At 46.1% G+C, this 72,089-nt stretch overlaps 1 protein-coding gene across 1 annotated transcript; it reads right to left on the reverse strand.

Annotated features, from left to right (window-relative positions):
* Positions 1 to 1,235: 1,235 nt before the first annotated feature.
* Positions 1,236 to 26,839, reverse strand: LOC116954640 (uncharacterized). The gene is made up of 7 exons (XM_032975313.2): positions 26,449 to 26,839; positions 25,500 to 25,673; positions 24,505 to 24,769; positions 21,857 to 21,975; positions 15,792 to 16,098; positions 14,632 to 14,789; positions 1,236 to 12,473 (listed from the first exon to the last, which is right to left on the reverse strand). Exons 2-7 carry the CDS (start codon positions 25,650 to 25,652, stop codon positions 12,345 to 12,347), a joined length of 1,131 nt encoding a protein of 376 aa, XP_032831204.1. The 5' UTR covers positions 25,653 to 25,673; positions 26,449 to 26,839; the 3' UTR covers positions 1,236 to 12,344.
* Between the last annotated feature and the right edge of the window lie 45,250 nt (positions 26,840 to 72,089).

Below are 72,089 nucleotides of genomic sequence, written 5' to 3' on the forward strand. Positions count from 1 at the left end.
TTCGGGTTTAAGTTACTGGGTTTATTGATGTCCGCTAACCCTCCCTGTTATGGTAATTGTTGGCGCACATTCTTGTAGGCCCTTCCCCCTCTCATTACATGATTGTTGTTAGCCAAGACGTGTATTTTTTTCATGGGGGTAGGGGGGTGATGTAGTGGTATAGCGCTGGCTGCTGGTGGAAAAGGGTAACTGCGGTGTATTGCAGTCCTCACGTCAGCAGGCCACGATATATACGAGAGGGGGAGATCTAGGGGAAAGGTCACAGAAGGGGCCCATCGGGAAGCCCCGGGAACCCGCGAGTAGGTTCCAGAAAGGAGGCGTGGCCGGGGCGGAGCAAGGCCACGTTGGCAGAATAAGAGGGACCTCGTGGCTGTTGCTGGAAGTGGGATCCCCGTCGTGCTGCTCAAGTTCATTGTCGTCACCATCTCCTCGTTGTCGTCTCCATCTTCACCATCCCAGGGCACTGTTAGTCAGACAGCCTACCAACTTTTCGAACTAAGTAGTGCCACCGACAATAGATGGTCTTAATAATAAGTGTGCACCCATGTAGGATGTGTGTTATCCCGATGGTGCTTGTTAAATAAAATAAGTTCCTCCAGTTATTACTGTCTCAGAGTTGAGTCACTACACAAGCACAGCCACACGAGACAGTATTCCGACCTTGCAAGTCTGTGACTTAAAACTAAACTATAAACTTTTTTTTATTTCACCAGGTAAGGCCCACTGAGCTGTGTAGCTCTTTTTCAGAAGCGACCTGGCCACAAATTATAGCTCAACAAAGTTTCTTATCATATGGACATTTATAGCAGCCAAATACTCTAAACGCATGTTGATTCCAAATGAGGTAAAAACTGGAGGACCTGGAAAAAAAATCCACACGACCACGGGGAGAACATGCAAACTCTAAATAAACAGGCCTCAGGGTCAGGATCGGACCCCAACCTCCTGCATACCAGGCGAGGTAGTTAACATCTCGCCACCACTTAAAGCTAAGTATGGCGCACGGATTTATTGTTGGCAATGGTGTTCACACTTAATAAGTTGCTACCAGACAGCTAGGTTTACGTGACAAACTGGATTCATTGCAGATGGACAATAGTGTACGATCAATTAAACAAGCAAGACGGGAATGAAAAATAGACGCAGGCCGACTTGGATTACCGAGGATTTTAAAAAGCAGTTGCGGATCTTCATCCTGTTGTCATTGTTTTAAAAAATAATAAGTCAACGCACGGTTGAAAACAAGAAAAAGAGATGCTGTATTAAACTTACTTTTTTCTTCATAATGAACAACACACCAGTTCCAATGTCTGTATACGAACGGAGCACAAAAGAAGTGGTATTAAGTTAATGCTTCAGTTATTCAGGACGATTCTGTGTCCAACCCATTTGACCACCATAACAAACGCGGGTAATAAAAGATCGCAGCTAGTTATAAAATGTGGCTTTAATTGAGCACCCTAAAATATGCGATTTACATATGACCATTGACAACACATTTTGCATGCTACACCTGCTGTTGTGTACAAACTACCGACAGAAAAACGCCAAGTTCAACCCCAAACTTTAATACTGATCTGCTGTGCTTTGAATTCAGTCTTGCCTCACTCACGATTGCTCATGTGTATATATTTTTACATACATGAAAAATGTGTAAACAAAAAAATGCGTTTCATTGTGCGCGTACATACATGGTACACGTACAGAACGGTGAAATATTGGTACGGTATTCCCTCGTTATTCACAAACTTTTTTTTATCCGCGATTCACATATGGGACTCTACACGACTGTACTAAGAGAAAGTGATGAGAGATAAAGTGATGAGAGATAACGTGATGAGCAATAAAGTGATGAGAGAATTTGCTGTTCACGAGCATCTCCAGAACGTATCCCTCATCGCGAGTAACGAGGGTCTACTGTGCAATACATCGCACCATCACGATGTTCCTCGCGTAATGCGCGCCTCCCCAGAGTTCGAATTCGCAGTTACGTGCTCAGGAGAAAAAAAAGTGTAAAATACATCGATCTGCCGCCAGTTGTCTGCATCACGTTCATGCTGCTGCAAGCAGCCAACAGAATCTTTGAAGAAGTCCTGAAATTACTCTTTTATGAGGTCAAATTTCTAAGTAGTATTCTTTTTAATCTGAATTATGTCTTATTATTAAGTACATGTATACGTATTAATGTATATATCCAGGGCTAAATAATTAAATAGAAGACTTCTTCAGTAACGCACACACACGTGGACAATGTCTATATGAAAATAGGCTGTGTAGAGCGCGATTCGACTCCATCGCGCGCTATGCGAGGCACACCTGTGTTCTGTTCTGTTGATCAGGAAAGCCACACCGAGTCTCAAGGCTCTCTTTCCTTGAGGTTCTTGCCAAAGTTTTCACAGCATGGGGGCGACGCTGCTGTTGCTGTGCGTAATCTGCAAATTTGACTAATTTGCAGCAACTTTTTTAGCATTTGGGCATGGTTTGGCCAATAGCAGTTATATTGTGTGTGTGTTGTTTATAGCTATGGGAGGAGGAAGGAAAGCCCGGAGGAACCCTACACAGAGCGGATGGGGAAAGAGAGCGAGAGAAAACGTACAAAACTCCATGCAGAAAGGCACCAGAGTCGGGAATCGAACGCAGGTCCCTGTTCCAGGAGGCAGCACGAGTGTCACCACCCCACCGCCCCCATAAACCGGCTCGTGCTTAGTTTCCACGAGCTTCGAGATGGTGCTGGTGTAGTGTGGGCATCATGGACGGGGTGAACGCATACTGCGATTAGCACGGTCGGCTTCGCATGCGGCAAAAGACATTCAACATACAGTAACATACATATCAAGATTGTTCCAATATTCAATTGGACCTCAAAGTCACGACTGTTCTCTCGGTGGGTTGAGGAAGAACGAGAGAGCCTGGGTGTGCATCCTGGGCACCATCTTGAATTAGGGCACCGTGTTGGCGTGATGTTAACTACCTCGCCTGGTATGCAGGAGGTCAACATACGTACAATGCCATCCATTCCCACGGCGCTAGCCGGGCAGCACGTCTCCCGCTTACCCCAATAGCCGGGGACCACCCGCCCCAGCGTGCTCTCCGCCCCAAGCTGAACCGCACACGCGTGGCACCGGGGGCGAGTGGCTACCGGTCCGCAACGTCACGGGGGAAAGCCAGAAAGGAGCGTACAGCCCTGCCACGTTCACGTGCTTTGCTTAGCTTCCCAGCCCGTCAGGGCTAAGTCTTAAAACACACAAGTTGCTGAGCGGGGAAAATACCAAGGCGGCAATTCTCTTAACATTACCCTAACCCACGACCAAATCAACATCTTCTAAAGCACACGCTCGTTAGTTAAGAATAGGTTCACACTCGCAGCCAAATCTGGGAACGTGAGAAGCGTGTTCAGCATACGTTTTATTTAGAGGCGTAGTAGTGCCCGTAGTTTTTAAAGACGTTACTCACTGCAGAGAACCGTAGTGACACGACCGCCCCCTCTCTACAATAGCTGGCACCAAAACTGTGCCACACACCCCGCTCCTGTGTGGCCTTGTGAGAGCCTCGATAATGATAATTCATATGTTAACTCCGCCCACACACCTTTAAAAAGACGCGGTCCTTGCTTGGCAGCGTTCACTCAAGCGCTGTCTTCTGGACAGACCTGTTTCTTCACCTGAAGGCTACTTGTGTTGTGGCCAAAACGTCGTGAGAATTTTATTTTATTATGTTTTATTTTTATTATTGTATTTCCATTCTACGTGACTTTACCGAAAGAACCAAGAAAATTATAAAGTCGCTTTATTTTTAGTAGAAAACCGATGACGTAAGTCATCATCAGAATGGGAAAGGGGGTTTAGGTCACATCACACCACCCACTCCTGTGACTGCAGGATGCAGGGGATGGAGACCACACGGCCTCAACGTCACTCCCTGGCCTGGCACAGCCTGGGTCCCCCAGTCGTCGTGGACAAAAAAAAATAAAATGGAAAAACTATATTATTGTTACTATGCTTGTTTACCTATGAATGTCTCACCGAGTCTCAAGGCTCTTTTTCAAGAGGTTCCTGGCCAAATTACCGCAGTAACGGGGCAATGTTGCTGCTGCATGTAATCCCCATCGAGGCATATTTGGAAGTAATTATTCAGGATTGGGGATGTTTGGCCAATACCAGTTAGATTCAATAGTGTATTTTATTTTGGTTTCAGCTCTGGGAGGACACTGTGGATCCTCAAGACCGGAGGAAATCAATGCAGGACAGAGGGAGAGTAAAAGGGCACCATGGTGGCTAGATGTTCACTACCTCGCCTGGTATACAGGTCGTGGGTTTGATCCTGAAGCTGACGCCTGCTGTATATCTAGAGTTTATATGTCTCTCTCCCCGTGGTCATGTGGAATTTTGCCCGGGTCCTCCGGTTTTTACCTCCACATTTAGAAACAAGAGTTTTCAGTATTTGGCTGCTATACATTTCCACATGCTAACAAGCCACTTCGTTAAGCTATCATTTGTGATAGCCAGGTCGCTTCTGAAAAAGAGCTACAAAGCTCAGTGGGCCCTTACCTGGTGAATAAAAAAAAATGTTTTAGTTTTAACTACACACGGAAAAGTGCCCCTGTCGGGAATCAAACCCAGTTGCTCATTGTTGTGAGGGACGAGCGTTAGCATTGCACCATCATGCCGGCTCAATATATTCCTATCGCACCCAAATCATCAGTTTGGTTTCACATATTCCACATTGACCGAGCGAGCATTATTGTCTTAACCGATGTGTTACATCAACACAGCATTTTAAAAGGCTTGAAGCCAACGTCAACAGCAATACTGCCTCAGAATAGTAAATGTGAACATTCTGTATGCTAATGTCCATTAGAAAATACAAATGTAAGCAGTAACAATGCTTTAAAGAGACATGACAGCAAAACTTCACTTATTAACAGGCAAATACATAGAAAACTATTAACATAAATACTATATGCATTATGCATTACTATGCGCTATGGTACAAATTCTGTGTATAAACTATGCGTTGTAAAAAGGGGGCAGACGAAATATTCGACATTTAGGCACATAGGATGTTGCGTGTGTGTACGTAAAGGGATAATTCGTTTATATAAATTATTCTGTCTAAATGTATATGTATGTGCGTGTATGTTACTCTCTCTCTCTCTTGTTCGTCCATCAAGTTGATGATGACCATGGCACGTTTGTCATTTTGGTGGGTTTTGATGAGTGCGCAGATGGCTGAACAGGCCAATCCGAGCCCGGAATTCTCTGTGGCACACTGGACAGGTCAGGGAGGATGTAGAGCTCTGAGGTGCAGCCACAAGTCCTTCCTTGGTAGATTTGCGCTGCTGCCTCGTCACGATAGCACAGGAGCTTCTCCTACTCTCACAGAGGACTGCACCGTCCTGTACTTTTCTTCTCCAGGCAGGTCGGTCCTGAGCTAGGGGTTCCCAGCTTTTCAGATCGAATACAAAGCTCTTCAAGGAAGCTTTAAGGGTGTCCTTGTAGCGCTTTTTGGGGCCACCTTGCGCTCGCTTGCCATTCTTCAGCTCGCCAAAGAAGACTTGTTTTGGCAGTCTCGCGCAGGGCATTCTGCTCACGTGGCCAGTCCATCTAAGCTGTTCCTACGCAAGCAAGGTGTGGATGCTGGGGATATTGGCCTTGCTGAGGACTTCCGTGTCAGGGATTCTGTCTTGCTACTTGATCCTCAGCAGTTTCCTCAGACAGCTCAAGTGGAAATGGTTCAATTTCTTGGCATGGCGCTGGTAGACTCTCCAGGCTTCGCACCTATATCGAAGAGTTGGTAAGACAACAGCCTGGTAGACCTTCAGTTTTGTCTCCTGCTTGATGCCAGTCCTTTCCCAAACCGAGTCACGTAGACGTCCAAAGGCTGCACTGGCCTTGACAATCCTGATGTTAACTTCATCATCTATGTGCACAGCGTGAGACAGAGTACTACCAAGGTAAGTAAACTTGTCAAGGGCTGAAAGCTTTTGCCCATTCACAAAGATGGTGGGCTCAGTGTAGGGTTTCCCAGGAGCAGGTTGGTACAGGACTTCAGTTTTCTTTGTGCTGATTGTTAGGCCGAAGTTGTTACAAGCTGATGAGAAGTGGTCCATACTGTCCTGTAGATCTTTATTTGAGCCAGCAGCCAGAGCACAGTCATCAGCAAACAAAAGTTCTCGAACAGTGACTTCCTCCACTCTAGTTTTGGCTTGCATCCTCTGCAGGTTGAATAGCCCACCGTCAAAACGGTAGATGAAGCTAATCCCAGTGTCGTGGTTCTGGAATGAGTCTTGTAGCATGGCAGACAACACGATGCTGAAGAGCGTTGGCGCTAAGATGCAGCTTTGCTTCACCCCGTTTGTGATTGGGAACGGATAAGAGAGTTCTTGCTGGTCTCTGACGCTGGCCATTATGCCATCATGGAGTTTGCGCACAATGCCAATGAACTTGTCTGGACACTCATACTTGGCCATGATCTTCCATAGGCCCACGCGGCTGACTGTGTCTAATACTTTTGTTAGATCAACGAAAGCCATATATAGATCAACATGTTGTTCTTGGCATTTCTCCTGTAACTGCCGGGCAGTAAATACCATGTCAGTGGTTCTGCGGTCTTTTCTGAAACCACACTGACTTTCAGGTAGCAGACCCTGGTCTAGGTGGATAATTAGGCAGTTCAGAAGGAATCTTGCCAAGATTTTGCCAGCGATTGATATATGGAGATGTCTCTATAGTTGTCACAGGCCTGCCGATTGCCTTTCCTCTTATAGAGTTGGATTATAGAGGCATCCTTGAACTCCTGGGGAACGGCTTCTAATTTCCACAGAGACTGGAAGAGGTCGGTCAGTTTCTCGACTAATCGAGGCCCTCCAGCCTTGTAGATTTCCGCTGGAATGGCATCGGACCTTGGAGCTTTACCTGATGAGAGGAGGCTTATGGCTTTGCTGGTTTCCTCAATGGATGGTAGAACAGCAAGGGACTGGTTTATTTAAACTTGAGGCAGTCTCACAATTGCCTCCCCCTTTATGCATGATGGCTGGTTGAGGACTGCGCTGAAGTGTTCAGCCCACCTTGCAAGTATTTTGTCCCTCTCTGTGAGGAGTGTTGTTCCATCTGCATTCAGGAGAGGTGAAGTTCCTGAGTGTTGTGGACCATAGACCTGCTTGAGTGCATCATAGAGGCACTTGGTGTTGTTACTCTCAGCGTAGGACTGAATCTCCTCAGCTTTTGAGCACAGCCAGGTGTCTTGCATGACCCTGAGTCTCCGCCGGACAATCCTGCGAATGTTGAGGAAGGCAGTTTTCTTTAAGCTTGAGCTGCTGTCATTCAGATATGCTTCATGCAGGTGATGTTTTTCGTCAAGGAGTGCTCGGATTTCTGCATCATTCTCATCAAACCAATCTTGATGTGTACGTATGGGAACATCAAGTGATTCAAGGGCTGTAGAATGCAACATGGTCTTGAGAGCAGTCCAGTTTGCCTCAGCGTCTGTATGCTCGAAGCTTAGAGACTCCAGGTGATGGTCTAGAGCCTCAACAAAGGCCAGTCTGGTGTGCTTCTGTTGTAGGCGAGTGATGTTAAGACGCTTGACGTCTTTTTCCTTGTGGGCGTCTGGGAGGCTTAATCCGGATGTGAAGTTTGAAGATCATGAGACGACGGTCAGTCTAACATTCAGCACCACACATTGCCTTGCTCACCCTGACATCGTGCCGGTCGCTCTTCCTCATGATGACGTAGTCAGTCAAGTGCCAATGGTGTGAACGAGGATGCATCCATGAAGTTTTCTTGCGCTTTGGTAGTTGGAATATCGTGTTGGTGATGAGAACGTCAAATTCAGAGCATGTTTTCAGCAGCAGAAGACCGTTGCTGTTACATTTTCCAATGTCATGTGCACCTATGACTCCATTCCATGATTGATGGTCACTTCCAACTCTGGCATTGAAGTCACCAAGTATCAGGAGTTTGTCAGAGCTGGCTGTGGCAGCAATAATGACTTCCAGGTCATTATAAAACTTGGTTTTGATCTTGTCAGAGTTGGTCATGGTAGGGGCATAGGCACTGATGGTGGCCTCCTTTTTACCCAATAGGTGGTTCTTTAAAGTCATTAAATGGTCGTTTATACCCTTGGGTTGGCTTGCCAGTTGGTTGACCAGGTGTTTTTTTTACTGAAAAACCAACGCCAGCATCACGTCTCTCCTCCTGGCCTCGTCTGCTCCAGAAGAATGTGTAACCTGCACCCACTTCAGTCACCTGTCCAGTATTGGCCAGTCGGGTCTCACTAAGGGCAGCAACATCCACATTATATCTGGCTAGCTCTCTGCCCACGAGGGCAGTGTGTCTCTCAGGTCTTTTTGATCCAGATGTGTCCATCAAAGTGTGCACATTCCAGGCGCCAACAGTGAGTGGTATAACTTGTCTTTTTCATTTTATTTGTTTTTCGACCGCAAGTATGGGATGTTTTGAAGCAGGCAATGTTTAGGGTACCTTTTCTAACCCTTTCCTCACTATGGAGGTGAGCAGTGTGATCCTGAATAGGGTTGCTCAGTCACTCAGGGTGCTGCCGGACTTCACTGCTGCTTCGGTCCAGTGAGGGAACGACCAATAGCTTGAGCCGCCTGCGTGCAGGTTTGCGGCTACAGCTTCCAGCATATCCGTGCCTGCTGCTTCGTCGCTCACCCATCACCACAGGACTTGGATAATGACGATGGTAAATAGTGGCATGACTTGAGCAGATAACTTGGATTTAAGTGAGGGTGATTTGCGCAGCGTCAACCTCACTCTCTCGACCAGCCCCATCTGTACCCAGTGGCAAGACGTAGTCAAGACGACTGGAGATGGTCCTGGTTGCAGTGGAAGGTCCAAAGACCCTTTTGGTCGAATTTCCTCCACCAGGGGTTCCACATGCCGAGGCTCAGACAAGCTGAGTTTTCCGGGTTAGTTAACCGCCGTCCGGGGTTCGGCGTTGGCAGCTGCTGACTGTACCGACTCACCAGGGATGTTGAGCCTGGTCTACGCCTACGGTAGCAGCTAGAGGGCCAGCCCAGATGGAACAAGCCTGAGGCACAACAAGCTGGTCAGACACCAGTGTATGTGTATGTTACACTAACGTGCATATTACATTACAGTACATGGATTTACAGCCGCTACTGCTGTGGCATTGCATTTAGCTGATAACCTTAACCAAATCTTCATCTGCATATTTCACCAAAACTGTAGATGTGTGTACTTAACATTTTGAAACTGCTCAAATACCAAAGCTGCTGCAACCAACGGCTCATTTTGTAAGCGATTTAACGGTTAATCGACAGTTCACTAACACATGCACGCTTGTTGTGGTACGATATTGGCAGAGTTGTTAGGGACGAGAACACAGAATTTGGCCTCCGGGCAATAAAAAACCGGGATAATGGAGGAAGGGATGGTGGGAGGGAGACATCTAGAAAATGGAAATTGGAAGATTAAGGCCAAATTTTGAAAGCTACGGCCAATGCCAAGCACGACAATTTGTGCGTTGGTGAGAGGGAACACAGGATGGAATTAGCAATGGAATTAGCGACCGCAATGTGCATGACGTTTCAGCGGACGTTGAGAAAGCTCCATTCCTTTGGCTGGAGCCGAGCCAAAGGACGGCTTTCGCTGGCTTTCGCTTGCGGATGGCTCGCAGCAGCAGCTGCGAAGCAGCAGCTGCGAAGAAGCGCATTCCCCCTTTGCGTTGCACCTTCGACCGTAAACTCTGCTACCGCCAAACATATGGCACGGGCATGTTCAAAGACGGCAAATCGATTCACGAGTGCAGCTCTTAAAAAAATTAAAATACACTTTCAACGAAACACGTAAAACTTTTGGAAACACACGAATGGCCGCGCACACGAAAGAAATGTAGGGGCACGTGGAGGGAACGGTTCATAGGAGCATCACCGAAGGCGGTGGTGTTTTTTTTTTTTTACGAGGAGGCATTTTAGCGGAAGGCTGGCGGAGGACGATGGTTCTAGTGAGCCACGAGGCTCGCAATGAACGCAAGTGCAGGTTGCGTGACCACGACGTTGCCAGCTGAAACTGTAACCTCCGTGTGGTGGATTCATTCAGGCGCTTGGCTAACGATGGGGAACCACGGCATGGTGCGGCCATAATTGGCAGGTCCCAGGACATGGGAATGAGCTGTAATGACATCGTACATTACCCACCAGGCAGTACAAGAACAAATACAGCGATACCCCTCTGGTTCACGTCGGAGGAGGATGCGTTCCTGAAAGGCGCGGCGACGAATATCTAAAACGGCATAAATCAAAGTGATTTACAGGGGTAGTAGTCGTAGTGGGTGGTGGTGGTGGCGAAGGCTGAGAGGTGATGGATAATGAGAAAGGACGGGACAGACGATGCCATCAGCAACGTTAAGTGTTTGGGGGTTGAGGCAACATTAATCGGGTAGCGGTGATGATAAAGTTATTATTCAGTATTACATTTATACGTATTTTGTATGTATCCAGGCCTAAAATAATGAAATTATCCTCAATTTTTCTTCAGTAAGGTACCCCCCCATAACATGGACAATGTCTATAAGGAATGCGCTTCGTACAGTGCGATTCGTCTTACGTGTCGTCTTTCAGCAACGCGTGTCACCTGTCGTGCGAGGCGTGTCTCTTACTCTGCTTGCTTAATCAGCAAAACCAATTTGCTAAACCAAATAAGAAGGCGACAGACGTAAATCGGGGTATTACCAAATCTTTACGCTTTTAATCTTTACATTTTCAGACACGTTTTAAATGGGTATATAGGTGTTTAAAAATGGCTCGACCAAAAAACGAAATGTTTCTACATCATGTCTCTCTCGATTGAAAACTAATAAATATAACTCGTGAAAAATGTAAGTACAAAAAGAGAAAAATATGATTCTGAAAAAATAACAAAGGCATGAAAATAGCAAAAAAAATATTACGAAATAAATAAACAATTGTAATCAATAAAAAATCAAAGACCTAAAAATTACAAGGATTCCATTCCTGAAATGTAATGTATGTGCTTTGTCCTTCATTTCTTTCTATGCTGGCTGCGAACGATTAATGTTGGCCTTGCCATCACACCCTTTATCACCAAGTCAACCTACTCTACAGATATACAAATACTTTATCTGTAATAACGTCTTGTCATTTACAATATAAAAAAGTAATACTGGAACAATTCAGTTCCGAACAGAGCAAAGTTTCTCTCTTAACCCTTTCCTGTTCCGAGATGCACTGCAAACTTGCAGGGTGGGTGGGGTTCCGTTCACCATTGAATGTCGGAACGCGCGAGTGATTCAGCGTTAATTTTATTTAGAGAGTTGTAGTAACACCGTTGATTTGTAAAGACGTTGTTACTCACTGCAGAGAACCATAGCGATACGACTGCCGCACTCTACGATAGTTGGGGCCAAACTGTGCCACGCACCCCTCCCACCGTGGCCTTGTGGGAACCTCGCTGCCGATAAAGTTACTATATTTTAGTTTTTCTCTCGGTCCCGTTCTGAAAATGTACACTTACGTATGCGTACATCGTTGGAACGGAATCACAAGAAAAACTGATGATGGTACACATTCGTCACGTACGTCATCGGGATGGGATATGGTTTATGCTGATATGTAGAAGTAAATGACTGATGCAATTCTACTGGGGTCTGACAAGCCATCTCCTGCATGGCTGGTGACCTGCGAGCGCCGAGTATTTTTGCCATGCTCCTCCCCGTGTCTCTGCAGCAGCTGACTCGCGTGAAGGGAAAACACGCGTCTAACCGTGGCGTGTGCCGACGTGACGTGAGTTTAAACGGTGGCTCGCATGTATGTATGTATGTTGTATGTACGTTGTATGTTCAAGTTATTTTGCACCGTACGTAGCCAACCGGAGGTGCGGGGGAAAGGACAACATACTAAACACAAAAATCTAGTTCTAAAAGAAATTAATTTGTCAATCTAGATGATTTAAAAGTGCATAGCTCCAGTGGCTTCCTCATGTCGGAAGGAAGAGGCGTTCAAGACGGCCGCAGAAGCACATCCAGATAGCGCTCACGCACCTGAAAGTAGGGAGGGCACCATGACCACTCCAACAAGGGTGTGTGCCGAAACGGAGTGGAATCGTCAAATTGGGTAACAGCCCACGGGACGGGAGCGTCAGGCGCGTCCAAGTCACAGGGACCGTCAGGCGTGTCCCAGGCACATGGACTGCACGCAAAGCCTTGCCCTAGCTCGGCCCTGCAGCAGTCCACGACGAGTCTAAGCGAATCCGAGGGGACTACTCGCAATCCTCCGGCTCGCAATCCGGCCCTGGCAATCATTCACTTGGCAGGGAGGACTGAGGCTTGGGTCCTGGTGATGGCTACCGGACGATGCCGTTGGAGGGCCGGTCAGGCGGAGCGTGCGACTCCACGGAGTCCGGGTCCCTCTTGGCTGGGTCGAGCAGCGAGGAAGCGAGCGAGGAGAGGGCGTTGGCAAACGCGTCCACCACCTGCGGCAATGGTGGCGACAGGGGTTTAGCGGAACAGTTCGTTCTCCTGTAGTGGCGTAAGTTTTCATATCGCGGATTGGATATATAACGCGATGGAATGTATTAGGGAACACGTTTTTTGCGTAATTCATATGTGAATTGGATATACAACTCGATCGAATGAATAAAACTATGTCACGTGAGTAGGAATAAGCGGTCGTGTACTGCCTCGGCTTAGCATCGCACAAGGCGTTAGGATGCTGCTGGAAGCTTCTAGATGCTACAGTGAGGGAAAAAAAGTATTTGATCCCCTCCTGATTGTGTACGTTTGCCCACTGACAAAGAAATGATCAGTGTATAATTTTAATGGTAGGTTTATTTGAACAGTGAGAGACAGAATAACAACAAAACTCCAGAAAAACGCATGTCAAAAGTGTTATGAATTGATTTAGCATTTTAATGAGGGAAATAAGTATTTGACCCCCTCTCAATCAGAAAGATTTCTGGCTCCCAGGTGTCTTTTATACAGGTAACGAGCTGAGATTAGGAGCACACTCTTAATGGGAGTGCTCCTAATCTCAGCTTGTTACCTGTATAAAAGAACCTGTCCACAGAAGCAATCAATCAGATTCCAAAACTCTCCACCATGGCCAAGACCAAAGAGCTCTCCAAGGATGTCAGGGACAAGATTGTAGACCTACACAAAGCTGGAATGGGCTACAAGACCATTGCCAAGCAGCTTGGTGAGAAGGTGACAACAGTTGGTGTGATTATTCGTAAATGGCAGAAACACAAAAGAACTGTCAATCTCCCTCGGCCTGGGGCTCCATGCAAGATCTCACCTCGTGGAGTTGCAATGATCATGAGAACGGTGAGGAATCAGCCCAGAACTACACGGGAGGATCTAGTCAATGATCTCAAGGCAGCTGGGACCATAGTCACCAAGAAAACAATTGGTAACACACTACGCCGTGAAAGACTGATATCCTGCAGCGCCCGCAAGGTCCCCCTGCTCAAGAAAGCACATATACATGTCCGTCTGAAGTTTGCCAATGAACACCTGAATGATTCAGAGGACAACTGCGTGAAAGTGTTGTGGTCAGATGAGACCAAAATGGAGCTCTTTGGCATCAACTCAACTCGCCGTGTTTGGAGGAGGAGGAATGATGCCTATGACCCCAAGAACATCATCCCCACTGTCAAACATGGAGGTGGAAACATTATGCTTTGGGGGTGTTTTTCTGCTAAGGGGACAAGACAACTTCACCGCATCAAAGGGACGATGGACAGGGCCATGTACCATCAAATATTGGGTGAGAACCTCCTTCCCTCAGCCAGGGCATTGAAAATGGGTCGTGCATGGGTATTCCAGCATGACAATGACCCAAAACACACGGCCAAGGCAACAAAGGAGTGGCTCAAGAACAAGCACATTAAGGTCCTGAAGTGGCCTAGCCAGTCTCCAGACCTTAATCCCATAGAAAATCTGTAGAAGGAGCTGAAGGTTCGAGTTGCCAAACGTCAGCCTCGAAACCTTAATGACTTGGAGAAGATCTGCAAAGAGGAGTGGGACAAAATCCCTCCTGAGATGTATGCAAACCTGGTGGCCAACTACAAGAAACGTCTGACCTCTGTGATTGACAACAAGGGTTTTGCCACCAAGTACTAAGTCATGTTTTGCAGAGGGGTCAAATACTTATTTCTCTCATTAAAATGGAAATCAATTTTTGACATGCGTTTTTCTGGATTTTTGTTATTATTCTGTCTCTCACTGTTCAAATAAACCTACCATTAAAATTATACACTGATCATTTCTTTGTCAGTGGGCAAACGTACAAAATCAGCAGGGGCTCAAATACTTTTTTCCCTCACTGTACCTACGCGCCTCAGTCTTTGTTCAGCCTGCGTTATGCACCTCGTGTGTTATCGCGGACTGCGCTTTAGCCTCTATATTAAATATAATTTATTGTAACGTGATTTTTACAGAACGTGGTGTTCTAGAGGAACGCAACTAAACTGCGTTATAGGAGAACGGACTGTACGTATGTACAAGAGGAGGAGCGGCTCCCACGCACACCCAAAACATCGCCGGGCAACCGTCGGTCACTTTCGACGAGTCACACTACCCCACGATTGCACAAAAAGTCACATCGGGTGTGCCCTCCCCCCCTTCCTTCACCTGCTGAGCCACGCGCGTGCGACGGCGCTGGCTCCGTTGGCGCTCGCGCTCGTTCCGCCGCGCCTCCCTCCGCAGGAAGCGCATCGTCTCCTGGTGACAAAGCAGGATCATGCGGCCATCGGCGGAGAGATCCTCCCAGCGCACCTGCGGGAACTGACCTGCGGGGGACGAGCGGCGGGATGAGTTAACCTCCTCGCTTCGGGACACGGGGCCGTCAAGCGTAACGAGGCTTTGCAACAGAGTTGTCCCCTTCCCCCCGCACTTCCGATTAGCACGGTTGACTACGTATGGTCGTTTAACACGTAGTAGGCTTTCGCGACCAATATTATCCATTAGAGGTTTTTTTTGGGTGAGATGGGGTAAATATAAATGAGTTGTTAAACATGCCACCACGCAGCCCAATTAGTAAGGTTTGGTTACGTAAAAAAAACGCACCAATTAGTTATTAGTTCAGCACACCGGTGTGTTGGAGAGTAAACAACCCTCAACATTTACAATTCGAGTATTTATAACCAGCCTCATCAGTGGACAGTCAGAATTGTGACTTTGAGGAAGAAGACGAGGAGCTATTATGGCTTGAAAAAAGTTCAACACACATTCATACATACAGACTACAAACGAAAAAACTAAAACTAAGAGTAAAACTTATTATAAACTAACATTTTTTTCCAGGTAAAGCCCACTGAGCTATGTAGCTTTTTTTCAGAAGTGACGGGATCACACGTGATAGCTTAACTAGTGGCTTATCATCACGTGGAAATTTATAGCAACCAAATACTATAAAAGCCTGATGTTGATTCTAAATGCGGCCGGATAAACCGGAGGACCCGGGAAAAAAATCTAAGCAAACAGAGAGAGAGAGGGAAGCAAACTCCAAATATACAGCAGACGTCAGGGTCGAGATCGAACCCACGACCTCCTGCACAGCGGGCGAGGCAATTAACATCTCTTAGCTACCACCGACAACCCCGATGAGTGTACGCCGCTCTCACGGGTTGGGTGAGCGGCTCAGGGATTAGTGTGCCGCATGGTATCCCGCGCAGGAATTTTAAACCGTGTGGGGATTTTCCTCCAGGACAAAGGGCGCCGTGAGGAACCAGCGTTGTAAGGAGCGCGGCGCTACAAGAGGTTGCGACGGAAGAGGCGGGAATGGCGCTCACCCCGTGGTGGGTGGGGGAGCCGGTCTCGGAACCGATGAGCACCGCCTCCCTCTGTCGACTTGCGCGAGTGGTGCAGCAGCAACGAGGAGGAGGGAGAGGAGGAGGGCGATGGTGGCCGCGCATCCCAGCTGCCGCCACCTCCGCCGCCACCACCGCCGTCGTTCGCAGGGGCCACGTCGGCCCACTCCGGATCCACCGTGTTCACCGCGGGCTGACCATCATCCTCCAGCTCTGAGTAGCCCTCCTCCTCTTCCTCCTCCTCTTCCTCCTCCTCCTCCTCTTCCTCCTCCTCCTCAAAGTCATCTACCTGTGTGGTAAGGATAGCCTCCACATCAGCCATCTCGTCTCTTCCTAATAGCTAAGGGCCCTGCCCCAGAACGCTTTCGTTAAGAGTTGCAATTATGTCATTTAACATGCAGTGTTGAGAAAACGTTTATGAATCCCAATGATAATTATGGAAATTCCATTGTTTTACCATGATAGCCTTCTTGAACCTAAACAGGTATTTTCTTAAATATCCAATGGAGTTTATATTAACAAATTCCATGTCTTATGAAATAAAATGATGGATGAATTCAACAAACAATGAGTAACTAAGGTTCAGGGTATGTGAAAAAGTAAGTGAACCCCTGGTTTCATTTGCTCAATTAAAATTATAATTAAAATAAGGTGTTTAAATAATTAGGTAGATCTTCAAGGGTGAGTTTGGGATGCACAACCCTATATAAAGATCAGGAACTTTGTGAGTTTGTTCTTCACCATACAGGTGTGTGTGGAAACAAGCCATGCCACGATCAAAATAAATCTCTGAGGACCTCAGAAAAAAAGAGTTATTGATGCTCATCAGTCCAGAAAGGGTTACAAAACTATTTATAAGGATTTGGGGATGGAGAAAGTTCAAGATCACAGTCACTCTAGCCTGGAGCAGTCGTCGTTCCAAAATCTCTCCAAGAACAAATCGTAAAATCATCAAGGAAATCACAAAGAATCCCAGAGAAACATCCAATGATCTGCAGGCCACTCTCACCTTGGCTAATGTGAATGTCCATGACTCAACTATCAGAAAAAGACTGAAGAATTGTGTTCATGGATGGATAGCCAAGAGAAAACCACTACTCTCCAAAAAAAACATTGCTGCCCATCCGAAGTTCGCCAAAGAGCACAAACTTTTTCTCGGCAATGTACGTCTTCTGTAATCCACATGCTCCTATTTCTCTAAGCATGCATCTCTCCATGCCTTGTTGCACACTTTTAAATTTTCGTCCCATTTTGTTTGTGAATGACCATGTTTATGGTCCCCATTTCCTAGCAGGGAGTACACAACAATTACAAACTTGCTTCTTTAGGCACATCAGAATGTTCCTTTTCATTATCACGTTTAGCTTTCCCGAAAAACACACAACTTCAACCTATCTCACGTCTGCCTCTTAATTTCATCATCACCACGATGATTCCGGTCTGCCTTAAGTATTTGTCCGAGGTGTTGTATATATAGGCCTTTTTCCAAAAGTTAATATTAAGAATAATTCTGCCAATTTTTTTAAAAAATAATTGATCGGGGCGAGCATGGGGCATGAAAGGGTGATGCACACCCCACTGCTCACACCTAGCTGCCTTACCGCATTAAAAGCAACTCGAGGTAGTAGGCCATAAAGAGCCATTAAATAATAAACTCCGGGGCAAGGGGAGGTTAACGACGATCTGAAAAATCTCCAGATTGTCAAAGGACCACATGTTATGACCTCCCCAGACGTTTTGGATAGCTCACAAACAAATATCCAGAATCACTGGCACGGACACAGAGCACAGGGCAAACGGACATTATAACTTATATATTTTGTTTTTATACGGAAAAAGTTTAAGTTTGGCTATAAGAATAAGTCGACATTATAGACTGCAGTATTCCTTATTTTATTTCTTGTTATATCTTTCTATCGACGTGACTTTACCAAGAGAACCAAAGTACATGAGCTCCTGCAATCACGAAAGCTTAAGTCCAAACTAAGCTATATCTCTGACCTCGAGAATAAAATGCACGGATCCCTGGATACAGACAGGGAGCAAAAGTTAATAAAACTCTCGAAATACCGGTGGTAACAAAGAGGGGCATTACGAATCTTGGTCAAACATAAACCAAATAATAATCACGAGATATTTGACCGGGGGTAACTCATAAGAGATACAAGAAAATAGGTCAAACACACAAGACCAGATAATATGTATTCCATGGAATCAGAGCCTCCCCGGCCGCCTTTGTCTTCCAACAATGTGACACAACACATGATAGTAATAAATAAGTATGAAGGGGGAGTGCCTCCCCTCAATTTAGCAGACACCACGAAGGGGGGAATGCAAACAAAAACATAAACATGGTGATCGAAAACAGCCAGTCAAAGGTCAAAAAGGGGGGGGGCAACCAGGCGGCTGCCACGGGAGGAGGACGGTGACAGAGGGCATCTGTTTTTTTTTTCTCTCTCGCAAGAGACGCGGAGAGAGGGGAGAGAATTTCACATTTAAGCACGGACACAGATCATGCAAGTAGAGTGCTACGACATCTCCAGGAGTACTGCGACAGGCAGACTCCGGGGCATGGCCTCGAGATCAACAATGGGTGTTGTGTCTCGCAGAGAAGAGGGGCGAGGTGATGCTCGGTGCTGAGTTTGGCATGGACCGACAGAGTATCGCTGAAAGTTTTAATCTACATTCATCCTGATGTTTTGAGTCGCTTGCAAAGGCAAGGATTGCGATAAGTTGTATTGTACTAAGCTATCAGAGTGGTGTAAGAGGTGTACGAATACAATTTACAAGTTTTGAGAGTGAGTGACCCAGCCAGCGACGAGCAGTGCACAGCAAGAGCCCTCTTGGAGGAAGGGCGGAGTGCACGGAAGTTGAGCAAAGCAAAGGCGAAGCTCTGAAGGAAGGGTGGGAGAGGCATTACGGAATGCCAGCGTGAAGCTGGCAGCTGCCCGCCAAAGGAGAGAGACTGGAGCAGTGGAAAGAGCCTGAGCCAGTGCAGCCCTGAAGTAAGTGCGGGTGTCCGTGTGACGCTGACAGCTGCACGATCAAGGAGAGAGCACGGAGCAGGGGAAAGAGCCTGACCAGCCGCCCGTGAGGAAGAGGAGAGCGCCGGCGAGAGCGCCGTGGGTTCGACCCACACACACACCGACCAGCACCAGCTGGGAACCAAGACAAGAGTGAGGAACGGCGACCAGCAGACGAGCTGCGGGCGCTATCTGGCGACGGAATCATCGCGCACCGCTGAGCAAGAGAGAGCGAGTAAGCTGTGTGTATGACCCTTCCCCACACTCACACACTCACGACACATCGCCCGGCGTCTGCTTTACGCAAAGAATTGAACAAGTGGCAAAGAAGACACACACCCACACAACACGGACATCAGGACAAATAAGATTGTTCCAAAAAGTTATCTTTGTGTTTCAAGAAGGGTTGCTATTCCAAGGTGGTGCGTTAAATATCAGCTGATCATGAAAAGCATTGCTGCCCGTCGAGTTACATGAATATGATTGTTTAGAAGTATTTCACTCATTCGTTTTCGTTAATTGCATAATCTTGCCAATGAATTAATTGTAACTACTCCTGCTTCGGGACATGTTCCTTCATTACTGTTTGTATGAATATCGTCGCATTAATTTTAAGGACTTTTTCCTGTCGCCGTATATGCTCGCGTCACTCTGAGGAATTAATCGATTGTTCTGTTACCCAGTTGAACAACGTAATATTTGAGGGTGAAGTGTACGGATCAATGAGGATAACATCTCCAGGAGTACTGTGTTGACAATTCCAAGCATAAGAATTCGCATATTAGAGTGTTATGTTTTTGTTTAGAAATTAAAGTTGCTTAACGCAGAAGTGTCTGAGTGGTGCCTTCCTAACTTCATGCTTAATAATCTTAATTATAAGAACTGTAACCTGCGATGAGATTTGAATTTGGAGACCTGATATAAAACACTTAGACATAATCAGTAAATGTTAAAGCGAGAATAATTGTATAATCCCGATTGATAATACAACCCTAGACAACAAAGCCGATCTTAATTTAGCATACTTACATAACACTTGTATAACTTCATACAATTTATTGTATCATTCCGATTGATAATAGGACCCTAGACAACGGGGCAGAGCCTAATTATCATAACGGCATGCATGAGCATAATCGCATGCATTTGCATAACTTAATGCAATTACACCTTCCTAATTAGCATCATTTATGTGCATAATTACATAAATTAGCATTATTTCGGATACTTTTACAAGCCCCGACATATACAAGAGAGGTACACATTCTACTGTGATTTCAAATTTTGCCCTTTCTGACAGATGCCTCTGATTGTTTATACAAATTAGTTGTACACGACCTTTGCTTTTGCTCTCATTTATCCTGAGGTAACATTTACAGCACTGCACGTTAAAATCATGATCTCAACATGACATCCAAGCTAGCCATTGTTTTGCTGCACGAATATTTATGGCTTTGTTTCTCCAATCCAATTGTCAAAAAATATCGTGTCCCATGCTGCTATGAATAAATCTGGCAGAAGCGTGTCACCTGGTCTGACTCCCCTGGTACTACGTATTTATAAAACGTTTGTTGCAGTCTCAATAAAACACGTTTTTCTAAGTTCACTTGGTTTGTTTTTACCTGATGACGATTGCTTGTGTTGCAATTGAAACGTCGTATTCTATTATTTTATTTATTTTCTTTCTACGTGACTTTACCGAAAGAACCAAAGAGCAATTCCTGCAGTCACGAAAGCTTCAAATCACGTTTTTACTGTTAAAATTAAGCCAATGGGCTTCTATTTCTCTGTCCAAAGTGATTTTGAGTCAGGGTTGAAGTGTTTTATTCATCCCCCAAGTGTGCTCCCCCATGCCACTGCCCATGTAGTGTGGCAGTTAGCCTACACTGCACTACAAACCTGCGACCCGAGTTCGATTCGCGCTTACGGCCACCACCAGTGACGAAATATCTGAACCGGTTTTCTGGCCCTCCCCCTAGGTCGACTTGGCCTCAAATGAGTATGCTGGTGCGGTGTGTAAACATTGCCACTCGGGAGACAAAGGCAGCCGGGCGTGTTGCTGGCCACCCACCTCCTCGTGTACTGTGCCGGCCTTCATAGGTGCTTGCTAACAACATTTGCCCCAACAGCTAATGAAAGGTTATATGGGGGAAATTTGTCTTTGACAATACAGCGCTAGTACAGTAAAACCTTGGATTGCGAGCATAATTCGTTCCGGAAACGTGCTTGTAATCCAAAGCACTCGTATATCAGTTGTGATCACGTGACGCTAAGCAGACAAAGCGTATACGTACTACTCGTATTGTAAGACCTCGCTCGTTTATCAAATTAAAACGTATTAAAAAATGTTGCTCGTCTTGCAAAACACTCGCAGACCAAGTTACTCGCAATCCAAGGTTTTACTGTATATTGTCTCACTCTGTGCAATTGTCTCGGCATGAAGTCTTCAGACGCACAGTGTTGTTGAAAACTGTGTGACTGGGCAGGACCGGACATGTTCACTAGATACAAGCCGATTGTTAACAAGCATGGTTCTATGAATTGGATTGCATGTTAGTAGAAATGTGTAATCCAGTGGTGCATTTACAAGTTCATCCCTATGAACTAAGGTGTGGATGTTGAGCCAGCCCTAACTCCAAGACATCCATTGCAGACACCGACACCATCTGTTTAATATGGCATCGCATTTCACAGACCTTACTCAATTGGGCCACTTTTTTGCGAGTGCAAGTTATGTTTTTTGGTTTTCAACGTGGTGTCCAGGTGATAACTCATTTATATAGAACTGCTTGTGGCATTTACTTTTTTGTCCTTCCCCCTGAACCTCCGATTAGCATGGTTGGCTATGTACGGTGCGAAATAAGTTCAATGTACATACATAGACTCACACACAGACCCATAGTTTGTTGTCCATCACCCCTAACCTCCGATGAGCACGGTTGGCTATGTACGGTGCGAAACAAGTTGAACATACACACATAGACGTGTACAGTCGTGGATTTTTTTACAATGTGCACAACGTACCTCAGAATCATCCTCGGACTCCTCCTCATCCGTCTCGATGTAGGACGACTCTTGGTGCTGGGCCGAGCGCGTCGAGCAGTCCAACTGTGACCCCGACGGGCCCGGAGCCACCCCGAAATCTCAAATTAAAAAAATCAGAAAAGATCAAAAGAATAACATGAGGTGGTTGCCTGACTCAACAAGCAATAACAATGCATGTTACAGTCCGTTATCCTATTAACGCAGTGGTAGTTGCGTTCCTGAAGAACACTATCAATGGGAAAACACAGTCCTGGTTTACGACGATCCGATTTACGACGATGGGGTTCCTAGGAATGCGTTGGGGAGAGCCCGTAGAGCGCCAATGCCTCGCACTCATTCTGTGCAATCGTCCAGTGGTGCGACTCGTTCAGAGTGACCGACGGTTGCCCGGTGATGTTTTGGGTGTGCGTGGGAGCGGCTCTTCTTATACGTACGTACAGTCCGTTCTCCTATAATGCGGTGGTAGTAAGTAGTTGCATTCCTGAATAATACCGCGTTATGGAAAAATCGCGTCATAATAAAGCACAGTCAGCGATAATACGCGAGGTGGGTAACGCAGGCTGACCAAAAACTGAGGCGTGTGGGTAGCATCTATAACCATCCAGCAGCATCCCAATGCCTTATGTGATGCTATGCCGAGACAGCCGCACAACCGCTTATTCCTACTAGCGCAATGTACTTCTGTTCACTCAATCGCGTTATATCCAATTTGCATCTGCGTAAAAAAAAAAAATGCGTTCCCAAATACATTCATCATGTTTTGATTTAAAGCTTTCGTGACTGCAGTAATTCATATTCTTAGCTCTCTCGGTAAAGTCACCTGATGATGACCGTTTGTGTTATGGTCGAAACGTCGTGAGAATTTTGATTGTTTTATATATATTTTATTATTTTATTGTTTCCCTTCAACGTGACTTTACCGAAAGAGCTAAGAATTTTTCGATTTAAAGCTTTCGTGACTGCAATGATTCATCTTCTTTGGTTCTTTCGGTAAAGTCACGTAGAATGAGAATAAAATAATAAATTGATAAAATAAAATAACACAATAATATTCTCACGACGTTTCCCCCCCCTCCCCTTCACCTGATGAAGGCCGCTTGTGTTGTGGCCGAAACGTCGTGAGAATATTATTGTGTTATTTTATTTTATCAATTTATTATTTTATTCTCATTCTACGTGACTTTACCGAAAGAACCAAAGAAGAGCTAAGAATATTCATCATTTTGATTTAAAGCTTTCGTGACTGCAGTAATTCATATTCTTAGTTTTTTTCGGTAAAGTCACGTTGAAGAGAAACAACAAAATAACAAAATATATATAATAATGTTATTTTGTTTTTTCTCTTCAACGTGACTTTACCGAAAAAACTAAGAATATAATATTCATCATGTTATTTATCTCATTTCTGTTATTAAAACAACACGCGTTATAAAAGAACGGACTGTATGTATGTTGAACTTCTTGGACGATAGGGAACGCGCCAGAAGAGGGATCCTGAGTTTGAGGTCAGGAGTCATATTTGTTATAAATCCAAGCTCTTAGGTGCAAAAAAAAAACACTCGTGTGGAATTTATTTTCACTTATTCCAGTGAAGCATGGGTTACCTGGAAAAAGAGATGAATCCATTCACAAATAAGAAATTGATAGATGAAAACTGTGAATAATAATAGAGTATATTTAGTAATTGCACCCTTCTTATAACGCACAGCTATCACCAAGGCAGTAGTTTCACATGACATATGGAATGATGTTGCTGTGTAATCGCAATTGAGTAAGATGCACGTTAATTTTGTTAAAATCTGTACCGTTTCGCCAGCACACAATGGCCTACTCTACTTCAAATGACATAACAGGAGAGTTAACCTCCACTGTGAAGTAAAGCGCATTATATTTTACGGTTAATTCCCACTGCAGTAATAACCAAGGTCGCTAGTTAGATTTGAACTAATAACCTCTGCAAGAAGTGGCGAAAAGTAACAAAAAAGAGGCATAAAATTACATTTATAAATCGGAATGGCTTTTCTCATCAATTTAACACAAAAAATTAGAGATGTGTTTGGGACAGGCATTCCAACTATACTCCTCACCTAAAATATACACCACCTATTTCACTTTTCACAATACAAAAATAAGAACATAAATATTAAAACGATTGAATAAATACAAAATTATTATCCTTTTCAGGGAACTCTCCAAAAGATCCTGCTGCAAGTTGGATTGCTGCCACTGCAGGGACACCGTGACGCTGTTGTGGATGGGAGACGACGCTGTTGTGGATGGGTGACGACGCTGTTGTGGATGGGTGACGACGCTGTCGTGGATGGGTGGCGACGCAGCCTTCCCTGGTGGCTTCTCGTTTCATGATCCCACGGTGCGTGGGGCCGGAGTGAAATTTTGTTCACGTGGAAAATCCGATTTCGTCCATCGAAAAGTGTCCACAATTTGTCGACTGCGCGAGTGCAAAATTCCGTAAAACCGAACGCTCGTAAAATCGAGGGACGACCCCCACATACGAAGTCTCAACATACGAACGAAGCTCTCAGGGAGGGGAGAACAACTTCGCGTAGCCCAGCCACCATAACTGTGAACTCTCGTTAAAAGAGTCACGAAAAAAATCCGTGCTTTACCGGCGCCGTCGTGGAAGCTGTGGTCCCCGCGCGCCGACAATGGAGAGAAGGGACGCAGCAGCTCGTGGGGACGCGGGTCGGAGGGCCCCCTCCGTGAGCCCAGCAGCTCCTCCATCTCGGCCATGTAGGGGAACGTGGGCAGCCCCTCAGGGCTCCCCAACGCCCTCGCCTTGGCCGCCAGGAACTTCTCCTTGAGCTTCTTCCACTTCTCGCGCACCTGTGGGATGGTGCGGTAGATACCGCGCGCCGACAGCAGCTGCCGCACCTGGCCTCGCCCCCAAAACAAACGAAAAAACAATGACACGGAACGCATCATCATCATCCGCCGCGTGAGGGGTTGTAATGCACGTTGAACGCTAAAAAGAATTGATATCTTCACGAGCGGCGCATTTCGTGTGGGCAGTGGGGTGGCACATGCCAGTGGTTGATGCTTGAGCCTCACAGCAACAAGGCCCCGGGTTTGATTCCCAACACCTTTTCTGTGTGGAGTTTGTACGTTCTCCTCATGTTCTGCGTGGAATTTCTCCGGGTTCCTCCGGTTTCCTCCATAGCTAACGTTAACGTACAATGTGAACTTTATTGGCCAAGCATCCTGATGCCGAAATTTAACCTGCGGGATCACACACAGAGTAGCAGCATCGCCCCCTGATGCTAAAATCTGGCAGGACCCTCCTGAAAAAGAGTCCTGAGGTGTTGTACGTTTTTAAGTTGAGCTTCTTTCACACCATATGTAGCTAACCGTGCGGGGGAAGGACAAACTAAACTCAAAAAGCAGTTCTAGAAAAATGTGTTTTCAATCTAGATGATTTAAAAGTGAATAGCTCCAGTGGCTTCCTAATAACGGAAGAGCGTTCCAGACGGCCGCAGAAGAGCATCTGAAAGCGCAACAATGCAGTGACTTTGTTCATGGCCAGCCAAAACCCGAACTTAAGAAGTTACTTTTATTTTGATGTTGTTGTTGAACATTCCCAACCCCCCCCCACCCCTCCGCTTGCCTGCTCGAAGATGGCGAAGTTTCGCTGCCTCTTCTTGTCCAGTTCCGCCACGAAGCCGAGGTCGGAGATGATCGCGATGATGGCTCTCGACTCGTCGGCCGACCAGTACACGGGCTGTCGGTATCGAGTGCGCGGCTTCTTCTTGGTGGCCATACTCGGATCGCGATGGGATTCCTGAAACCCCCCCCCACGGCCACAAGTTGTGCGCGCCACGCGGTTCAAACACCGTTCGTCATCCGTGGAGGAGCATCTCCATTCGGAGCCTTGATTTAGACTGGACGAATCCGATGAGCTATGGAGCTCTATTGCACAGGGTGTCCCAGCAGGGGCTGGCTCAGAAAGTTACAATGCATAAAAAAACACGCCGAGAGAAGTGCAAAGAATAAATTTAATTAAAAAAATCTATCAAGAATATAAGTACAAATTGCAGAAGCACATAAATTCCTGCCGATTTTTCAACACCAAATGCCAGCTTGGACAAAGCAGCAAAACAACCAAAACAGTCCCAGATCACACCAAGACAACTCTGCGGCAACAATGCAAAGTGCAAGTTTTAATTAAAGTCATCAGTAGTCGCGACCATGTTCTATCCACTGCTGGGACGCCAAGGCTGGTGCTATGACAGCAGCTGTCAGCGGTTGCGGCTACATTCCCCACTGTGGATAGGCGCGCCTCGCACGCCATTGGTCCACTCGAGCCCACTCGCTCGTACTCGCTCGCCTCCCATTGGCTAAGGGCGCGCGCGAGCGGTGGCTGCAGCGCCTCGGCCAATAGCGATGCGCGATTCCGCCGGCCGCGCCGAAAGACTGTAGGGAATCTAATTCGGTGCACACTCACCCACTCACACGATCACCCACCCGCCCACACACACTTACCTACTCACCCACCCACTCACTAGGCCTGCTCACCCCCCCGCTCACTCGCACGCGCCGGCCCGCGCGAGCCTCACCTGCCGGCAGCAGAGCGCCCGCCGCTCCCCGCGTCGCGGCGTCCCGCCTCAAGGCGTCCGATGTCTAGTCAAGAGCTGGCAACGAGCGGCGCGATCGGGCCTCATCATGTCGCCCTCGGCAATTGTCTCTCGGCGCCCGGCGCGCGGGGGGGTCTCTCCACTGTCGCCTTCGAAACAGCCGCTCCTGCCGCCGCCGCCGCTGCCTCCGTGGGCGCAACGCGGCCCAGGCGACCTAGGCAGGCCGTGACGTCACGGCGCGCCAGCGTTGGCGCCGCCATCTTGCTCGGGGAGGAGGGAGGCGGTGACGTCACAGCCCCCTAGCAAGATGGCGGCGTGGCCTCGCATCTGGTTCACATCGACAGTTTCGCCCGGTTGGATGTCTTCTACAAAAACAAGAGCTTCGTAGTTCATCGGATTCCTCCGGGATATAAACATATAAAGATTCTGACTCGTCTATGAGGGGGCAAGCCCCCGAGTTAGCGATTCCATCGCTAAGTCCATTGTCACGATTTTGGGGCATCGATTCTATTCGTATAATAGGCGGTCCCCGCGTTTACGACGTCACGGTGTTCCTGGAAACCGTGCCGTCGTAAATCGAACCATATATTCCCATCGTAGAAACATCACTTGCCGATGCGTGTTTTTTTACTTTTATGGGCCATATTCAGCAGGGGTTAATATGTAAATACCTACAAAAAACGCTGAATAACAAAAGTTCGGTGCCAAGTTCACATCGGAAACCAGACTGCCTTTTCAAATGCGTTCGGAGTCGTGTCGGAAGGTGTGTCGTAAGTCGATCCTGTTGGCATTTAACGTCGGAAATGTGGACCGTCGTAAACCAGAGACCACCTGTTCAGTTTCTTTAAGCTCACGACGCTGGAATACGGTGTAGTACCGATTTATTTTAAACTGCCAATGAGAGTTAATTTACTTGATAACCCACTCATTTCAAATGGGTAACATAATTCACTGTCAGTTGGCCACCTGAAGAAATGTACTGGCAAGCTAAATATTTGGTCTGGGCTCATATAACGTTTTATCTCTTTTACAATGTGACCGACGTCGGCGCTCTTTTGCACCCAATACTTTGTGTTGATGCACGACCTTGCCATTTCGAAACTTGGCCACGTGGAGTTTTTAATTGTTTTCATGTTTTTGTTGTTGCTTTAATCAGGTGTCTATGATGTAACCAGGTCCCCATCGAAATGCGTTTCACCTGTGCAAAAATAAACTTAAGGCCAAATGCACAGGGAGTATTGTGGCCTCGATGCTGCTATGTGGGTGAGAGCCCACAGAGGGCGTGTGTATATTTTCCCTTTTGGAGCCTCTCCCCAGCCATGACAACGTTATCATCGTCATCATCATTACCTTCCCAGCGATAGTAAATGAGGCGTGGATCCGGCACAGACACTTTTCCACGTGGGCTGGAGGAAAAAAAAACATGTCAGCTTGCTCCGCAAAGCCCCTGATCTGTTGTAATTGCTGTAGTGGAGGCTGCTGAAGGGGAGCTTCCGATAATAAAAGTCCCGGGTGCAATCTCTGAGAGTAGAGTGGGTTTTATTTGTATTATTAAAATCTAAAGCTCCTATACACTTAGGATGGACATGGGCTCACCACGTGGAGCCGAAGGGCTTGACTGTGCTGTAAGCAGCAGTATATAAAACGTACGGTGATCAGGAAGCAATAGGTGGAATTACGTTTTCTGCACCATAATCTGTAAACCCCTACACACGATGCTGACCGAGGTAACAGCAGTCGCAAATCATGACTGGCATTCTCCACCCTGCGAGATGGATCGCATTGCTTATGGAAGGTTTTGTGGCGGTTCCATTCCAAGTGAAGTATGTATTGGTTAAACAGTGTCTCACCAGGGAGGGTACCTCAGTGTTTAGTCCTTGATGAACCAAGTCTTCAATCATTGCGATGGTGTCAGGTACTGGAACCTTGGTGAATAAGGAAACTACATCAAAACTGACAAGCAGGTCGTCTGGGGACAGGGAAATACCCTTGATTGTCGATACCAGGTGAGTAGAATTTTGTACCGCAGAGGTGGTTTTTCCAGTGATAGGACGCAGGATTTCAGACAAAAAACGAGCCAGTTTTAGGTGGGGGAGTTGATAGTAGAGACGATGGGATGAAGGGGTGTATCTACTTTATGTATTTTTGGTAAGCCGTATTATCTTGGTGGCCTGGCAGCAGAAGGTTTCAACGAAAACTGTTTAGATTGATCAATTAATGCGGTTGAATCAGAAATTATTTTGTTGGTTTGTGTGACGAGGCTGTTGGTGGGATCTCTTTTTATTATTGTATAGCTACCATCGTCGAGTAATTCTTTAATTTTGTTGTTATAGTCTATTTTATCTATGATGACAGTAGCATTGCCCTTGTCAGCTGAGAGGACGACAATGTCATCCCTCTTTTTTAATTTATATAATTCAAAACGCTCATCTTTGCTGAGGTTGCTAGCTGACATCTTAGCGTTTTTGAGGGTTGCAGCGATTTCAGATCTTGCTACGTCTGCAGCGATGTGACCCAGGCCCCTAAGAGCAACGTCTACTTGGGCAATTATATCATTAACTGGTATGTGTTTAGGTGTGACTGCAAAGTTTAGACCTTTAGCTAAAACGGATTTCAGACCATCGGAAATAGAACTGTTACTGCGATTAATTAGGAAGGCTCAGCTGATCGAGTCTCTCACCTTTCTTTCAAATGTTTCTTGCCGTTGCTTTTCACACCTGATGACGACCGTTTGTGTTATGGTCGAAATGTCGTGAGAATTTTTATTGTTTTATATATATTTTATTAATTTATTGTTTCCCTTCAACGTGACTTTACCGAAAGAGCTAAGAATATAATACATTTTCATCATTTTCCTGTATCAGCATTGTGTTAATTTAAAGCAAGGTTATACATGTTACGTATATTTGCAGCTCTTTTACACACTTATGCCTGTTTTCCTCCCACGTACCATTTGAGAGACCCAAAGCGTGACTGACAATCGCTTGCAAATTACATATTGAGATATATACGGAGTCCACTTTTCACCCCCACCTCCCCTGAATATGCAAAATCCCCCAGGTAGCCTTTAAGAGACTTTTGGGGATAAGTGCTCTTAACAGAAACTCATTGAGGCTGACACAACGAACTAAGGGGTGCATGACCTATCATCACATCTGAGCCACCTTTTTCTACCCAGTGCTGATGTTTTGCACACTAGACGAGGTAAACAGTACTCATTTAAGGTAAAATAACATGTGGGAGGTGTTTAGTTTTCACTTGTGCCGTTGTCACTGCGCCATTCTTTTACCTGCGCCATTTTGACCTAAGATTGTGGTCAGCACGATCCACGATCTGGGATGTGCTGACTTAAACGCATTTCGTAGGGGTTGGGGTTGCCCTCGAAGCATATGCACCCGGTAAGGTACAAGCATAAATCCCGCTTTTATTTTTGACCCAGCCTACGAACAAACATTATTATCCTCATCCTCGTCATATTATTATACTAGGGGTTGTTCGGGGGTGCCTATGGCGCCACCCACAACCATCTACGGCCTTCGGGCAGGAAAGTCACGAAAGAAATTGCACACGAACGACACATTCACGCAAGCACCCGATGCTCCATTTTGAAGTTTTAAAATTAAACATCTTTAAATTGTATTATGTTTTGAATTAGATAATTGTATTTCTTCATTAAAAGCTTATACCATTTTACATCTGGAAGACTTCATTGAAAACGACATTTCGTGTGCTATTTCTCTCGTCGTTAAGTAGCTGGCCTTGCTGGGGGTTCGGTTCGATGCGACTTTCACCTGTTTGGGATTGCGGGGTCGAGATAAGGCGACATAGAGCTGGCCGTGCGAGAAGACCGCCGTCTGCAGATCGATTCTAACGTAATCAAACGTCTGTCCTTGCGCCTCCGTCGTTCATGCAGGAGGCGCGTAGGTTTTCAGCGCCCCCCTGCATGAAAGCGACGGAAAGTGCAGCGTTCATCACAGATAAAGTTGTGCGCTTATATATGAAGTCTGCTTGTTTTTCTAGGAAAGCCTAATCGAGTCTCACCACTCTTCTCAGGAGGGTCTTGCCAAGTTTTCACAGTAGGGGGGGGGGATGTTGTTGCTCTCTGTAACCTCAAGGGAATCATTCGCAGGTAATGTAATGTTTTTGAATTGGGATGTTTGGTCAATACCAGCTACATTGCATGTGTTATTTAGCTTTGGGAGGAAACATGTGAAACCCATGATACCTACAGGGGAAGAACATGCAAACTCCACACATAAAGACGCCCGAGTTGGGAATCGAACCCAGGCCCTTCTTACTGTAAGACAAGTATTACCACTGTGCCAATCTGCCACCAAATGATAAGCCCATTCCTATTTGCATGCCCGGTGAAGAGGATGCACATACAAGTGTGTGTACACACGTCTAAGAGTGTGCGAGATGGAGTGGTAGGGCACGGACAACAGCAGTGACATTTATCTGAACCGATCCTGGGCCTCCCTTAGGTAGACTCAGCCTTAAATGAGTAACTAGTGCGGTGTGTAGTAAACATCATCACTAGGGAGACAAACGCAGCCGGGTGTGTTGCTGCCAATTTGAAACTACAATATTCTTCATTTTACCAGGTAAGGTCCTATGTCGCTCTTTTTCAGAAGCGACCTGGCCACAAATGATAGCTAATTTATAGTGGCCAAATACTCAAAACACACATGTCGATTCTAAATGTGGAGGAACCCGAAGAAAGATCCATGCGACCACGAGGAGAGAGAACATGCAGGTGTCAGGGTCAGGATCAAACTCACGGTAACTTCCTGCATACCAGGCGAGGTAGTTAACATTTTGCCACCCCCCTCGTGTGCTGTGCTAGCCAGCCTGCATAGGTGCTGGCTAACAGCACTTGCCCCAACAGTCTCTTAAAGGCGATACGATATGGATGTTGATTGGTTGGCTCTGCCAGTGGGTAAGGATTGCTGTGTGACCTCATTACGCCGTGGCAGAATACCCCCTCCCGCTCTGCCCATGAGCTATGTATGATAGGTTGGGGGAAATTAATGCCACTTTGATGGAATTGAGAGGGCAATCTGCCACGTTCATGAGCCACGCCTCGGGTGAAACAATGGGGGATAGATTATCTCCCTGATGAAGAGACGAGAGAGATAGAGTGATCACATGGCAGAGGCCCTGTGTGGCAATCGAAATCACACGGTTAAACACGCTCGTCCTTTGTGAAAATTCTTGTGTGTTCATGTGTACATACTATAACTACTCAACTATCTTTTTATATTTTACCAGGTAAGGCCCACTGAGCTATATGGCTGTTTTTCAGAAGTGACCTGGCCGTGCGTAAGAGCGATCCCAGAAGACGTTGTAGAGACGTTTCTTTCCACAGAACGCCGTACACTCAGTTATGGAAATGAGCCGGAACGCCATGGTGGGAGTAAACCTTGTGACTGCCTTCTGGAAGGAATTACGGATTCATCTTTTTTTATGTATTCTTTCCTTCTCCCTCACGTTATGCTCACTTCCCGTACGCGAGTGTGAACTCTCCTGTGTTCTGAATGAACTGCCCTGGCCACACCTCTGCATCAGCCAGCCAACAGAAAACCAGACATTGGTGTTTTCGCTACAGAGCATATATACCCAATGTCATACCTTTTATGTTTATTGTTAAAATACCATGACAGAGGAATCAGATATAAAACATGGCTTTTCTCTATACTTGCCCTATAAAATAACACTCTTTTGGGGTCACTCGACCTCTGCTATATACAGTGAGGGAAACAAGTGTTTGATCCCCTGTTGATTTTGTACGTTTGCCCACTGACAAAGAAATTATTAGTCTATAATTTTAATGGTAGGTTTATTTCAACAGTGAGAGATATAATAACAACAAAAAAATCCGGAAAAAAGCATGTCAAAAATGTTATGAATTGATTTGCATTTTAATAAGGGAAATAAGTATTTGACCCCTCTGCAAAACATGACTAAGTACTTGGTGGCAAAACCCTTGTTGGCAATCACAGAGGTCAGATGTTTCTTGTAGTTGGCCACCAGGTTTGCATACATCTCAGGAGGGATTTTGTCCCACTCCTCTTTGCAGATCTTCTCCAAGTCATTAAGGTTTCTAGGCTGACGTTTGGCAACTCGAACCTTCAGCTCCTTCCACAGATTTTCTATGGGATTAAGGTCTGGAGACTGGCTAGGCCACTCCAGGACCATAATGTGCTTGTTCTTGAGCCACTCCTTTGTTGCCTTGGCCGTGTGTTTTGGGTCATTGTCATGCTGGAATACCCATCCACGACCCATTTTCAATGCCCTGGCTGAGGGAAGGAGGTTCTCACCCAAGATTTGATGGTACATGGCCCTGTCCATCGTCCCTTTGATGCGGTGAAGTTGTCCTGTCCCCTTAGCAGAAAACATAATGTTTCCACCTCCATGTTTGACAGTGGGGATGATGTTCTTGAGGTCATAGGCAGCATTCCTCCTCCTCCAAACACGGTGAGTTGAGTTGATGCCAAAGAGCTCCATTTTGGTCTCATCTGACCACAACACTTTCACCCAGTTGTCCTCTGAATCATTCAGGTGTTCATTGGCAAACTTCAGACGGATATGTATATGTGCTTTCTTGAGCAGGGGGACCTTGCGGGCGCTGCAGGATTTCAGTCTTTCACGGCGTAGTGTGTTACCAATTGTTTTCTTGGTGACTATGGTCTCAGCTGCCTTGAGATCATTGACAAGATCCTCCCGTGTAGTTCTGGGCTGATTCATCACTGTTCTCATGATCATTGCAACTCCACGAGGTGAGATCTTGCATGGAGCCCCACGCTGAGGGAGATTGACAGTTATTTTGTGTTTCTTCCATTTGCGAATAATCGCACCAACTGTTGTCACTTTTGTTGCCAGAAAAAAGGGGAAAAACCCTATTATTACATTTTGGTACTGGCAAAGGAGGTCTAATGATGTAGATGCTCACCCCGAGCCCTCGTTACTTTGATAGTGCATTGTCTTTGAGCTGTACGCCTTCTGGTGTCATGTGGTCGAGCACCAATTGGGTCGAGGCTCAAAAGAAAGCCGTCCCTTGGTGTGGACCAATCAGTTTCAAGGACTATGCATATATTATCATAGTATGTTTTTTGTTTGCATTTTAACTGCAGGTATTGTGGTTAATGCAGACATGAATCCTTGTAAAAAGGTTTCAGTTTTGTTGCCAGAAAACAGGGGAAAAACCCTATTATTTCATGTTGTCACCTTCTCACCAAGCTGCTTGGTAATGGTCGTGTAGCCCATTCCAGCCTTGTGTAGGTCTACAATCTTGTCCCTGACATCCTTGGAGAGCTCTTTGGTCTTGGCCATGGTGGAGAGCTTGTAATCTGATTGATTGATTGCTTCTGTGGACAGGTGTCTTTTATACAGGTAACACGCTGAGATTAGGAGCACTCCCTTTAAGAGTGTGCTCATAATCTCAGCTCGTTACCTGTATAAAAGACACCTGGGAGCCAGAAATCTTTCTCATTGAGAGGGGGTCAAATACTTATTTCCCTCATTAAAATGCAAATCAATTGATAATATTTTTGACATGCGTTTTTCTGGATTTTTTGTTTTGTTATTCTGTCTCTCATTGTTCAATTAAACCTACCATTAAAATTATAGATTGATCATTTCTTTGTCAGTGGGCAAACGTACAAAATTGTTCAGATTATATAAAAAGAGACCTGGTGGTTCAATGAGCCACTCTGTCTACAGGAAAGCTACCCATACGGATGCTTACCTGAAACCGGATTCCCACCACCATCCATCCCAGAAGAATTCCATCATCAAGACTCTGCACCATAGAGCCCAATGCATATCCGACCAGGAACACATAGCCAGTGAACTCAAGCACGTACACCAAGATCTTAAGGCTAATGGTTAGTCCGACTACACAATCCGCAAAGCTATCACTCCAACCATGAAGAAGGACCCTCTTGAGGAGCCTTTCAAACCCATCACTTTACCCTACATTGCGAGGATCACAAAAAAAGATCTCCAAAATCTTGAATAAACACAAGATCCAGGTCCGATTCAACACATTACATAAAATCCGTGATCTGGTTCAGTCTGTAAATGATGTGATTCCGGAGATACAGTACCCTGTCGTCTACAAACTAAGTTGCCCCTGTGGTAGTAGTTACATTGGAGAAACCAAACGACATGTCTCGGACCGCATTCGTGAACACATAGCAGACCTAAAACACAGTAGGACCAACACCTCGGCCTTGGCAGATCACTGATATAATTCAGTAGGCTCACATGACATTGACTTCTCCAAGACAGAGGTTCTTTGCAAGCCATCTGGCTACCATGAGAGATTCGTTCATGAGGCTATCCACATATACAAACACAGAGACAATTTCAACCGAGAAGATGGATTCTGGCTTAACAATCATTGGAAGGATTTGATCAACCATTTTGGGTCTTAATTGATTGTTCACACTGACGGTGGCTTTCAGACCGCATCCATTATTTTCGTCTCCCCCCTCCTCTTTTCCGAACATAGATGAACTCGTCCATCTGAATAACTGCCAAATCTCTCCCTGTGGTGCTAACGTTAAAAATAACCGCCACTTTTTTCAAATTTTCTTGCTGTGGTTTTCACACCTGATGATGATTGCTTGTGTTGCAGTCGAAACGTCGTGAGAATTTAATTGTTTCATATTTTTATTATTTTATCGTTTCCCTTCTACGTAACTTTACCGAAAAAAAACAAGAATAAGCATCCCTGCAGTCACGAAAGCTTTAAATCAAAATTTGGTTTGGGGATGCTTTAGTTGTGTTTGTGTGTGTTTAGGTGATTTGTTTGCCTTTCTTGTACTTTGCACTACTATCGTTTTGTGTATTGTTTATTGTAACAATCATCTGTGAAAAAGCTTTGCAGCTCATTGGATTCCTCCAGTATAAATAAATATTCTCATCCTGACTCTGTGACAAGGGGCCGTGTGTGGGGTATAAGCGTAAACCATGGACCTACTTTCTCCATATCACGCACCACATCAAACATTTAATGCATCTCATTTCATCAATAGATTTTGTACTTTACATGAGGCTTTTTGGGGTTAGATCGCATAAATATAAATGTGTCGTTAAACCCGTCACCACCCGACATAGTCTAATTCGTAAAGTTTGTGACGTAAACAAAACGTGGCAATTAGTGACTAGTTTAGCACTAACCTGTTCTGCGTTGGAGAGTAAACCCGCTACTACATTCACAATGAGAGTAGCGTGACGTTTCGCCGATAAGTACAACTCAACCTCATCAGGCGACAACCAGAATTGTCCTGTTTATAAATACTCTATTGCGTGTAATTGTAAATGTAGATGTGTGCGCACATGCACACGAGGCTCCTAGCTTCCCCCAAGTCCCTCGGGTGGCAGGTTATACAAATAAGATTAAAGGGAATTAGCAAAGAGGGAGAAAATAAAAATAATTAGATTTTTCGGTCACTGTGAACACAATGAGATCAGGTGCGCTCTTTTTTTTCCTTTCAACGTAGCCGAGCTTTGGGGGATTGACATTTGTCGTTAAAAATCTCTTTCATCTATGAATCAATCTAAATGTCTCGAAAATACTCTGCATGAAGGGGCAATTTTCGTGTAAAAAAAACAAGAGGATTTTTTTGTGCATTTTTAATAATCTGTCCATACGGAGGTGTTGGAGTTGGGGGGGGGGTCTAGAATCCAACAGGAACACGTGGAAGGAAGTGCATAGACGTGGATTAGAGGCAGTCAATAGCGGGCTTTTAATATGAGAGTAGACACGGTGTTTCCATGACAGCCAGGATGGTGCTGAGTACAAAATCCACTCCTAATCTGAACTCTGCTTTGAGTGCGTGCGCTAAGCGCTATAAAAGTGGTAGAGTGTGTGTATCAACTATTTAACCGTGTCTTCTTTCATGATCATTTTAAGGCATCAAGTCTGCATAAACCACACATACTCGTGGAAAAACATGCAAACAAACATGCTATGATTATAATATATGTGTAGTGACATCACTGGATGTCGCTGTGTGTGTGGCCAACCTGGAAAAGGCACGCCACACAACGTTCTGTCAGCACGGACTGACAGCAACCATTGGCACCCTGCGCTGGGTGCGATGCCAGCCCTAGCAGATAGGGTGCTGGCGGGAGGGGGGGTGCCGGCTCCGGGAACGGGGTTCCACGGGGCCATGGCACTCTGGTTGACCCCGGAGGACACGTGACCGGGGGCGTCTACCTGGGGACCCCCAAAAGGGGGGCTGGAGGGACCATGTGTTCAGGAGAATTCCTCTTCGATGGTTCGTGGCTAGGGGTGGAGTGAGCCCCGCCACGCGGGATAAAAGCCGGTCTCCCAGTGGGACCGGCTGTGGTTGTGATCCTGAAGACTCTACGTGCTGCCTCCGCCTCAAGACAAAACCAACCCGGGACCAGGACCCAAGCTGGGGTCCCGTCTGTTGTAGGTACTCCCCATGCAGTTAGCGTAGTTAGCCCGGTGGACCACCACCCTAGGTCAACATCTGGCAAGGGGGCAGTTACCCTTTTGTGTTAGCGCGGTGGTTTAATAAATGTGTTGCCTCCAACCAGAATGTCTGAGTGTCCATTTGAGTCCACGACATATGCATTGTCTTTGCAACTGATTGGCCTACACCAGAGGCAGCCGTCTTTATGGCCTAGTCTCTGCACCAGTATTAGACCAGAGAATGTCGCGCCCGTGGTCCCAACGTGGAGCCGGAGTCGCGGGGAGGCCTCGTGATGACCCAGGGGCTGAAGACCGCGGGAAGAGGGAGATCGCCTGCTGCGGAGGCCCAGGGGTGCCAGAATCAGGCTCGACCCCCGACGACGGCTCCAGGATCCTCCACTCCAATGATGGCTGCATCACAGCCCCGACAGGCGAGTCGCGACACACCCGGCCCATATCACCATCTCAGGCATCTGGGGTTCCGCGGGTCATCTCCACCAAGCATCTCGCCAATAGTGCCGCTGAGCGGCAGGAACTAGATGCAAAAGTGTGGCCTAGCTCAGGTACACAGTGGAGGAAGTTGGCATGCCGGGTAATCATGGCCACAGCGGGTTCCTCAGCAGTGACGGGTTCCATCCAGGGGATCGAGGTACGTGTCCTAGAGGACACAGGTGTTTTTACCACCATTATCCCAGATGTGATTTTTTTATTTGTTGCCATCGAGGAACCAGTGTGTTAAGCCGGTGGTAAATGCATGCGTCACGGCGAACAGAGGGAGTATGGGGATCGTAGGGCAGATAGAGGCCCGCGTCGAGATTGGTGAGATCGCGGTGGTCGGGCCTGTATTGATCTCGAGGATGCTGGCGGTGCCTTGCCTCTTGGGCACTGACTTTTTGAGTAGGATGCCCCTTAAAATCCTTATTGATCAGGGCTGCGTGCAAACGCCGTCGGGCCGTCGACTTTTTTTTGCGGTCTCCACACAAAAGTGCGGTGGCGAATGTCACAGTCCAGTCCCTTTCCAGGGACTCAGTGGAGATCCCGCCAGGCTCGCAAATGTTGGTCCCATTACGCTACTGCAAATAATTTCAAATCTCTGATCCAGAGGCGGGTGTCCTCTTGACTCTATCTAATACGCCGACCCATGGCCTGGTGCTGGTCGGTGCCCAAATGATCCTTCGCCTGAACCAGGAGCCGTTTTTACAGGTGTCCAATGCAGGGACAGGAATGGCTATGGTTCAGGTGGGGACGGTGCTGGCTCACGTGATGTCTGCGTGTTGGGAGATTGCTGGGCTTGTGCCCGCCGAGATTGTGGGCGCGGTAGATCAGGGTGTTGGATCGGACGAGAAGTGGGCAGAGGCGTTGTGTCAGGAAAACCCACTGTTGTCCTCGGCGCAGTGGGGGTAGTTACGGTCGCTGTTGCACGAGTTTTTGGATTTATTCAGTAAGAGTATGTTTGATACCTGCTGCAACACTGCATTGAAATGGGGGAGGCTGGCCCGATTCGTTAGAACTCATCGGTTGAGCCCACGGGAGAAAGAGCATGTGCAGCAGGCGGTGGAAGAGATGTTAGCCGCCGATAACCAGCCCTGGGAGTGCACCTGTAGTGCTGGTTAAGAAGCATGATGGCAGTCAAAGGTTTTGTGTAGATTTTCGTAAACTAAATAAGGTCTCGGTGGCCGATGATTACCCGCTCCCACACGCATTGTCCGGTGCGCGTTTTTTTTCTGCGCTCAACTTGTTATTGGAGTTTTGGCAACTTCCCCTTGAGGAGTATTCAAAGCCTAAAACTGTGCTCCGTACGCCCCAGGGACTGTTCCAGTTTAATTGTCTCCCAATAGGATTGCACTCGGCCCTGGCCACTTTTCAGCGGCTTATGGAACTCATCTTATCTTGGCTGGACTACAGTGGGACTCCTGCCTCATCTACTTAAATTATATTATTGTGTTCAGCCGCACTTTCGAAGAGCACCTCCAGCGGTTGCAATCTGTTTTCTAGGATGCGATTGGCTAATCTGAAATTGAAACCCGCTAAATGTTATTTGCTGCAAACCTCCGTGTGTTACTTGAGTTACATCGTTAGTTCTAACAGAATAGCCATGGACCCTGAGAAAATGGCGTGCGTGTGAGTTTGGCCGACCCCAAAGTCCATGGTTTAGGTGTGCAGTTTCGTTGGATTCGCGTCATATTATCATATATTCGTGCCGCAGTTTGCCACGGTGGCCAAACCTCTCCATAGCATGACTGCCAAGAACCTGAAATTCAAGTTAGGGGTGGAGGAGGAGACTGCGTTCGTATCCCTTCATGAGCTCCTCTCCAACGCGCCTCCACTCGACAATCTGGATTTCTCCTTGCCGTTTGTTCTGGACACGGACACTAGTAATACAGCTATAGGAGCCGTTCTATCCCAGGTTAAAAATGGAGTGGAGAGGGTAGTTGCATATGGCAGCCACGTCTTGTCTGCTGCGGAACAGCGGTACTGTGTCACCCGCAGCAAACTCTTGGCCATGGTATACTTCGTACAACAGTACAGACCTGATCTCTATGGTAGGGATTTTGTTGTTCACACGGATCACGCGGCCCTTCAGTACTCACTGCGAGTGGACCAACCTTCCGGCCAGCTCTCATGCTGGCTGGAAATTCTTCAGGAGTACTCATTCCAAGTGATATACCGTAAAGGGGTGTGGCAACATAATGCTAACACGTTATCCCGCCTGCCCCAGGGGGTGCGCTGAGCGTGTTTGTCCGGCGCAGGCCATTGTAAAACTCCGGCAGCGGGGCCTCCGACCGTCATAGACACTTGAAGAGGGGGAGTCCGCTGAGGTGATCACGCCAGGAGACAGCGTTTTAAATCTTACATGTGCCGAGTGGGGGCAGTTGCAAATAGAGGATGTGTCCCTCATGGCTTTGCGGCATCGCATTGAGTTGGGGCACAAGGAGTCTGCTCCCACTGACACACCATGATCAGTTTTTCAGGATGGCCTTTTGATGTGGTGGGATGAAGGGCTGCAATGTCACCGCATTCTGATTCCCACCGCCCTCTGGGGCAAATTGACACCAGTGGTACACGAGGATAAATTGTTACATCTCGGGGTGCGGAAGACGTTGTTGACGTTGCAGCATGACTTTTATTGGCCAGGAATGTCGAGCGACGTGTATCACTTGATTAAGGGTTGTATGGACTGCACGCACAGAAAGCCATCGCTGAGGAAGTCCCAGCCTCTGTTGCAGTCCATCTCAGTGTCACGGATTAACGAGTTAGTCGCGCTCGACATTCTGGGACCCTTCCCAGCCACGCAGAGGGGGAATACATTTCCTCTGTTTGGGGTGGAATATTTTCTCGGTGGCCGATGGCCTGGCCGTTGCCCGACCAATCGGCCGCTTCCATTGCCGATGCGTTTTTGCACGACTAAGTAATGGATAAGGGGGCCCCCGAGCAGCTTCTCACAGATCAGGGGCGGAATTTCTCATCAAAGCTGCTGTGCGAAGTTTGTGACGTGCTAGGCACAAAAAAAATTAGAGCGTCACCATACCATCCCCAAACAGATGGTATGGTGGAACGCCTTCATAGAACCTGACATCCATGCTCTGTTAGTGGGGCTCAAACCGATTGGGATTTGCATGTTCCGGGAGTCCTGGCGGCATACAGGATATCTCCCCATGCTTCCATGGGATTTTCGCCATTTTTTCTCATGTATGGGAGGGAAAATGAACCCTCCGTGGAGGTTCAATTGGGCCTGTCAGTGAACAAGGGAAAAACGACCTTGCTTACATCCCTGTAAATTATGCTAAAGCGAATTTCCGCAACACGTGAAGCGGCCAAAGCATACATCATCAGAGCGCAGCCTGCTAATGAAAAGAATGCAGGGCGGCATGACCATGTTCTGCCATGGGTCATAGGGGATAGGGCATGGCTGCACTGCCCCCAGGTGCCGTTGGGAACATCCCCTAAATTTCATTGGCCATGGCAGGGTCCCGTGGAGGTAGTGGAGGTCAAACAAGCTGCAGTGTGTGCAGCTTGTTTGTCCATCCGTTGTGGTTAAAACCTTATGTTCCTCCCCAAACTGACACCTCATCTCCAAGCATTATATGGCCAGTGTCTGATGTGTCCGACGAGCCGGGGGAATCAGCCACGGAGGCCGTGCATCAGAAGGATTGTGATGTGCCGCACAAAGTTTCTGAGCCCCTGAAGGTTGGGGGGTCACGAGATCCCGCCGAATGCGAGATACCGCTTACTACAACCCGGCCCATGTCACCTAAGGAGTTGGGGATGGATCCGACTCCTTCCAGGCTTTTATGCGAGCCCTACATCACCTGCGAAGAATATGAAGCTTTCCCCCAAGGATGGACTGGCGTCGAGGACCCGGTCGAAGATAGGAATCTCCCTGTGTGTATGTGTATGAGGGGGGTTTGGGGTCAGGGTGCGTGCATTACGCGGGGGGGGGGGGGGGATTTCTTATTTTTTCTTCTCCCTCCCTCTTTCTCCCTTCTCTCCTATCCCTACCTCTACCTTTCCGAGTCGTGGCTTGGGTCTTCCTTTTCGATTGCGGATTGTTCCACCCTAACAAAAACATTGTCGTTATCGTCGATTTTTTTTCCTGTTTTAATGCAGATTCTTCTGCCTGATGTTTTTGATTTTGTTAGTATTAGCCGGGACAACTATCTTTGAACATGGGGGGGGGGGGGTGATGTAGTGACAGGGTTGCCATCTTGATTTAAAGCTTTCATTACTGCAGGAATTCATATTCTTTGGGTCTTTCAGTAAAGTCACGTAGATAGGTTCAAAGAAAATAACAAAAAACTACGACTTTTCGATCGCAACACAAGCGCTTGTATTGCGATAAAAACATCGTAGTTTTTTATTTAGTCAGCCAGCTATATAGTTACACGTCGGCGATGGGGCTGTATGAGTGGGTCAGCCAGGCGTTGCCCAATATATATGTTGCTGAGTGAATGTGCCTGTAAAGTGTGAGAAATAAACAAGGAGCCCTCTACACATGTAACAAATCGAAACAAACTTAAACTGCTGTTGTCTTTGTTCGGTGTCCACGTTTTTTATCCACGTGTCACTGTCAGATGAAGGCCTCCTCCGAGCTGTCCGCTCGCTCTCATTGGTCTCACAATTACAACGATTTCTCATCGCGGATTTAAAAAATGAAAACTATCATAGAACACTGATCATACACTACGTAACACAATTTTTGTTCCTGGGTAGTAAGTGTTATTTCGTAATTTATTACCCATTAAAAACGGGTACTTGTTACCATTATGGAGCAGCATGGCTTTGAGGTTCCTGGATGAGCTGTCAATGAAGAGGCGCCACTCATTCTGGTTACAGGCCATTCCGATTACCTCGAACAGACTGGTCACATTGTGGCAGAAGCAGAGCCAATCTTGACAGGTGAAAAAGCTACGAAAGTTTGGTGACGCTTCCTCTGATCTGCGACTTGCACACTTTCATCCAACAAGTTCCACTGCTTGAGCTTAGATGTCAAAAGCTCGGCATTTGACTTGGTGAGACCAAGATCTCTGATCAAGTCGTTGATGTCTTTTTGGTTTGTCTCCTCAGCTCCACCTCTGAAATTGTCATCTGGATCTACAACGTCTTCCTCGCTCTCTGACTTGCTGCTCTCTTCTAAAGATGGCGGCTTTCTCTCCGGAGGAGTGGGTATGGGGAGCTTGTGAGGACTACCGTCCCCCGCTATCACCGAATTGTCAGGGCTGTTGCCCCCCGACTCCCCCGTTCCATTCATATCACTACCTCCCGGTTGTTCTGTGGGGTTCGGGTTAGCGACCTCCACCACTTCACCCCCCGGGGCCCCTGACTTCGCTACCGACCGCGTAGGCATGACTTAATTCGTGGCTCGCATGCTTTGCGCTTGCGGCGTGCTATGCGAGATCGGCGGCGTGCTGTGGTGAACGTGCTCGCAACGCAAGACTCCGTCCCGCACGGACAAACGGGCACAACGTGCCGATGTGCGATTCCCTCACACACTCGCTCCACGCGTCCAGGCAATAACACACCCGACGCCGCTACCTGCCAGCCCCATACACCAATCACACACGAGGGAGTTGGGGTCGGGGGTGAGGGGGCAGGGGTGTGGGCCGTGCGCGCGCTGCTGATTGGGGGGAGTCACCCCGCTCCGATTTAAAGGGCCGTTTAAACAGCCGCGCGAATACGCGCATGCCAGGTGCTTAGCTCGCTACCTCGCTATAGGCAATTGTGCAGACACGCACCTGCAACACAGTCACACAGGCACGCGAGCGTTAGGCACTACGGTAAACAATCGCACAGGTACACGCGCGCTAAGCACTACTGTAAATAGTCGTACGGGTACGCGAGCGCTAAACACCACCGTAAACAGCCGCGTAGGCACGCGCACGCTAAGCACTGCCGTCAACAGTCGCACAGGTACGCGAGCGCTAAACACCACCGTAAGCAGCCGCGTAGGCACGCGCAAACACAAAACACTCTCCACCCTCCTCTTCACACTCCCAAAGACCACCCGACACAGTTTATCCCCCTACTAGTGATTTTATTTACCACGAGTAACCCGTTAAGCTACGCGTAATTGTGTGGATCAGTGGATGCCAGCCTATTTCCCCTGGGATCCTAGACTGAATTTACTCTGCCTGTTGCTCCGCTCTCCACTCTCGATTAAATCACTCGAACTCACTTCTCTCTCACTTGCGCTTACTTCCACTCTGCTGCACTGAACGCTGTAGAAGGACGAGGCTGTGAGTCGTCTCCGTAGAGGGTTGAGCCTGGCTGCGCTGGAGCTCGTCACACAAACGTCTCGAATGGCTGACTCTCCTGCTCCGTGCACCGCGATGATTTGTAGAAGAAGTCTCCTTCGTTACGCTAAGCCTCCGTATTTTATCCACCCAAAAGGCATTCAGATGCTTCCGCACCCGCGCCTGCCCTGTCCATTCAGAGGCCAAGTTATTCTCGTCTCTTTCACATTCGGATCCGTGACCTTACCTAAAACAAAAAGCATTCGGATACTTCCGCACCCCGTGCTGCCTTGTGCATTCAGATTTCGGAATGCTCCTGTCCCGTTGTTATTGGGGTCCATAATTTTACCTATGACAAAGGCGTACCGCCGCTCCCACGCCCCGTGCCGTGTGTGATTTTTTTTATCCGCGATGACTCTACTGCCTCCGCCGTGACCACGTAATTTTAATATCAGATCACGGCGCCGCGGTGCATGTCAGCTACGGGGGGAGATCGCCCAATTTCCCAGCCGCAGGAAACCATGAAGCTTGATCCCATTAGGGGCTTCTGGATAAAACCCCGTCAGCCAGGTGACCTTCCCTCCTGGCTCTATGTGGGGTGTGTGCGTTCGTGCGGGGGGGGGGGCGGCGAGGGCGTGCTGCGTCGGCGTTGTCACCCCCTGATGGTGGTGTCACGGTGGTGGGTACGGCCCCCGACGGAGCTGCTCCGCTGCGGCGGCACCACAAGCTCATGGCAGTGTGGCACCAGGGCGATGGATGAAGGAAGGTCTGGATACGTGATAGCAAGTGCATTCTTGTCAGTCCGACGTTTGGAAGGGTCCACCATGCAGAAGTAGCAGTTGCTTGAGTGGTCATTGGGTTCCCGCCAAATTCTTGGGATAGTGAACTTGATGGCTCTCTTTTACCCTCTGTACCATCCTACAAAAATAAATTTATTTCATCCATGACTAATGTGTAAGAGATTCTCCCAACATTTTTCATGTTTGATATATTTTTTCAATAACAATGATATTGTAAAACATTAAAAAATTTAAACTTTTACAATTAAAAAAAATTTGCACAAATTTTATAACGTACCGAGCAACAATTGTCCATCTTACCTTCTAGAGTTTTTTGGCATTGCTCACAGGTGAAATGAGGTGCCAGGGTTTGTCTTGATCCCCGACAGGCATGCTGAAATATGCCTTGTAGGCCTCATACATCTTAGCTGATGCATACACAGAGTATTTTTATGCTCTTGTCTTGATAAATTGCCGCAGACAAAGCAAAATGCGTCTGTCGGATGTATGCAGCCTCTTGATGCCATCTCAGAAAAATGCAGATATGTATCCACTTAGGCAGCTGGAACTAAACTGAACTGGTGGGCTTAAGGCCCCTGTATTTATACTACTATTTATATTACTGGAAGTTTACTTAGCACTGAATCTACCTGGCATGTTATGGTAAATAGGTAAATTTCAAAATATCACTGTCCTGTTCACAAAAGCAAAGTTTGTGGGTAATAGCCATTTTCTGTACTTGTGAGGCATTAGCAATTAGGAAATAACACTTACTACCCAGGAAAAGGAAAAAAATGTTACACAGTGTTATAATGCTTTTGATTAAGTTAAGTTTTCCACAAAGCTCTCGGATGTGTGTATTCCAGTTGGAGTACCTCCAACAGACATCTCCCAATTTGTTTAGCAAACTTCATGCACGACTTCTGTTTTGCTCATGCATCAAAGGAGTGGTACCACCCCCAGGGATCCATGGATCAAATAAACGAGTCGAGACGCCACTACAGCATGGCAGCGAGAGGAGTTCATGCGAATGCTATCACAAGAGGGGTCACAATCTTGATTTGAAGCTTTCGTGACTCCAGGAATCCATACGCTCTGGTTCTTTCAGTAAAATCACGTAGATGGAAAAATAATAAAAGAGAACACGACGTATCGGTCGCAACACAAGCGTCCGTCTTCAGGTGAGAAAATGATCTGCTGTTGTGGCTTCATATAGGAACGGGAGGGGTGGGGGGGGAAGGAGTTTTGTCGAGTCGTGGCTGTAGGAGTTCACGGGGGAGAGGGGGGTGTGGCATGCAGGGAAGGGTGGGGGCTGTCACAGGGGGGAGAAGGGTGAGGATTTGTGGCGTGCAGGGACGGTTGGGGCTGGAGAAATTACCAAGTAAAAGAGCTAGAATTAGTAATCGGACGACGACAACCGGGTGGGTGAGTGAAAATTATAGCAGTTAAAACTTGATGCGGTTTATCACATCCTTCCAATGATTGCTCAATCTGAATCCATCTTCTTGATTAAAGTTTTGTCTGTGTTTGTATATCTGGATGGCTTCATGAACAAATCTCTGATGGTGGATCGAGGGTTTGCAGAGCACCTTGGTCTCGGAGAAAACAATGTCATGTGTGCCCACAGCGTTGAAACAATGATCCGGCACCGCAGAGGTGTTGGTTCTGCCGTGTTTCAAATCCGCTTTGTGTTCGCGAACCCGGTCTGAAACACGTCGCTTTGTTTCACCAATGTAACTGCTGCTGCAGACACAACTCAGCTTATAGACACCAGGACATTGCATGTCCGGAATCGCATCCTTCACCGATGGGATCAAATCACGGATTTTGTGTACTGTATTGAACCGAACTTGGATCTTGTGTTTGTTCAAGATTTTGGCAATCTTTTTGGTAACCCCTGCTATGTATGGTAAAATTATGGTTTTGATTGAGTCCTCAGATGGTTCTCTATCCATGGTTGGGGATGCAGTTTCGTGGATTGTGCGGTCAGAATATCCATTCCTCCTGAGAGCCTGGCATACGTGATCAAGCTCACTGGCTAGGTGATGCTGATCGGAGATGAAACGGGCTCTATGGTGTAGTGTTTTGATGAGGGAATTATTTTGGGCTGGATGGTGGTGGGAGTCAGGCTTTAGATAGGAATCCGTGTAGGGGTCACAATGTTTGGCGTAACGCTCGTTCGCTGACTCTGCGTGATTAATTCATGCCGTGGTTCTTGACCTTTACTTCCGCCTTGCACCCCTCTGGTTCTCAATCGTATTTTTTTTAGCATTTTAATAAATACATAGAGGATTTGATTAAACAAAGTAGTTGTACTCTTTGGTTTCATTCGGTAAAGTCACGTAGGTAAAACAAGTTAAAATAAAATAAACAAATGAAACACGACGTTTCGGAGGCAGCGCAAGCTTCCGTCTTCAGGTGGGACCAGTCACAGCCAAAATTGCTGCACCAAGTGGCGAGGCTCTGGGAACCTAGCGCTTAAATACAGGTTAAGGTGGGGGGGGGGGGGTGTGGGAGGGGCCATGTAGGGGACTTTAGTGGGGTGCGGAGCTGAGTTAATCCGTCTTTTGTTGTGTAGAGGGTGCGGGGGATGGGTCACTGTGTGTGTGCAATAGAAACGGAAAGAGGCTCTGCCAGGCTGTGCTGTAAGGGGAGGCAGTAGAAAAAGGAAAATCGAAAAGTTCGGAAATAATGTTTGGTATACCACTGCTTGAAATTGCTGTTAGAAATTAGTTAGCGTTTGGTATGATTTAAAACGTCTCCGCACCCCACTAAAGTCCCCTACATGGCCCCTCCCACACCCCCCCCCCCCCTACCTTAACCTGTATTTAAGCGCTAGGTTCCCAGAGCCTCGCCACTTGGTGCAGCGATTTTGGCTGTGACTGGTCCCACCTGAAGACGGAAACTTGCGTTGCCTCCGAAACGTCGTGTTTTAATTGTTTATTTTATTTTAATTTGTTTTACCTACGTGACTTTACCGAATGAAACCAAAGAGTATGAATCCTTGCAGTCACGAAAGCTTCAAATCTAAAAGTAGTTGTACTTACGTGCCCGTGATTAATTTGATTAGATGATTTACCTTCTAAATGTGGTCACGTCTCGCACCCCTAGAAAGGGCATCTCGCACCCTCAGGGGGTGCGTGCACTTCAAGGAAAAAAAAAGAGCACGGAATTAATTAATTAATTTGGGCCCCAGCTTTTAATTTTCTTAAGTCCTTTATGCATTTCACGTTGTTCCATGCCCTTTGGGTGTCATAACAATATTAATAATAATTGTCACCAGCAAATGTGAGAATGTAAAAATATTGTCTGCATTTCTTGCTCATTTAATGTTCAGCTGTTTCGTTACGTGATCTCGGTGTAACTGTTATTTTTTGCATTAATGTTATTGTTGTTATATTTCTAGATATATATATTTAAAATGATCATTGCGAACAGAATAACGGAAAATATTGAGGCCAACCGACAACACAACAAATCTTGGTTTAGGAAAGGTTCCTCTACCATCGACCATGTAACATAACTTTATTTATCTGGGTTTAGGAAAGCTTTATCTATCATCAATCACGTAATGTAACTTTATTAAGCTGGGTTTAGGAAAGGTTTCTCGACCCATCGACCATGTAACATAACTTTATTTGATGCTGCTGCTTTAGGCAGTGGTGCAAAAGCAGAGTGAACAAAAAACATTCGTGGAAAGTGACGTGTTATATTGTAATTATATTGTATTGCACCTGCAATACGAATGAAAGACGTTTACGAAAAGCAAACTGCATTTTCCATGAATGATTTTCAAACGTCTCTCTCAAGGTCGCGTTTGCGTCAACAACCGATAAGTGTATCGTATTACAATATTACTGCAGAAGTGGTAATCGTCTATGTATAATAAATGCTTTCATAACTTTAGTTTATTGTAAATTAATCAAACAACATTGCATATTAATAGGAAGAAATAAAATGCAGATTTCTTGTTTATGACACCAACAACAACAACATCAGACGAGCGGTGTTGCCTACATTGGACTGTAAACAAGGCACGTTGATTGCATGGCATGCGACGCTCGTTTGGCTAATTAATGACGGTGATAAATAACACTAACAAAAACAAACTTAATTACCAGTTGCTGGATTATGAAACAATTATAATTAAGGATATTGTATTTTACTGAGCTAATAAACTCGGGCTACACGTTTCTCAACGTGCGCTGCCAAGAAGAAGCAGCAGCGTGGTGTAATGAACCACATTAAGGGGCTCCGTTAGCAGAATGCTCAGGTGTAGCCAAAATCTCCCGCGTGTTCTGATCAAAGTCTCTGTAACTATTCTAAACTACTAAAGATTTTTGTTTGTATCCAGAGTTTTTTTGTGGGTTAGATCGCGTAAATATAAATGTGTCGTTAAACCCGCCACCACCTGGCACAGCCCAATAAGTAAGGTTTGTAATGTAAACAAAACATGCCGATTAGTGACTAGTTCAGTCTATGGGTCTCAGTATGAGCAGTCTATGGGTCTCTGTGTGAGTAGCCTATGGGTTTCTTCGTAAGTGTTCTATGGGTTTGAGTATGTACGATTCGAGGACGAAGTTTCGCGAGTAATTACAACTAGCTTCATCAGGCGATAGCCAGAATTGTGAATTCCTTCTGTTTCGGTCTTAAATAGAGGGGGTTTAATGGCACATTTATATTTATGTGATCTAACCCCAAAAATCCTCTGTTATGGATAATACAAGCGTACGTGTTAAACTATTTATTTTGATTTAACGAGGTAAGACCCACTGAACTACAGGGTGTTTTAAAAAGATGGACACATTCAAAGCAGTATATTTCACGATGGCAGCATCTTACAAGTACACGTGCCCTCCACCTGCTGTATGGATAACATCGAGACGATACATCTTCTTTGGTTCTTTCGGTAAAGTCACGTAGAATGAGAATAAAATAATAAATTGATAAAATAAAATAACACAATAATATTCTCACGACGTTTCGGCCACAACACAAGCGGCCTTCATCAGGTGAAGGGAGCGAGACTGTCTGGTAGGACAGCGCTGGAGTGAGAGAGCCACGTTCAGATCACGGCTTTTAAGCTGTGTGGGAGGAACAAAGAGCCTTGACGAAGGAATTAGCATAAAATTTAGCATTGAAAAGGCTGAATGATTAGCTTGTGACTGGTCACAGAAATAGCTATGTTAAAAGTTAAAGCATACACATCCGCAGAGGCACCCATTGTTAAAAGGAATTAGCATAGAATTTAGCATTGAAATAGCTAAATTAAGGCATTCGCTTGTAACTGCTACAGAAATAGTTACGTTGAAGTCAGAGCATACACATTCACCGAGGCACTTAGTACAAATCAAAACAGGAGAATTTAGCATTGAAATAACTAGGCGAATTTAGCATTGAAATAACTGGGTGATTTGCTGGTGACTGGTCACAGAATACTATATACTATATAGTGAACCAATAAAAACTAAAATATAAATTACCTTCATGTTATCAATAAACTCTATATTCTCCAATCAGCTAAGCTACCAACCATAAGTCGTTATATATCACAATGCTATATGGCGAAAAAATGGGTGGATTCTTACCCTCAAATTTCCGTACCACGGATAGCTACGGGCCCCGTTCAGACGGACGAGTTCGTCCATGGTCGGAACAGAGGAGGGGAAGAGAGACAGCTGCGAAGCCCTAGTATACTCCATGTTGTAAACCATACCATTAACCGTGGTGTGAGAGGTATTAAGAGGCAATGCTGGCGAAAGAGCTGCGGTCTGAAGGTCATCGTAAAATTACAATTAATTAAGAACAGAAATGATTTAACACATCTTTCCAGTGGTTACTAAGCCTGAATCCATCTTCTCGGTTGAAATTGTCTCTGTGCTTGTATATGTGAATGGCCTCATGAACGAATCTCTCATGGTAGCCAGTTGGTTTGCAAAGAACCTCCGTCTTGGAGAAGTCAATGTCATGTGAGCCCACTGAATTGTAACAGTGATCTGCCACGGCAGAGGAGTTCGTCTTACCGTGTTTCAAGTCTGCTTTATGTTCGCGGATGCGGTCCGAGATATGTCTTTTGGTTTCTCCAATGTAGCTACTACCACAGAAGCACTTTAGTTTGTAAACGCCCGGGTACTGTATGTCTGGAAGAGCATCTTTTACAGATGGAACTAAATCACGGATTTTGTGTACTGTGTTGAATCGGACCTGGATCTTGTGTTTATTCAGGATTTTGGAGATCTTTTTAGTGACCCCTGCAATGTAGGGTAAGGTGATGGTTTTGAGTGGCTCCACAAGAGGATCCTTCTTCATGACTGGAGTGATGGCTTTGCGGATTGTGTAGTCGGAGTAGCCATTAGCCCTGAGAGCCTGGTGTACGTGCTTGAGTTCACTGGTAATGTGTTCCTGGTCGGAAATGCATTGGGCTCTATGGTATAGAGTCTTGATGAGGCAGTTCTTCTGGGATGGATGGTGGTGGGAATCCGGTTTCAAGTAAGCATCTGTATGGGTAGCTTTCCTGTAGACAGAGTGGCTCATTGAACCATCATGTCTCCTTTTAATTAAGACATCCAGAAAGGGTAGTTTGCCATCTTTTTCGACCTCCATGGTAAATCTGATGGCTGGGTGTATGGAATTGATGTGGTCGCGGAATTGGTCTAGAGCAGGCTGGCCATGTGGCCAGATGACAAAGGTGTCATCAACGTACCTCTTCCATAAGGTCGGGCGTAGAGTGGCAGTCTGGATGGCGTCAGTTTCAAATTTTTCCATGAATACGTTGGCTACAACCGGAGATAGGTTGGAGCCCATTGGGGTGCCCTCAGTTTGTTTGTAGAAAGTTCCATTCCAGGTGAAGTATGTGTTGGTTAAGCAATGTCTCACCAGGGGGGAGGTACATCAGTATGCAGTCCTTGATGAACCAGGTCTTCAATGATAGCGATGGTGTCAGGTACCGGGACTTTGGTGAACAAGGACACCACATCAAAACTGACAAGCAGGTCGTTTGGGGACAGGGAAATGTCTTTGATTGTCGATACCAGGTGAGTAGAATTTAGTACCGCAGAGGTGGTTTTTCCAGTGAAAGGTCGCAGTATATCAGCCAGAAAACGTGCCAGTTTGTAGGTGGGGGAGCTGATAGTAGAGACGATGGGACGAAGGGGTGTATCTTCTTTGTGTATCTTTGGAAGGCCATATAATCTTGGTGGTCTGGCAGCAGAGGGTTTCAACAAGAACTGTTTGTTCTCATCAATTAATGCTGTTGAATCAGAGATAATTTTGTTCGTTTTGGTGACCAGGCTGTTGGTGGGATCTCTTTTTATTTTTGTATAGCTGCCATCGTTGAGTAGTTCTTGAATTTTGTTGTTATATTCTGTTTTGTCCATGATGACAGTGGCATTGCCTTTGTCGGCTGAGAGAACGACAATATCATCCCTCTTTTTTAATTGAGATAATTCAAAACGTTCGTCTTTGCTGATGTTGCTAGGTGGCAACTTAGCGTTTTTGAGGGTTGCAGCGATTTCAGATCTTGCTACGTCTGCAGAGATGTGACTCAAGCCCTTGAGTGCAACGTCGACATGGGCAATGATATCATTAACCGGTAAGTGTCTCGGTGTGACAGCAAAGTTTAGACCTTTAGCTAAAACGGATTTCAGACCATCAGAAATGGAACTGTTACTGCGATTAATTACGACTTTGTTGACGTCTATCTTTTCGGTGTGTGGATCCGATTTTTTGCTGGAGAGGTGATTGAATTTGGAAATCAAATTGTCCCTACATTTGTTCGACATAGTGGCAGCCGAAGAGGTAGTCATATTGTCTACATGTTCCCAATCCGATGTAGACATTGTTGCTGTCAATTTTAAGTGTGATTTGTAGAGTGTCTTGTCTAACTGATCGAGTTCGGTGCGTGTAAGTCTGATTTTTTCCGAGATAAGAGCGAAGCTAGTTCTAGCTAGAATTCGTTTTGCATTGAGAGAAGTTGCAACAGCAGAGGTTAGTGTAAATGCGGTTGGTATTACCTTAGAGTCGCGGCATCTCTTCAGAAAGGTGAGAGACTCGATTAGTTGAGCCTTCTTATCCCGAAGTCTGTTGAATGATCTTAAGGATGTGTGGAATCCCTCCCCGTAGAGGCGGTTAAATTTCGATTTAAAGCTTTCGTGACTGCAATGATTCATCTTCTTTGGTTCTTTCGGTAAAGTCACGTAGAATGAGAATAAAATAATAAATTGATAAAATAAAATAACACAATAATATTCTCACGACCTTTCGGCCACAACACAAGCGGCCTTCATCAGGTGAAGGGAGCGAGACTGTCTGGTAGGACAGCGCTGGAGTGAGAGAGCCACGTTCAGATCACGGCTTTTAAGCTGTGTGGGAGGAACAAAGAGCCTTGACGAAGGAATTAGCATAAAATTTAGCATTGAAAAGGCTGAATGATTAGCTTGTGACTGGTCACAGAAATAGCTATGTTAAAAGTTAAAGCATACACATCCGCAGAGGCACCCATTGTTAAAAGGAATTAGCAGACCACCAAGATTATATGGCCTTCCAAAGATACACAAAGAAGATACACCCCTTCGTCCCATCGTCTCTACTATCAGCTCCCCCACCTACAAACTGGCACGTTTTCTGGCTGATATACTGCGACCTTTCACTGGAAAAACCACCTCTGCGGTACTAAATTCTACTCACCTGGTATCGACAATCAAAGACATTTCCCTGTCCCCAAACGACCTGCTTGTCAGTTTTGATGTGGTGTCCTTGTTCACCAAAGTCCCGGTACCTGACACCATCGCTATCATTGAAGACCTGGTTCATCAAGGACTGCATACTGATGTACCCCCCCCCTGGTGAGACATTGCTTAACCAACACATACTTCACCTGGAATGGAACTTTCTACAAACAAACTGAGGGCACCCCAATGGGCTCCCCCCTATCTCCGGTTGTAGCCAACGTATTCATGGAAAAATTTGAAACTGACGCCATCCAGACTGCCACTCTACGCCCGACCTTATGGAAGAGGTACGTTGATGACACCTTTGTCATCTGGCCACATGGCCAGCCTGCTCTAGACCAATTCCGCGACCACATCAATTCCATACACCCAGCCATCAGATTTACCATGGAGGTCGAAAAAGATGGCAAACTACCCTTTCTGGATGTCTTAATTAAAAGGAGACATGATGGTTCAATGAGCCACTCTGTCTACAGGAAAGCTACCCATACAGATGCTTACTTGAAACCGGATTCCCACCACCATCCATCCCAGAAGAACTGCCTCATCAAGACTCTATACCATAGAGCCCAATGCATTTCCGACCAGGAACACATTACCAGTGAACTCAAGCACGTACACCAGGCTCTCAGGGCTAATGGCTACTCCGACTACACAATCCGCAAAGCCATCACTCCAGTCATGAAGAAGGATCCTCTTGTGGAGCCACTCAAAACCATCACCTTACCCTACATTGCAGGGGTCACTAAAAAGATCTCCAAAATCCTGAATAAACACAAGATCCAGGTCCGATTCAACACAGTACACAAAATCCGTGATTTAGTTCCATCTGTAAAAGATGCTCTTCCAGACATACAGTACCCGGGCGTTTACAAACTAAAGTGCTTCTGTGGTAGTAGCTACATTGGAGAAACCAAAAGACATATCTCGGACCGCATCCGCGAACATAAAGCAGACTTAAAACACGGTAAGACGAACTCCTCTGCCGTGGCAGATCACTGTTACAATTCAGTGGGCTCACATGACATTGACTTCTCCAAGACGGAGGTTCTTTGCAAACCAACTGGCTACCATGAGAGATTCGTTCATGAGGCCATTCACATATACAAGCACAGAGACAATTTCAACCGAGAAGATGGATTCAGGCTTAGTAACCACTGGAAAGATGTGTTAAATCATTTCTGTTCTTAATTAATTGTAATTTTACGATGACCTTCAGACCGCAGCTCTTTCGCCAGCATTGCCTCTTAATACCTCTCACACCACGGTTAATGGTATGGTTTACAACATGGAGTATACTAGGGCTTCGCAGCTGTCTCTCTCCCCCTCCTCTGTTCCGACCATGGACGAACTCGTCCGTCTGAACGGGGCCCGTAGCTATCCGTGGTACGGAAATTTGAGGGTAAGAATCCACCCATTTTTTCGCCATATAGCATTGTGATATATAACGACTTATGGTTGGTAGCTTAGCTGATTGGAGAATATAGAGTTTATTGATAACATGAAGGTAATTTATATTTTAGTTTTTATTGGTTCACTATATAGTATATAGTATTCTGTGACCAGTCACCAGCAAATCACCCAGTTATTTCAATGCTAAATTCGCCTAGTTATTTCAATGCTAAATTCTCCTGTTTTGATTTGTACTAAGTGCCTCGGTGAATGTGTATGCTCTGACTTCAACGTAACTATTTCTGTAGCAGTTACAAGCGAATGCCTTAATTTAGCTATTTCAATGCTAAATTCTATGCTAATTCCTTTTAACAATGGGTGCCTCTGCGGATGTGTATGCTTTAACTTTTAACATAGCTATTTCTGTGACCAGTCACAAGCTAATCATTCAGCCTTTTCAATGCTAAATTTTATGCTAATTCCTTCGTCAAGGCTCTTTGTTCCTCCCACACAGCTTAAAAGCCGTGATCTGAACGTGGCTCTCTCACTCCAGCGCTGTCCTACCAGACAGTCTCGCTCCCTTCACCTGATGAAGGCCGCTTGTGTTGTGGCCGAAACGTCGTGAGAATATTATTGTGTTATTTTATTTTATCAATTTATTATTTTATTCTCATTCTACGTGACTTTACCGAAAGAACCAAAGAAGATGAATCATTGCAGTCACGAAAGCTTTAAATCGAAAATTAAATCGAGACGATAGTTGAATTCGTTCCAAACGCCTCTCTTCTCACGTTTTTCTCTGAGGTGCGTGGACGCCCTGTGCTCTTCCCCTTACATAAACAGTCTGTTTCCTCAAATTGTCGGTACCAACGACGAATGCTCTTTGACAATAGCGAATCAATGCCAAAACGCCATTGAAGCGCCGTTGAAACGCACGCTGCACCGCAATTACGGATTCAGTCTTGCTGAACTGCAGAACGCAAAACGCCCCTTGTGTTGCTGTGGGGTCACCGTCTTGACAATGACTGAGGCTAGGGGCTGTTTGTGCGCTGGGAGAGGCATCGATCGGTAATCGTTTGAAACTCTATGCCCCGCCCTTTCAAGTGGTAAGAGTTTCATTCATGGGCGGTTCGTGGTTGCAGAGATATGGCGATTTCAAATCGTGTCCATCATTTTTAAACACCCTGTATTTAGCTTTTTTCAGAAGCGACCTGGCCACAAATGAATGCCCAATGAAGTGGCTTATCGTGTGGAAATGTATAACAGCCAAATCCTCTTAAACGCGTGATGTTGAGTCACATGTGGAGGAAAAACACCGGAGGACCAGGAGTAAAAATCCACGCGACCACGGAGAGAGAGGGACATGCAAACTCCAAATATACAGCAGGCGTCAGGTTTGGGATCAAAGGCACGGCCTCCTGTATATCAGGCGAGGTAGTTAACATCTCCTAGCGTCAGGTTCGGGATCGAACCCATTACCACCTGCATACCAAGCAAGGTAGTTAACATCTCCGAGCCATCGCGGTGGCCCCTTCTTGCCGAGGGAAGTCCCCAAATGGCCAAAATTACAACAGTGAGACCGTGCAAAACAAGACTCTCAGAAGACACACACAGCACGGTTAAGTAAATATCACAGATTTTAATTACATTATTCTACACGTGTGGCTTTCCTTGCCACAGGTTTGCATGCAGCTCATAGGTGCGTCCAGACTCTGCGAAACGCGCACTCGTACACTCGCACACACACACATCATTGCTTTGTGATTCCGTAGCCACGGATAAATCTTATCACATTTTTTTTTCATATCGATATAAGCGATGTCAACCGGACAGAGTCCTCAATAGGTGAACTACAAAGTGGACGCAACATGTTGAAATAAATAACGACAGGTAAACCGTAAATAAATTGCTTCAGGTACTGTAATGTACAACGCATTCAAGGTCACATTTTTTCCCTTCCCGTTTCTTATGTAAACCTGCTACACAGAACCGTTATGTTGTGCACGATGGATCCATAATACTGTTACTTTACACGCTACAGGGCATGTTTAAAAAAATACACGTCGGTCGCGTGGGATAATAATTTTGCATTGTCCTGTATAATTTTGTCACAATTTTACAAACACGCTTTAAAAAAATTAAAGAAAATAAATTCAAGCCGACTTTTTCGATGTGTTCTTGCACAAAGAGGAAGGCAGTACATTGTGGCGAGCATGCAAAGAGAGATTGTGCGAGCGGGATGCTTGCACTAAAGAAGCCCCTCGTCTGTACGTGCATGGACAAAGCCGTGCTGTGCGCTGATGCTTCTCAAGGGGTTTGAAATGTCAAGTTCCAATAAAAATAGTTTTTTGTCGTCTTCAAACCCGAGAAAAAAACAATATTTTCACAAATAACACGTGGAGCGGTGGTGCAGTGGTTAGCTCACTTGCACACAAAACCCCGGGACCTGAGTTCGATTCCTGCCCATTGCTAACATCGGCGGGGATTTAAATATCTAACCGATTATCGGTTTCCCCATTCAACAACTCTTGCGGACCAGCAGGGTAAAGTATGGTCAAAACAACCCCAATGACCGTGGGAAGGCCTTTATCCAGTCGTGGATTGACATGGCCTGATTATGATATTATTACAATACTTGGTTAATTGAGGCCTTGACAATTTAAACTAAGTTACAGCAATGTTTTTTTACATGTGTATTTTGTAAATGTGTACACATTGTGAGAATAGGTTTTCCCCTTTTTTCTGGCAACAAACAGTTGTTAAGATGTTACAACAACAAACTGAAACCTTTTTACAAGGAATCATGTCTGCATTAACCACAATACTTGTGGTCAGTATGCAAACAAAAAACATACTCTGATAATATTTGCATTGTCTTGAAACTGATTGGTTCACACCAAAGACAGCTTTCTTTTGAGCCTAGTCTCAAAACGGTGTTAGACCAGAGGACGCCAAAAGGCGTACAGCACAAAGACAATGCACTATCAGAGTAACGAGAGCTCGGGGTTAGCAGCTACATCATGGGACCTCCTTTTCCATTCTGACCACAAGTATTGTGGTTAATGCAGACATAATTCCTTTTAAAAAGGTTTCAGTTTGGTGTTGTAACATCTTAACACCTGTTTGTTGCCAGAAAAAAGGGGAAAACCTTTTCTCATATTTTGGTACTGGCAAAGGAGGTCCCATGATGTGTAAACATTGTAATTGTTGTGTGGGTTTATTCTCTAATACACTGCTGTCCTGAACTAGTAATGAATTGGCATGTTTTGTTTACGTGACAAACGTTACTAATTGGTTGTGGCAGGTATAACGACACATTTATATTTACGCGATGTAACCCTAAAAACCTCCGTTATTGATAATATAAGTTTTATGACCATTCTCATCAAACGCCACCAAACAGTAGTTCTAAATGGGTGTATGTTCATATGCGGTATATTCCCTATGTTGTCGTTTTTCATCTCGAGTTATTCCAACGCTTGATCTGTCTTTCAAGCACGCGTGGATAAATGCTGAAATCCATCGAGCGGTCCCCGTGTCTCCCCCGAAATATCAACGCTGTCTGAGCCCCTCCACACTTCCCTGCCACGCTTGCCCGCCGTGGCAGCGCATCGGGAGAATGAATCTACTGCGCGTGCGACTCACTCGTCGCTAGGCAGTCGTACGTCGATAAGAATGAACCGTGCTCCCTTTGGCAGCAACGTTATTAATGTGGCGTGATTCTCTCTCTCTCTCTTAGACAGAACATCACTTGGAGTTGACACTTAATTCTCTAATCTAAATAACGTTTATTTTATGTTGGGCATTGTTCAAAATGCTCAATGTTTCCTTCCCTACAACATTTTGGCTTTGAAGTCTGTCAGCTGTGGAAGCGGGTAACACTTATAGGCAAGAGCCACACACATCCCAGTCCCTGTCTTCGCTGTTCGCCAGATAGCCCAATTGCCTTCCCAGCCCACACTCCCTGAAATGTCACGATCCAGTTCCATCGCACAAGACACCTCTGAAGAAGCAAATCTAAACTCCAGCTCCTACGTCAACTTGCCACCCTTATAATCGCTGGGTTTTTTATATAATAAAAATTCATTTTTAAAACATGTTAAGCATGTCCCTGCCAACGTGACATTGTGATTAGAGATGAACGAATACATGGGGAGTTTAAAATACTCTAGCTTTTACTGAGATGTTAACTCCCTCGCCTGGGTATGTAGGAGGTTGTGGGTTCGATCCCGACCCTGACGCCTGTTGTATATTTGGAGTGTGCACGTCTCTCTCACCATGGTGGCATGGACTTTTACTCCGGGTTCTCTGGGGTTCCCCTCCACATTTAGAATCAACGTCACGCGTTTAGAGTAGTTGGCTGCTACACATTTCCACCTGAGCTATCGTTTGATAGCCAGGTCGCTTCTGAAAAAAAGCAACAACGCTCAGTGGGTCTAACCTGGTCAAATTAAAACTATTTTTTGTTTGTTTAGTTTACATGCTTTAATCGGATGGTTATGGAGGAAACTCCCAAGGTATGATTCGTGTTTAGGGCAAGAAAAAAATACTTCCACTGCCAACTATGACCAAAGGACCATTTAACAGAGATCATGCTCAAAGCTGCACTCCGCTCAGTGGGAGTGACAGGGGTTCAATGTTTCTGCCAAAGACGATGAGAGTCAACCACGAGACGGGCACGGGTTTGGCACCAGCTCGTGAATGCCGCCACCGCCCAACAGCGGTGAGGCATCATACCCCAATTTCTAATTCCAACCATGCCATCAAGTACATGCGTGTGCGTGCCACCTCATCACAACAAAGACAATGATCCTCCGTATAGCTTAAAAAAAACTGTTGGGGCAAGTGCTGTTAGCGAACGCCTATTAAGGCTGTCACGGCAAAAGGAGGGGGTGGGTGGCCAGCACCATGCCCGGCCGCCTTTGTCTCCCTCGTGAAAATGTTTTGACACACCGCGCAAGGCGCTTATTTGAGGCTGAATCCACCTAGGGGAGGCCCTAAAACCAGGTTCAAATAATCGTCACTGGTGGTGGCCGTGAGCGCTAATCGAACTCAGGTAATCAGGTTCGTAGTGCAGCGTAGCGCTGACCGCTAACACGACCTGGACAGTGGCACGGGGGAGCAGACTTGGGGTGTGCACCGACCGAGCACCTATTCAGGCACAGGAGTACCGCTGGATACACCCCATCACGTACACACAGTTGGTGCAGTAGGTCGTGCAGCAGTGAGCGCAACTGCACATGATGACCTGAAACTCAATTCCCGAGCGCAGGGTAATTTCCTCCCACGCCCTCACGCCGGTTGAAATTTCCGTATTGCCCTGGGTGGAGGTGAGATCGTGGAATCGTTGTTTTGGGGATTTTCTGCGACGCCCGTTCCTCACCACCTCGCTCCTGCTGGTGCCGAAAAGCCAGGCTGTGTGGCGAGAGACCTGCATGTATGTGTGTTTATTGAACATTGCACCAAACGTAGCCAACCGTGCTAATTGGAGGTGCGGGGACGGAAAACAAACTATGGGTCTCTATGTGAGTCTATGGGTCTGTTTGAGTAATCTATGGGTCTCTGTCTGATTAGTCTATGGGTGTCTTTGTGAGTAGTCTATGGATCTCAGTGTGAGGAGTCTCTGTGTGAGGAGTCTCTGGATATCTATGTGATTAGTATATTGGTCTCTGTGTGAGTAGTCTGTGGGTCTATGAATTAGTAGTCTATGGCTCTCTATGTGAGAAGTCTATGGGTCTCAGTATAAGTAGTCTATATGTCTATTCGTAAGTAGTCTATGGGTCTCTGTGTGAGTAGTCTCTGGATCTCTATGTGAGCAGTTTATGGGTCTCTGTGTGAGGAGTCTATGGGTCTCTGTGTAAGTAGTCTATGGGTCACAGTATGAGTGGTCTATGTGTCTCGTCGTAAGTAGTTTGAGGGTCTCTGTGTGAGGAGTCAGTGGATATCTATGTGAGCAGTCTATGGGTCTCTGTGTAAGTAGTGTATGGGGCTCTGTGTGATTAGTCTATGTGTCTCTGTGTGAGTAGTGTATGGGTCTCTGTGTGAGTAGTGTATGGGTCTCTGTGTGAGTAGTGTATGGGTCTCTGTGTGAGTAGTGTATGGGTCTCTTCGTAAGTAGTCTATGGGTCTCTGTGTCAGTGTTCTCTGGATCTCTATGTGAGCAGTTTATGGGTCTCTGTATGAGAAGTGTATGGGTCTCTGTGTGAGTAGTGTATGGGTCTCTGTGTGAGTAGTGTATGGGTCTCTTCGTAAGTAGTCTATGGGTCTCTGTGTCAGTGTTCTCTGGATCTCTATGTAAGCAGTTTATGGGTCTCTGTATGAGTCGTGTATGGGTCTCTGTGTGAGTAGTGTATGGATCTCTGTGTGAGTAGTGTATGGGTCTCTCACATAGAGATCCAGAGACCACTGACACAGGTCAGTGGTCTCTGGATCTCTATGTGAGCAGTTTATGGGTCTCTGTGTGAGTAGTCAATGGGTCTCTTTGTAAGTAGTCTATGGGTCTCAGTATGAGTAGTCTATGTGTCTCTTCGTAAGTAGTCTGTGGGTCTCTGTGTTAGTAGTCTCTGGATATTTATGTGAGCAGTTTATGGGTCTCTGTGTGCGTAGTGTATGGGTCTCTGTGTGAGTAGTGTATGGGTCTCTGTGTGAGTAGTGTATGGGTCTCTGTGTGAAAATTGTATGGACCTCTGTGTGAGTAGTGTAAGGGTCTCTGTGTGAGTAGTGTATGGGTCTCTTTGTGAGTAGTGTATGGGTCTCTGCGTGAGGAGTGTATGGGTCTCTGTGTGAGTAGTGTATGGGTCTCTGTGAGTAGTGTTTGGGTTTCTGTGTGAGTAGTGTATGGGTTTCTGTGTGAGAATTGTATGGGTCTCTGTGCTAGTGTATGGGTATCTGTGCGAGTAGTTTATGGGTCTCTGTGTGAGTAGTGTATGGGTGTCTGTGTGAGTAGTGTATGGGTCTCTTCGTAAGTAGTCTATGGGTCTCTGTGTCAGTGGTCTCTGGATCTCTATGTGAGCAGTTTATGGGTTTCTGCGGGAGTAATCTATGGGTCTCTTTGTAAGTAGTCTATGAGTCTCATTATGATTAGTCTATATGTCTCTTCGTAAGTAGTCTGTGGGTCTCTTTGTGCGTAGTGTATGGGTATCTGTGTGAGTAGTGTATGGGTCTCTGTGTGAGTAGTGTATGGGTCGCTGTGTGAGTAGTGTATGGGTCTCTGTGAGTAGTGTATGGGTTTCTGTGTGAGTAGTGTATGGGTTTCTGTGTGAGAATTGTATGGAGATCTGTGCTAGGGTATGGGTATCTGCGCGAGTAGTTTATGGGTTTCTGTGTGAGTAGGGCATGGGTTTCTGCGTGAGTAGTGTATGGGTCTCTGTGTGAGTAGTGTATGGGTCTCGTCGTAAGTAGTCTATGGGTCTCTGTGTGAGGAGTCTGTGGATCTCTATGTGAGCAGTCTATGGGTCTCTGTGTAAGTAGTGTATGGGGCTCTGTGTGAGTAGACTATGTGTCTCTGTGTGAGTAGTGTATGGGTCTCTGTGTGAGTAGTGTATGGGTCTCTGTGTGAGTAGTGTATGGGTCTCTGTGTGAGTAGTGTATGGGTCTCTTCGTAAGTAGTCTATGGGTCTCTGTGTCAGTGTTCTCTGGATCTCTATGTGAGCAGTTTATGGGTCTCTGTATGAGAAGTGTATGGGTCTCTGTGTGAGTAGTGTATGGGTTTCTGTGTGAGTAGTGTATGGGTCTCTTCGTAAGTAGTCTATGGGTCTCTGTGTCAGTGGTCTCTGGATCTCTATGTGAGCAGTTTATAGGTTTCTGTATGAGTCGTGTATGGGTCTCTGTGTGAGTAGTGTATATGTCTCTGTTTGAGTAGTGTATGGGTCTCTGTGTGAGTAGTGTATGGGTCTCTCACATAGAGATCCAGAGACAACTGACACAGGTCAGTGGTCTCTGGATCTCTATGTGAGCAGTTTATGGGTCTCTGTGTGAGTAGTCAATGGGTCTCTTTGTAAGTAGTATATGGGTCTCAGTATGAGTAGTCTATGTGTCTCTTCGTAAGTAGTCTGTGGGTCTCTGTGTCAGTAGTCTCTGGATATTTATGTGAGCAGTCTATGGGTCTCTGTGTGCGTAGTGTATGGGTCTCTGTGTGAGTAGTGTATGGGTCTCTGTGTGAGAATTGTATGGGCCTCTGTGTGAGTAGTGTAAGGGTCTCTGTGTGAGTAGTGTATGGGTCTCTGTGTGAGTAGTGTATGGGTCTCTGTGTGAGAATTGTATGGGCCTCTGTGTGAGTAGTGTAAGGGTCTCTGTGTGAGTAGTGTATGGGTCTCTTTGTGAGTAGTGTATGGGTCTCTGCGTGAGGAGTGTATGGGTCTCTGTGTGAGTAGTGTATGGGACTCTGTGAGTAGTGTTTGGGTTTCTGTGTGAGTAGTGTATGGGTTTCTGTGTGAGAATTGTATGGGTCTCTGTGCTAGTGTATGGGTATCTGTGCGAGTAGTTTATGGGTCTCTGTGTGAGTAGTGTATGGGTGTCTGTGTGAGTAGTGTATGGGTCTCTTCGTAAGTAGTCTATGGGTCTCTGTGTCAGTGGTCTCTGGATCTCTATGTGAGCAGTTTATGGGTCTCTGTGGGAGTAATCTATGGGTCTCTTTGTAAGTAGTCTGAGTCTCATTATGAGTAGTCTATATGTCTCTTCGTAAGTAGTCTGTGGGTCTCTTTGTGCGTAGTGTATGGGTATCTGTGTGAGTAGTGTATGGGTCTCTGTGTGAGTAGTGTATGGGTCGCTGTGTGAGTAGTGTATGGGTCTCTGTGAGTAGTGTATGGGTTTCTGTGTGAGTAGTGTATGGGTTTCTGTGTGAGAATTGTATGGAGATCTGTGCTAGTGTATGGGTATCTGTGCGAGTAGTTTATGGGTTTCTGTGTGAGTAGGGTATGGGTTTCTGCGTGAGTAGTGTATGGGTCTCTGTGTGAGTAGTGTATGGGTCTCGTCGTAAGTAGTCTATGGGTCTCTGTGTGAGGAGTCTGTGGATCTCTATGTGAGCAGTCTATGGGTCTCTGTGTAAGTAGTGTATGGGGCTCTGTGTGAGTAGTCTATGTGTCTCTGTGTGAGTAGTGTATGGGTCTCTGTGTGAGTAGTGTATGGGTCTCTTCGTAAGTAGTCTATGGGTCTCCGTGTCAGTGTTCTCTGGATCTCTATGTGAGCAGTTTATGGGTCTTTGTATGAGAAGTGTATGGGTCTCTGTGTGAGTAGTGTATGGGTCTCTTTGTGAGTAGTGTATGGGTCTCTGCGTGAGGAGTGTATGGGTCTCTGTGTGAGTAGTGTATGGGACTCTGTGAGTAGTGTTTGGGTTTCTGTGTGAGTAGTGTATGGGTTTCTGTGTGAGAATTGTATGGGTCTCTGTGCTAGTGTATGGGTATCTGTGCGAGTAGTTTATGGGTCTCTGTGTGAGTAGTGTATGGGTGTCTGTGTGAGTAGTGTATGGGTCTCTTCGTAAGTAGTCTATGGGTATCTGTGTCAGTGGTCTCTGGATCTCTATGTGAGCAGTTTATGGGTCTCTGTGGGAGTAATCTATGGGTCTCTTTGTAAGTAGTCTGAGTCTCATTATGAGTAGTCTATATGTCTCTTCGTAAGTAGTCTGTGGGTCTCTTTGTGCGTAGTGTATGGGTATCTGTGTGAGTAGTGTATGGGTCTCTGTGTGAGTAGTGTATGGGTCGCTGTGTGAGTAGTGTATGGGTCTCTGTGAGTAGTGTATGGGTTTCTGTGTGAGTAGTGTATGGGTTTCTGCGTGAGAATTGTATGGAGATCTGTGCTAGTGTATGGGTATCTGTGCGAGTAGTTTATGGGTTTCTGTGTGAGTAGGGTATGGGTTTCTGCGTGAGTAGTGTATGGGTCTCTGTGTGAGTAGTGTATGGGTCTCGTCGTAAGTAGTCTATGGGTCTCTGTGTGAGGGGTCTGTGGATCTCTATGTGAGCAGTCTATGGGTCTCTGTGTAAGTAGTGTATGGGGCTCTGTGTGAGTAGTCTATGTGTCTCTGTGTGAGTAGTGTATGGGTCTCTGTGTGAGTAGTGTATGGGTCTCTTCGTAAGTAGTCTATGGGTCTCCGTGTCAGTGTTCTCTGGATCTCTATGTGAGCAGTTTATGGGTCTTTGTATGAGAAGTGTATGGGTCTCTGTGTGAGTAGTGTATGGGTCTCTGTGTGAGTAGTGTATGGGTCTCTTCGTAAGTAGTTTATGGGACTCTGTGTCAGTGGTCTCTGAATCTCTATGTGAGCAGTTTATCGGTCTCTGTATGAGTCGTGTATGGGTCTCTGTGTGAGTAGTGTATGGGTCTCTCACATAGAGATCCAGAGACCACTGACACAGGTCAGTGGACTCTTGATTTCTGTGTGAGCAGTTTATGGGTCTCTGTGTGATTAGTCAATCGGTCTCTTTGTAAGTAGTCTATGGGTCTCAGTATGAGTAGTCTATGTGTCTCTTTGTAAGTAGTCTGTGGGTCTCTGTGTCAGTAGTCTCTGGATATTTATGTGAGCAGTTTATGGGTCTCTGTGTGCGTAGTGTATGGGTCTCTGTGTGAGTAGTGTATGGGTCTCTGTGTGAGTAGTGTATGGGTTTCTGTGTGAGTAGTGTATGGGTCTCTGTGTGAGAATTGTATGGGCCTCTGTGTGAGTAGTGTAAGGGTCTCTGTGTGAGTAGTGTATGGGTCTCTTTGTGAGTAGTGTATGGGTCTCTGTGTGAGAATTGTATGGGCCTCTGTGTGAGGAGTGTATGGGTCTCTGTGTGAGTAGTGTATGGGTCTCTGTGAGCAGTGTTTGGGTTTCTGTGTGAGTAGTGTATGGGTTTCTGTGTGAGAATTGTATGGGTCTCTGTGCTAGTGTATGGGTATCTGTGCGAGTAGTTTATGGGTCTCTGTGTGAGTAGTGTATGGGTCTCTGTGTGAGTAGTGTATGGGTCTCTGTGTGAGTAGTGTATGGGTCTCTTCGCAAGTAGTCTATGGGTCTCTGTGTCAGTGGTCTCTGGATCTCTATGTGAGCAGTTAATGGCTCTCTGTGTGAGTAATCTATGGGTCTCTTTGTAAGTAGTCTATGAGTCTCATTATGAGTAGTCTATATGTCTAATCGTAAGTAGTCTGTGGGTCTCTTTGTGCGTAGTGTATGGGTATCTGTGTGAGTAGTGTATGGGTCTCTGTGTGAGTAGTGTATGGGTCGCTGTGTGAGTAGTGTATGGGTCTCTGTGAGTAGTGTATGGGTTTCTGTGTGAGTAGTGTATGGGTTTCTGTGTGAGAATTGGATGGAGATCTGTGCTAGTGTATGGGTATCTGTGCGAGTAGTTTATGGGTTTCTGTGTGAGTAGGGTATGGGTCTCTTTGTAAGTAGTCTATGGGTCTCAGTATGAGTAGTCTATGTGTCTCTTCGTAAGTAGACTGTGGGTCTCTGTGTCAGTATCTCTGGATATTTATGTGAGCATTCTCTGGGTCTCTGTGTGCGTAGTGTATGGGTCTCTGTGTGAGTAGTGTATGGGTCTCTGTGTTAGTCGTCTATGGGTCTCTGTGTGAGTAGTGTATGGGTCTCTTCGTAAGTAGTCTATGGGTCTCTGTGTCAGTGGTCTCTGGATCTCTATGTGATCAGTTTATGGGTCTCTGTATGAGTCGTGTATGGGTCTCTGTGTGAGTAGTGTATATGTCTCTGTTTGAGTAGTGTATGGGTCTCTTTGTGAGTAGTGTATGGGTCTCTTTGTAAGTAGTCTATGGGTCTCTGTGTCAGTGGTCTCTGGATCTCTATGTGAGCAGTTTATGGGTCTCTGTGTGAGTAGTCAAAGGGTCTCTTTGTAAGTAGTCTATGGGTCTCAGTATGAGTAGTCTATGTGTCTCTTTGTAAGTAGTCTGTGGGTCTCTGTGTCAGTAGTCTCTGGATATTTATGTGAGCAGTCTATGGGTCTCTTTGTGCGTAGTGTATGGGTCTCTGTGTGAGTAGTGTATGGGTCTCTGTGTGAGTAGTGTATGGGTCTCTGTGTGAGTAGTGTATGGGTCTCTGTGTGAGTAGTGTATGGGTCTCTGTTTTATCAGTGTATGGGTCTCTGTGTGAGCAGTGTATGGGTCTCTTCGTAAGTTCTCTATGGGTCTCTGTGTCAGTGGTCTCTGGACCTCTATGTGAGCAGTTTATGGGTCTCTGTATGAGTCATGTATGGGTCTCTGTGTGAGTAGTGTATGGGTCTCTGTGTGAGTAGTGTATGGGTCTCTGTTTTATCAGTGTATGGGTCTCTGAGTGAGCAGTGCATGGGTCTCTTCTTAAGTAGTCTATGGGCCTGTGTCAGTGGTCTCTGGATCTCTATGTGAGCAGTTTATGGGTCTCTGTGTGAGTAGTCTATGGGTCTCTTTTTAAGTAGTCTATGGGTCTCAGTATGAGTAGTCTATGTGTCTCTTCGTAAGTAGTCTGTGGGTCTCGTTGTGCGTAGTGTATTGGTATCTGTGTGAGTATTGTATGGGTCTCTGTGTGAGTAGTGTATGGGTATCTGTGTGAGCAGTGATTGGGTCTCTGTGTGAGTAGTGTATGGGCCTCTGTGTGAGTAGTGTATGGGTCTCTGTGTGAGTAGTGTATGGGACTCTGTGTGAGTAGTGTACGGGTCTCTGTGTGAGTAGTGTATGGGTCTCTGTGTGAGTAGTGTATGGGTCTCTGCGTGAGTAGTGTATGGGTCTCTGTGTGAGTAGTGTATGGGTCTCTTCTCAAGTAGTCTAGGGGTCTATGTGTCAGTCGTCTGTGGATCTCTATGTGAGCAGTTTATGGGTCTCTGTGTGAGTAGTCTATGGGTCTCTTTGTAATTAGTCTATGGGTCTCAGTATGAGTAGTCTATGTGTCTCTTCGTAAGTAGTCTGTGGGTCTCGTTGTGCGTAGTGTATGGGTATCAGTGTGAGTAGTGTATGGGTCTCTGTGTGAGTAGTGTATGGGTCTCTGTGTGAGTAGTGATTGGGTCTCTGTGTGAGTAGTGTATGGGTCTCTGTGTGAGTAGTGATTGGGTCTCTGTGTGAGTAGTGTATGGGTCTCTGTGAGTAGTGTATGGGTTTCTGTGTGAGTAGTGTATGGGTTTCTGTGTGAGAATTGTATGGGTCTCTGTGCTAGTGTATGCGTATCTGTGTGAGTAGTTTATGGGTCTCTGTGTGAGTAGTGTATGGGTCTCTTCGTAAGTAGTCTATGGGTCTCTGTGTCAGTGGTCTCTGGATCACTATGTGAGAAGTTTATGGATCTCTGTGTGCGTAGTCTATGGGTCTCAGTATGAGAAGTCTACGTGTCTCTTCGTAATTAGTCTGTGGGTCTCTGTGTGAGTAGTGTATGGGTCTCTGTGTGAATAGTGTATGTGTCTCTGTGTGAGTAGTGTATGGGTCTCTGTGTGAGTAGTGTATGGGTCTCTGTGTGAGTAGTGTATGGGTCTCTGTATGAGTATTGTATGGGTCTCTGTGTGAGTAGTGTATGGGTCTCTGTGTGAGTAGTGTATGGGTCTCTTTGTAAGTAGTCTATGGGTCTCTGTGTCAGTGGTCTCTGGATCTCAATGTGAGCAGTTTATGGGTCTCTGTGTGAGTAGCCAATGGGTCTCTTTGAAGTAGTCTATGGGTCTCAGTATGAGTAGTCTATGTGTCTCTTCGTAAGTAGTCTGTGGGTCTCGTTGTGCGTAGTGTATGGGTATCTGTGTGAGTAGTGTATGGGTCTATGTGTGAGTAGTGTATGGGTCTCTGTGTGAGTAGTGATTGCGTCTCTGTGTGAGTAGTGTATGGGTCTCTGTGTGAGTAGTGTATGGATCTCTGTGTAAGCAGTGTATGGGTCTCTGTGTGAGTAGTGTATGGGTCTCTGTGTGAGAATTGTATGGGTCTCTGTGTGAGTAGTCTATGGGTCTCTGTGTGAGTAGTGTATGGGTTTCTGTGTGAGCAGTGAATGGGTCTCTGTGTGAGTAGTGTATGGGTCTCTGTGAGTAGTGTATGGGTTTCTGTGTGAGTAGTGTATGGGTTTCTGTGTGAGAATTGTATGCGTCTCTGTGCTAGTGTATGGGTATCTGTGTGAGTAGTTTATGGGTCTCTGTGTGAGTAGTGTATGGGTCTCTTCGTAAGTAGTCTATGGGTCTCTGTGTCAGTGGTCTCTGGATCACTATGTGAGCAATTTATGGATCTCTGTGTGCGTAGTCTATGGGTCTCAGTATGAGTAGTCTTCGTGTCTCTTCGTAATTAGTCTGTGGGTCTCTGTGTGAGTAGTGTATGGGTATCTGTGTTAGTAGTGTATGGGTCTCTGTGTGAGTAGTGTATGTGTCTCTGTGTGAGTAGTGTATGGGTCTCTGTGTGAGTAGTGTATGGGTCTCTGTGTGAGTAGTGTATGGGTCTCTGTATGAGTATTGTATGGGTCTCTGTGTGAGTAGTGTATGGGTCTCTGTGTGAGTAGTGTATGGGTTTCTGTGTGAGCAGTGAATGGGTCTCTGTGTGAGTAGTGTATGGGTCTCTGTGAGTAGTGTATGGGTTTCTGTGTGAGTAGTGTATGGGTTTCTGTGTGAGAATTGTATGCGTCTCTGTGCTAGTGTATGGGTATCTGTGTGAGTAGTTTATGGGTCTCTGTGTGAGTAGTGTATGGGTCTCTTCGTAAGTAGTCTATGGGTCTCTGTGTCAGTGGTCTCTGGATGACTATGTGAGCAATTTATGGATCTCTGTGTGCGTAGTCTATGGGTCTCAGTATGAGTAGTCTTCGTGTCTCTTCGTAATTAGTCTGTGGGTCTCTGTGTGAGTAGTGTATGGGTATCTGTGTTAGTAGTGTATGGGTCTCTGTGTGAGTAGTGTATGTGTCTCTGTGTGAGTAGTGTATGGGTCTCTGTGTGAGTAGTGTATGGGTCTCTGTGTAAGTAGTGTATGGGTCTCTGTATGAGTATTGTATGGGTCTCTGTGTGAGTAGTGTATGGGTCTCTGTGTGAGTAGTGTATGGGTCTCTGTGTGAGAATTGTATGGGCCTCTGTGTGAGTAGTGTAAGGGTCTCTGTGTGCGTATTGTATGGGTATCTGTGTTAGTAGTGTATGGGTCTCTGTGTGAGTAGTGTATGGGTCTCTGCGTGAGGAGTGTATGGGTCTCTGTGAGTAGTGTTTGGGGTTCTGTGCGAGTAGTGTATTGGTTTCTCTGTGAGAATTGTGTGGGTCTCTGTGCTAGTGTATGGGTATCTGTGTGAGTAGTGTATGGGTCTCTGTGTGAGTAGTGTATGGGTTTCTGTGTGAGTAGTGTATGAGTCTCTGTGTGAGAATTGTATGGGCCTCTGTGTGAGTAGTGTAAGGTTCTCTGTGTGAGAATTGTATGGCCCTCTGTGTGAGTAGTGTAAGGGTCTCTGTGTGAGTAGTGTATGGGTCTCTGTGTGAGTAGTGTATGGGTCTCTGTGTGAGAATTGTATGGGCCTCTGTGTGAGTAGTGTAAGGGTCTCTGTGTGAGTAGTGTATGGGTCTCTTTGTGAGTAGTGTATGGGTCTCTGCGTGAGGAGTGTATGGGTCTCTGTGTGAGTAGTGTATGGGTCTCTGTGAGTAGTGTTTGGGTTTCTGTGTGAGTAGTGTATGGGTTTCTGTGTGAGAATTGTATGCGTCTCTGTGCTAGTGTATGGGTATCTGTGTGAGTAGTTTATGGGTCTCTGTGTGAGTAGTGTATGGGTCTCTTCGTAAGTAGTCTATGGGTCTCTGTGTCAGTGGTCTCTGGATGACTATGTGAGCAATTTATGGATCTCTGTGTGCGTAGTCTATGGGTCTCAGTATGAGTAGTCTTCGTGTCTCTTCGTAATTAGTCTGTGGGTCTCTGTGTGAGTAGTGTATGGGTATCTGTGTTAGTAGTGTATGGGTCTCTGTGTGAGTAGTGTATGTGTCTCTGTGTGAGTAGTGTATGGGTCTCTGTGTGAGTAGTGTATGGGTCTCTGTGTAAGTAGTGTATGGGTCTCTGTATGAGTATTGTATGGGTCTCTGTGTGAGTAGTGTATGGGTCTCTGTGTGAGTAGTGTATGGGTCTCTGTGTGAGAATTGTATGGGCCTCTGTGTGAGTAGTGTAAGGGTCTCTGTGTGCGTAGTGTATGGGTATCTGTGTTAGTAGTGTATGGGTCTCTGTGTGAGTAGTGTATGGGTCTCTGCGTGAGGAGTGTATGGGTCTCTGTGAGTAGTGTTTGGGGTTCTGTGCGAGTAGTGTATTGGTTTCTCTGTGAGAATTGTGTGGGTCTCTGTGCTAGTGTATGGGTATCTGTGTGAGTAGTGTATGGGTCTCTGTGTGAGTAGTGTATGGGTTTCTGTGTGAGTAGTGTATGAGTCTCTGTGTGAGAATTGTATGGGCCTCTGTGTGAGTAGTGTAAGGTTCTCTGTGTGAGAATTGTATGGGCCTCTGTGTGAGTAGTGTAAGGGTCTCTGTGTGAGTAGTGTATGGGTCTCTATGTGAGTAGTGTATGGGTCTCTGTGTGAGAATTGTATGGGCCTCTGTGTGAGTAGTGTAAGGGTCTCTGTGTGAGTAGTGTATGGGTCTCTTTGTGAGTAGTGTATGGGTCTCTGCGTGAGGAGTGTATGGGTCTCTGTGTGAGTAGTGTATGGGTCTCTGTGAGTAGTGTTTGGGTTTCTGTGTGAGTAGTGTATGGGTTTCTGTGTGAGAATTGTATGGGTCTCTGTGCTAGTGTATGGGTATCTGTGCGAGTAGTTTATGGGTCTCTGTGTGAGTAGTGTATGGGTGTCTGTGTGAGTAGTGTATGGGTCTCTTCGTAAGTAGTCTATGGGTCTCTGTGTCAGTGGTCTCTGGATCTCTTTGTGAGCAGTTTATGGGTCTCTGTGGGAGTAATCTATGGGTCTCTTTGTAAGTAGTCTGAGTCTCATTATGAGAAGTCTATATGTCTCTTCGTAAGTAGTCTGTGGGTCTCTTTGTGCGTAGTGTATGGGTATCGGTGTGAGTAGTGTATGGGTCTCTGTGTGAGTAGTGTATGGGTCGCTGTGTGAGTAGTGTATGGGTTTCTGTGTGAGTAGTGTATGGGTTTCTGTGTGAGAATTGTATGGAGATCTGTGCTAGTGTATGGGTATCTGTGCGAGTAGTTTATGGGTTTCTGTGTGAGTAGGGTATGGGTTTCTGTGTGAGTAGTGTATGGGTCTCTGTGTGAGTAGTGTATGGGTCTCTGTGTGAGTAGTGTATGGGTCTCTGTGTGAGTAGTGTATGGGTCTCTTTTTTAGCAGTGTATGGGTCTCTGTGTGAGTAGTGTATGGGTCTCTTCGTAAGTACTCCATGGGTCTCTGTGTCAGTGGTCTCTGGACCTCTATGTGAGCAGTTTATGGGTCTCTGTATGAGTCATGTATGGGTGTCTGTGTGAGTAGTGTATATGTCTCTGTGTGAGTAGTGTATGGGTCTCTGAGTGAGCAGTGTATGGGTCTCTTCTTAAGTAGTCTATGGGCCTGTGTCAGTGGTCTCTGGATCTCTATGTGAGCAGTTTATGGGTCTCTGTGTGAGTAGTGTATGGGTCTCTGTGTGAGTAGTGTATGGATCTCTGTGTAAGCAGTGTATGGGTCTCTGTGTGAGTAGTGTATGGGTCTCTGTGTGAGAA

This window comes from Petromyzon marinus, chromosome 56 (genome assembly GCF_048934315.1).
Source record: "Petromyzon marinus isolate PM22_M1 ecotype Great Lakes invasive population chromosome 56, UKy_Petmar_22M1.pri1.0, whole genome shotgun sequence".
NCBI lineage: Eukaryota > Metazoa > Chordata > Hyperoartia > Petromyzontiformes > Petromyzontidae > Petromyzon > Petromyzon marinus.

Bases quoted from the DNA above. Each gene is read 5' to 3' on its own strand.
- LOC116954640 (XM_032975313.2), bottom strand. From the start codon at position 25,652: ATGGCCACCAAGAAGAAGCCGCGCACTCGATACCGACAGCCCGTGTAC. The intron at 24,770-25,499 runs GCAAGCGGAGGG...GGGCGAGGCCAG, and splicing joins ACTTCGCCATCTTCGAGCAG to GTGCGGCAGCTGCTGTCGGC. The intron at 16,099-21,856 runs GTACGTTGTGCA...CTTACCACACAG, and splicing joins AGTCCGAGGATGATTCTGAG to GTAGATGACTTTGAGGAGGA.